The sequence below is a fragment of the Simochromis diagramma genome, unplaced genomic scaffold (assembly GCF_900408965.1).
Source record: "Simochromis diagramma unplaced genomic scaffold, fSimDia1.1 OVJJ01000602.1, whole genome shotgun sequence".
Classification (NCBI taxonomy): Eukaryota; Metazoa; Chordata; class Actinopteri; order Cichliformes; family Cichlidae; genus Simochromis; species Simochromis diagramma.
Genome location: NW_024387040.1, coordinates 317,461 through 389,549, shown reverse-complemented (window position 1 = coordinate 389,549; position 72,089 = coordinate 317,461). Strand labels below are relative to the sequence as shown.

The 72,089-nt window shown below is 41.4% G+C and overlaps 1 protein-coding gene and 1 long non-coding RNA gene across 4 annotated transcripts; one reads left to right on the top strand and one right to left on the bottom strand.

The window, feature by feature from the left end:
- Positions 1-20,977: 20,977 nt before the first annotated feature.
- On the bottom strand, positions 20,978-45,921 carry LOC120741355. Of its 2 annotated transcripts, none has more exons than XR_005697614.1 (3): positions 45,818-45,921; positions 45,291-45,381; positions 20,978-35,761 (listed from the first exon to the last, which is right to left on the bottom strand). It is a non-coding gene; the product is annotated as an uncharacterized LOC120741355 (long non-coding RNA). The 2 variants fall into 2 exon arrangements; XR_005697613.1 differs by having other exon boundaries at positions 45,736-45,909.
- On the top strand, positions 45,735-54,175 carry slc35b3 (solute carrier family 35 member B3). 2 transcript variants are annotated; one of them, XM_040044192.1, is made up of 10 exons: positions 45,735-45,844; positions 47,311-47,547; positions 47,721-47,842; positions 47,961-48,115; positions 50,629-50,736; positions 51,096-51,193; positions 51,338-51,430; positions 51,699-51,810; positions 52,050-52,119; positions 52,958-54,175. In XM_040044192.1, the coding sequence occupies exons 1-10, from the start codon at positions 45,785-45,787 to the stop codon at positions 53,106-53,108; spliced, it is 1,206 nt and encodes a 401-aa protein (XP_039900126.1). In that variant the 5' UTR covers positions 45,735-45,784; the 3' UTR covers positions 53,109-54,175. The 2 variants fall into 2 exon arrangements, with proteins under 2 accessions (XP_039900126.1, XP_039900127.1); XM_040044193.1 differs by lacking the exon at positions 45,735-45,844 and adding an exon at positions 46,076-46,293 and having other exon boundaries at positions 52,958-53,977.
- Positions 54,176-72,089: the final 17,914 nt, after the last annotated feature.

Below are 72,089 nucleotides of genomic sequence, written 5' to 3'. Positions count from 1 at the left end.
GCAGCAGATGAGAGTGCACGGACACACAATCATACACTTGGACTTTAGTGCACGGGTGAACACACCTAATTATAGCAGTGAGCTTCGAATGGTAAAACCTCAAATGTGCATCTCCATTTCATAACAGCCCTTAATAAGACGGTCACTCCTTCAGTCAGCCATCATTGTCTATGCGTAGTCGGCAGCCAGGGCCCCATCAATGTTGCATAGGTTCCTTTCTCATTACCCTCTCTGTTAGACTAGACACTGGGTGATGGATCATGGCCTCGACTGGACCTCATTTGGGTGATCTATCGCTAGCGTTCCCCTGTGAAGTGTGTAGGTGATTATGTGCAGACACAAAGACAAACACAAACACTCACACGGAACGAAAGACGACAAATCGGTCCCAAGCAATTTGACGTCCCCACTTACGGTGTCCTTGATATGAGCAAATAACGAAGCCGAGCAAAAAGTTCAGCGGTATCCTGCGCCAGTCTAATCTAAAATACGGTGTACGTGTAAACAGACGGCGGCGGTTTGATACATTATCGCATGACAACAGGAGGGAAATATTCCTGCAATTTTTTGAACATTACGCAATTTAGAATTCAAGACAAAAACTGAATTTTTTGGTTCATAACCTCAAAAGGAATGTTTGAATTTTGTTGATGACATTATTTTTGCTGTTAATTGCGTTATTTACTTATTCACCCTGGCAGACAGCAAAAACAAATGAAGGCATCCAGGAGAGGTGTTAGTGCTTATTTGAAATTTCGTCAGGAGCACTCCTTCACCTGTCACAGGTTATTGATATATTCATTAGAGGGCCCTATTCTCTTTCTCTGGTATCAGTTTCTCTTGACAGTAGCACTGTTGACAACATCAGTCAGTGAATCACTTTACAATTATGATTGTTGATGGCCCATGACACAAACTTGGAGGGGATGTCATTATATGAACATTAAAGTGATACACAGAGAAGCCGGGATGGAAGACCTGGTTGCTACCTCTCCTCCCCCCTCCCCTCCCACGACTGCTGTGACGCCTTCATTTAAAACAAGGCCCTGTCTTGTATGACTTTATCCTTCAGAACAATGTTATTAGATCATTTTTTAGGGGACGGACTCGATAATATTAGCAGCTTGTGCGGCAATGATATTACACTGATTTGCATCGTAATGAATGTCTGCATTAACTTAAGCGTCTTATACTTGAGAATAGCCAAAAACATGACATTAATTTGTATTTACATATTCAGAACAGTTTATTACATAGTTATACCACATTTATATTATTTACCCATTTAGTATAGAAAAATCATCATTGGCTAGGTTTAAATGCAAGAAATAAGCTCATCAAAATAAATAATAAAATCTGTATCAGTAATTTTATAGGTAAACAGGAGGTGAACAGGTCTCCTCTCGGTAACTTTGGGAATACACCGGGCGCGTGGTGTGTGATGTCACATCTCTGACGGATTCTCTAATGCCATCTGTGAGCCTGACTTCTTGCCCTCCACATCCTCTCTGTGCTGCTTCATGCAGCTTTTGTATAAAATAGACCGCTATTTTTAGTGGCACAGAGCGGAGACCCATTTCTGGGCCGCTGCAGCTCGTCTGGTGAAATTGCGAGCATTGTTTTGAGTGGGAGTGATCAGAACCAGAACATGATTCAGCCGGGCCTGGTGTATTCCCGGGGTAACCCTTCAGCAAATAAAGATATACAGTACCTCGAGCAGCCGCTTGTGGCTGGCTCTAAAAGTAAGTCAATCGCCATTTCTAAACCAGAAATAAACAGCCTGGTAACAACAAATGGCTTTAGTCTCTATGACTTTTACTCACCTATTAAAAATAACTTGAAGTATAAAGTTCCAGATTAGGTCCATGGCCAGTTTGACTGACAGCAGGTGAAGCACTTCTTGGCATCACCTCATCTATTCTGAGTCACTGAACTGGACCTCTTGACTATGTTTTGTGCTGGATAAACACAATAAGCAGACAAATAATATGATTTACTGTGCAGTTAACTGTACTGACAGCCCATCCCAGTAGACTGTTCTTTAATATTGGTGAGTGAATTCAAGTATTTGACATGTAAGCCACTGAGCACTTATTAACGAATGCCTTGCTAGTGTTAGCTGATAACCCTTTGGGTCTAACAAACCAAAGTAGTGCCTGACCCTCCTGACCGTGTTAGCATGCTGTCTGTGCAGTTATTTAGATAGAGCAGATGCTATGTTATCAGTATAATGCAGTCGCTTCTGTCATGGACCCAAATTACACTTTACTATCATTCTATTGTCCTTTTTGGGCATAAAAAAATGAAAGTAACACTAATACTTCCATTAGTCAAATTTTTGCAAACCACTCCACCAGTTTGCGCCTGAAATCAGCTGAATACAAAGACACGTTTGATTTTTTTTTCTTTTCTATCCATTGATTATGCAGACATTTCAAATAACTTTGCAACACAATTAACACCATAAGTAAAACTGTAGTGTGATTACTAATGCTGGAAAAGAAATGTGCTACATTACAGCATTACCGAAAAATGAACTGTGATTACAGTGAAGCTTATGCTTTACACCCAACACTGCCTGTGATCTATGTCTGAACTACTAAAGTGGGAAATAAATGTGCTTATCTGAGTTTCCAGTGAACAGTGGATTTCCATAACAGTCCTATCTTAATAAAAATGCAGGATTAGAATAATAAATAGATTCTTACTACAACTATTTTTGCTCGAGACAGTGCTGGCAGACTGACAAGCCACTCCAAAACTTCTAACTTTAACCCGTGACCAGAATTCATATATCACTCCACAGTGCCTTATTTGAACACGTTCTCGCATTCGCCTGCATGACCTGCTGTTTTGTAATGAGAGTATTTCCTTTAGTCATAGCTACTCTTACTTCAGTTAGTGATTTGCTACATCTGCCGTATTTATGCAGTATTCCTGTATGTTTTGTAAACAGCATGTGCAGGGACAAACTTGTGAGTAAGACAGAGTGGAGTTTTTGTTTCCACTCCAGTTGTGCTCCTTATTAGCATTGTTTGTAAATGCAGTGTCTTCTGCTGTATGTTAAAGCTGCTATCACTGAGGAAATTGGTTTCTCTTCCTTTTCTGTGATCTAAATAACCACAAAAGGGTGAGGGAGTCTCGAAAGAAGCCCTTTGATTCTGCAGGAACTCACATTTGTGCCAACATTTGGCCAGTCATCACCACCAATAGTTTATGGTTTCCAGTTTCCCATAATAAGGGCATGAGCTAACCAGGGTTATTCTAACCAAGTGTTGATATTTTCAATGTGTTGACTCAAAACCCGGATGAAAAATCTTATTCAGAGGGGAAATCTCCATGTATGTAAACATAATCAGTGTTGTTGAAATATTCACAGGATGAAAAGTTGACTTCTTGTGGTCGCCATGTGATCTCTCTATGGGGTCTGTATATTTTGCCCAGCTTGCTGCTAGTAAATGTGTGGCCTGTTGAGAGATAGGCTCTCATCTCCTTTTCACATTACTCTCCTTTTTCCCAATACTCCAACTGCAGCGGCACACAAACACACACACAAAACACATGTGGCTGGCCTTGTTGCCATAGCAGGCTAACGGGTTGCAGCAGCGGCAGATTTGATTGCCTGCCTGGCGCTGAAGTGAAGAAGAGGAGACAGGACTAAATGAAACTCCATCCATCTTAATGAAACACAATTATTTTCCACTTATTAATCATTGAAAAATCAATATGTCTCTTCTCGGCCCAGTGTCGGCTGGATTTGTCATTTGAGGCTGAGCTGTTATGTATCATCCCCTGACGCCAGGACAGTCACGGGTTCAGTCACCTGTGGCCTTTAAGAAGAAGGGAGGGGGGGCATAGCTGGAGATGCGGCCAGACACAGAGACGGGTTTCAGATGAGTTGGGCAGAGGAAAAGAATTTGAGAAAAGTAACCAGAAGAAAAATAGCGGAAAACGGTAATAAATGAACAAATTGAAGAGAAGCGAGAGGGATGAAGGCTGCTCATTCTGTCTCCTCGCTGCTCGCTGAGACAAATGGGAACTCATTAGTGGCTGTTGGTGATTGCGTGTTTCTTCACAGATCAATTTACTAAACACATTGTTTAATGGGTCATTATTAAAGTCTAAGGCCTTGTATTGACTGGGAGGAAGAATGCAAGGGTGAAAATTGAGGTTAGGTTATCAAATATGATATATATATATTTACTTAAATGCAATTGATTGGAAAGATTTAAGTGTTTATTTGCCATTGAGCTGTATACATTTTATTAACCAAGCAAAGCAGTGTACTCAAAGGATGAAGAAACGACGCACTTTCTCAAACGAAACATTATGTATTACATACATCTGTGTTGCATTACCGTCATATTTCACCGTATTCTCAATAACATCATGTTTACATCCGCTACGTCACAGATTGCTGATCATGTCGGTGTAATTTGCACTGAAATGCTTTTCATTTGTTATTCACAAACTTTCTGCTCTCAATACAGAAAATCCATGAAATGGCATAGTTATGAATATTTAATTGATACCATTACCTCTTCCCTAAGTGCACAGGTTTGGTACACAACATAATAACCTTTAAAAGACTATTATGATGTCTTTTATTATTTATTTATTGAATTTTCTAATGTGTCTTACACTGTTAGAAAAAACATCTTAAAAAAACAGTAATAGCAGCTGGGGCGCCAAAATACTACCGTAAAATAACAGAAAAATAACTATAAAAACACGGTTATTTCCAGTAATGAAAATACAATTTGTTGCCCTAATTTGACATGGGATTTTGCCTTTTTCAAGTGCTTTTAAACATTAAATTAAGAACATTTTAACGTGATTAAACAATGAAATTACCTATAAACAAGGTCAATGAATGCGGCAATATGAATAATAATACTGAAATGTACAGAAATATACAGTTAACAGTTGGTTTAAATAACAATGGATTGCATTCATATAGCGCTTTACAATTCCACTTTATAATTCCCCTCTGGCCATCACCAGTAGGTGGTAGGTGAAGTGTCTTGCCCAAGGACACAACGACCGAGAGTGTCCGAGCCGGGGCTCGAACCGGCAACCTTCTGTTTACAAGGCGAACTGCCAACTCTTGAGCCACGATCGCCCTAAATAACAATAATAATAATAATTATTTGATGTAAAAAAAGTTTATAAGAATCATTTTATATATTTTTCCATAGCATTACATTTGAATTTAACAGTTCAATCTTTCAAATAATGGACAGATATTTGTGAAATGATGATACATTTGTGAATGTATTTTAACAATCTAAATATGCATATGTACAGACAGATACGTTTAAAAAACAAGAAAATTATGTTTTATTACATTACAGTGATTTTACGTTAATTTACATTTGAAATGTGAAATCACAGTCTATTGATGTAAATTTAATGAACAGTACAAAACTGTAAAATACACAGTAAAATACTTTTATATTAGGATTTTTTTTACAGTGTACAAAGTGGGGAAAAAAAAGATTTTTCTGTGTTTAAAATAAAGTTTTTGCTATTTTCTGTACTTGAATTTAGCTTCAAATTTGATTGCAGTTTGTTAAGCATTCAGCAGTAGGGTCAGTGTAATGCTTTGCAGTTCTTGTTTCAGACCACACTGAATGAAATGTATCAAATTAAAAATAGATTTTAAACTTTCAACATCCATTTCCTGTAAATACAATAAATTCCTGTAAATGTTCATGAGTTATTTTTTTTGTATTTATTGCATTGTTGCTTCAAAGTTCAAATTGTTAAAAGTGTTTTACACTTGGTGGTGGAGTCCTGAGCCAGCTACGCGACCGCAATATGGAAGTAAGTAAAGTTTATTTATATAGTGCTTTTCCCAGACATAAATGTAACAAAGCGCCACCAGTGTAACAACATCTATCATTTAGCCCATCTGACTTTTTAACAGCTGCACTATACAATATGTTAGACACTAATAAAATGTTATAGATTTTACAAATTATGTTTTTACCTGTATTTATAAAGTCCTTCATGTGTTAACTCTAGAAGCGCCATTTAAAGGTATCTGAAGCCTCAAGTTACACCTGTGTAACTATGCACTGCTCTACATATGGCTCCAGGTTAACACTTAGCATTTTATTCATCCAAACATACCAAAGATAGAAACTGAGCTTGTAAAAATAAATGGATATTAAAACTTTTAACCTCATTTTTCATCTGAGTCATTTTGATGATGTCAGTTAAACAAAGAACTGCACTTTATATACAGATCTAAATGTTACATTAAGGATACTGAAATTCCACTCTGCTGTTAACAAAGCCATGTCAGGCATCTGCTCAAGAGTTTGCTCTGTTGCACATGACTCGGTTTCCAAATTCAGGAGCATTTCATTTTCTGTATTTTCATGATGTAATCATGTCATTTATGATTTTACTATTTATTTTTTAGGTTCCTTCTCCTCATGTGCTTATACATATCCGGCTGGCTCAAAAATAACAAACACTGCAGCTGCTAAAACCACTCGTGCATGGAAATGCACAGGCAAACATCTTCATTAGTCACAAGTAACTTTCTCCAACTCTCAAAACATAAAAAAAACCTTATGTGCATCTCTCTTGTTTTTCTCCACAGCAGAGGAATGAAATCCATCAATCTGCCATTCATCAATTTTATCGCCCGTTCTCTCCTCCTCGGCCACCCCATAACCCAAAAGGAAAGCTTTTGGTGCTGTTTTGAAAAATTGTCCTGAGAAAAAATGATTCCAAACGGCTCAACCCTTTGTTTTCCCTCTCAATAAAGCAAGCGACAAGGCCGGCGCTTGATATACGAGCGTCGTGGGTGCCTGGGCATGCAGCAGAGTGCATAAGCAAAGCCATGTTTCACGGCAAACAGTGTGTTCTTTACAGTCACCATGGCCGGATGAGAATATAATGTTCTACAGCACATAACTGCTTCAGGTCAATACTTGATTTGCTCCAGCATGTTGTAGAGCCTCTGCTCTGGTAGGGGTCTGGGGATGCATTAGGGGCCCCAGAAACAGGACACAGAGGTGGTGGGTTGAGGAGGGACATGGAGTTGGGGCTGCTTCTCAGTGTCAGAACTGGGGTGCGGCTAGGCCACATTCCCCTGAGTCCCTGAAATCATTTCTAGGTATGTGAGGCGTCATGTGTGTGTGTGTGTGTGTGTGAGATTGAGATGTACAGTTACTCAGAGTCATGTGCACATGCTGTATACGGGCACTTCATTTAAAGCTAGAGTATATTGAAATAAAAAAGCGGCAAAAAGTTCCCACGTGGCATTCCTCGAGAGGGAAAAAATAGCGTATAAACTAATGATCATACAAGCCAACAATTCAAGGACACAATTATTTCAATATATATTTTTTCTTAGCATAACAAACAGACAAGCACATTTCAAAGTTTCACTATATGTTGCAAGATCTGGATGTTTTCTGTGTGTCACCCAGGGACAACAATCCGTGAGTGTCGAAAAGCACCCGAATAATGGATGGCGGTGAGGCCAGTTGCTGAGGTTCCTTAAATATTAATGTTGTTGAACTGCCGTCCATCCCAATCCTGACACAGCGCTGAAAGAAAATCATTTGCCCTTTCAATGAGATAAAACACATTGTGGATATACCCGAGTCCATATAGGTCTATATATAGATAGATGAATGACATCATCTTTTCTTGATGACACTAGCGCTGACTGACATCTTACTTCAGAAGATTTACTGCGGGATCCGAAACAAAAAGCCAGGAGGCTCTACGGGAAAGGACACGTGCAATGTTTTCAGCTTGTTTTAAGACTTTTGTTGCTTGTCATTTCTTCTATCTTCAATTTCTATGACATACTTTTACAAGGCACAACCGTCAAGAAGTAGGTAAGTTTGTGAACGTAACACAGATTAAGAATGCACCCGTGCACCTTTGAGACGAAGAATATTCAATTTTGATTTTGTCTTGTTTAGACTGAGGATCATTTTTAATTTGGCAGTTTGAGCATATAAAAGTTTGCATGGAAGGCGACCACAGTGAGACTTACATGTTAGCTTGCTAGCTGGTGGCACAAATTAGCAGCACGAACACTTGACTGTCTCTGAAATGTTGCTAATACAATGCTGTCATGTGTGTTTGGATTAAAAACACATTTTTAGCTAACTTTATTTCAAGCAGCTACACTTTCAATACCCTTTTAGGGGTTGAAAAATTAGTTTCCTTCCATAGTATCCAATAGGGCTGCCGCAAATGATTATTTTGATAGTCGACTAGTCACCGATTATTTTTGCGATCAGTCGACTAATCAGATCATGCATCCACTGGACATAAAACGTACAGCTTATTGCACCAGCATGCGTCTGCTCTTATATAACTATCATTAGCTTAAAGCTTAAGGTGTTTAAGGTATGTGCTAACTAAAAATAAAGACAAGATGAAACGTAATCGGCCTACAAATGCGTTTTCCGAAGGATGCGGCCCCTGAATTTGGACACAGCTACGATACCGGACACAGCTTCTTCTTCTTCGGGGTTTAACGGCAGCTGTACATGCAGTGCTGCCATCTTCTGTTTCACTCTGTTATTACACTCTTAAATCCTACTACTTATTCCTGAATGTGAGGCACATCACTTCCCATGTGAGCGTGCCCTGACTTTTACTCTGTCTAGTAAAGTACAGCCATAAAACATGAAAGTTTAAAATAGCATTAACTCCTCATTTTGAATTCACATTTAGTCTGAAAAACAAATGTCAGAAATCCACGCGCTAAAAAAGAAAACCCTGTGTAGTCCACTAATATGGAAAAATACAGGAACTACACTCAAACGGCATCTACTACCTCTTCCCATTTTTATGCTAAATTAATGACCTCACTCTAAAACAAGTTTGCCTTCTGTAGGAAACTATTAATTTGTGGTGTTGGCTTGTAAATTCTTTTTTTCCTTTAGCTTTTTTTTTAAACACAGCTTGTCACAGTGGCGGTCTTAAACCTTGCTAAACCAAGTGCTGGAGCCTGTTTTTATCATGGCTCTAATCCAGAGCCCCTGGGTCCCCTTGCCACATTGACCAGATGAAAGGCCTTGCCCAGATGTTTACAGCCTGTGAAAGTGGCAGGGAGCTGGTGTCGGATGCTGGCACAGCGTGCCAACAGACAGAAAACAAGGCAGTAAAGCCCCATGCTGTTTATGTAGAGTTTAAGAAAAAGGAGGAAAGAAACCGTGTCAAAGGGAAATGATGGTGTCGTAAAACCTGAAGATCGTGCAGGTATGTGTGATCTGTGTAGATGCGCATTTGTTACTGGGGTAATTGTTGTAAACAATGACACCGAGCAAATAAACATTTTTTTAAAAAGAGAAGAAGTCCAAATGGCTACAATGCACAACAGTAAAATCCAATCTGGTCTACCAAAAGTGCACACAGGTTCAGTTGCTCCAGGTCACAGCTCCCAAAGGTGTAACCTTGACCTCGGTTTGCCAGATGGCACTCACAGTGGCATCGCCATACTTAGCACGCTGACCTCTGTGACTCTATTGAGAGTGTGTGTACTTGTGTGCATGTGACTGTATCTGCTTGAATGAGTGTGTGATGTGTGTACGGCTATATAAATGTGACACTGAGAAGTCTGTCTATCCATGCCAGTCTGTCCAAAGCCCAGGCCATCTGGTGCCCTCTGTCAGAGTGCTTTTATTTAGCTTTCCTAGATAAAGGCCCAGAATTACTGTGTGTAGGAGGCCAGACTTTCACTGCCAAGGTCAGGTCACAGCAGCACCGATTCCAGCATGGGGTTAATCATATTTCAACATGCCACGCATCATTCTAACATCTATTTATCTTTACCAATTGTATTTTGAGATGTACTAGCACACAGGCCTCGACAGGCTCTTCCAGCAACCTCATTTATATCTCTATTTCATGTATGTTGCTGTCAGGGAAAAACATTCCCATATTACATGTAATTAAAAATAAACAAGTAGTTTGAGTTTTTTATTTTAAAGCTACAATAACAACAATATTCGTCTAAACTTTGAAATTATTGACAGCTGAATATAGTCTAAAAACACGGCATAAATACGAACAAAACAAGGAGAAACAAAGGAACAAGCAAAAACTTGATGACTCTTACTTTTCTTCCGATTTAATTTGCAGACGCTGATTAATATTTTCAAACAACAGAAGAATGAAACTCATCGTTTTCTGTATTGCTATACATCATTCATGGTGAAAACAATAAATTTTTCGTATATAAAGAACAAAAACCTTCTGGCCTGCAAACGCTTCAACTGCGCTTTTCCTAAGCAAGTATTCAAAACAGACAAAAACTCTGAGACCTTATTATCCTCAAAGCTATTGACCTGATCCTGCGTTTGAATATTTGAGTAGAGTTTCGCCTCGGGGTGCTTGCGTTAAGCGTGGAATTATGTAGATGTCACCTCATTATTGCAATGCTGTCTTGTGTACACCGGGATGCTAATAAACAAATAAATAAATGGTCTTCGGGAAGGTTTCTCTGGCTTCAAACAAAGCAACATTCACACCTCTCGCCTGCCCTCTAACAGCCCCAATTAGAAGGCCTCTCTAAATGAATGTGCCGTGTGTTTCTGGAGCCGCGCTGTCTCGTGACTTAATCTGGATTGAGCAGACCACTGTTTTATTAGGTTACGTGCGGCCGCAATGTGTCTTGTCACTTTGCGGAGACAGCGGCCGATAAAATCCGTTGAACGGAATTAGATTGTCATTGATGTGTCAGTAAGATCGCGAGAACAACAGATCGATGGCCGAATCAGCGAGCGATATTTGAAGATGCAGACAATGGATAAATGAACAAAAGGAATTCAGCAGGGAAAGTTTGAGCGCACATCACCCCGTGTCTGTGCCTCTCCTATACACACATGTGGAAACACACACACACTCGCACACATACAGGTCTTTTCTCACACTTTAGCTTGGAGCAATCTCACAACACTGAACAACAGAGAGCCAGTGAGGAAGGGAGAGAGAAAGAAGCCAAACCAATTCCAATACAGCACTAATGGGCCACATCATGCCAATACAATAAATAATGGCCCTTTCAGCTCAGTCAATAGTGAGTAAATGAAAATTTAACCTTTCATTAAATGTGGTCGTATTATTTCCCCTACTTTCTTCCCAGTTCTAGTTCCCTCTGACACTTTATTTCCATTGTGTACAAGAACCATGTGCAAATGTTACGATGTGAACCGTGCACTCGTGTTAAGAGGCGAGTAATACAGTTTAGTGCTGTAGCGGGCTACATTACATACAGTGAGATCTACGAATCAAATAGATGGGTATTGTTGTCTTCCTAATAAATTACAGGTCATACAATAAATCTATCACGCAGACGATGCAGACGGTAGGCGAGCCCGCAAAGATATTACAAAATCTAATTCCCCTTGCAGTACAGTTTGCATATGTAGCCAACTTGTTCCCAAATCTCCACTGATTTCTGCAGACTGTGCAGCAGCATTATTGGGAGAGGAGGTGATAACTCTCCAGGCGTCTTGTCTGGTTGTTTCTGGTAGATGAAAAGGCTCTGGGCCTGCTTTCCACTGTGGCCAACCTGCCCTCTTAATTAATTAGCGCTAGCAGGATGTGCAGGTCCACAGGGGAGAGGAGTAAACTCCAGAGGACTGGACAAGGTGATAATGTCCTAAAGGAGACACCAAATCCTTTGTGTGTGTGCATTACTAGTAGATACAACCCAGCTCTAAATGAAGAGAAACAATCATGTTTAATGTTTTCTGGCATCTGCTGGATAGGCCTCAATGAATTTGGACAATTTCATTCAAGGTATGTTTTGTGTTTATCACACACAAGTCTTGACAATTTATTATATACTACACAGAAATATGTTGCATTTAAAGGAACAGGTGGGTAATTTTGGAGAGATTCACTTTGAGGGCATGAAAGCAAATAGTTAGCTTGTGATAGCTTTAAGAATTTATGTTGGCACATAACTGACATGCACCCATGCTGAGGGGGAGATTTTTTTTAATTGTTATTATTTTTTTAACTGAAGTTTCCCTGCTCTTCCTTTATGGTACGACGAATACGTTTCAAGCTTTCACGCTGGATTCACCACAGCCACAGAGTTTCCAAACATTCCTGTAATTTACTCTACCTGGCCAAGAGATAATCGTAAGTTTTCTTAGCTGGCACAGTTTGGTGAATGTGTCATTTGAGGTGTCAAAGTAGAGAGAATTATAATAGGGCATGTTTATACAAAACATTCTTTTATTCATTTCTTTAACACTAATAAAGGGTTTTCGATATGGTGTCCCAGAATTAGTTGGTGGATTGTTGGCGGATTATACCAGAGTTATTTGCCGTCCACAGACAGGTCAAAGTTAAAGAATGCACAAAGTGCCACAAATTAGACAACATTACATGATCGTATGAGGTACGAGATACAAATAGCTACTGTCTACCTCCAAAGCTCAAAAGATTACGTTTCTCCAGGAGACTAGGCTTTATCTTTAAATTTCAAAGCTTGTTTATCGGGGATCAGGTCCGAATTTTTTAAAACCTAAATTTTTCTCCTAAAATGAAGCCTTGGATGCATTTTTACTCCAAGTTCAGAAACAGTCATCTCACCCTTGATAATAGCTTAAACTACACTGGTTAATGAAAAGAAATTTGTTCAAGCTAAGAGCGAGACAGCAGCTTGCAATCACACAAATAAGTTTGGCTGATTACATCAGATCTGTGTTTAAGTTTTTTCTTAAAAGAGATCAATTTGTATGGATAAGAATCCAAGTTGTGATGTGTTGCCAGTACTGTAGGATTAGACAAGGAGATAGGAAGAAAGGAAAGGAAAAATTAAGAAGAAGAAGTCGTCAGTGGAAACACTTTGCAAGATTTTGCTGTGCTTGCTTGTATTGCTAAGCTGTTTCTGTGTTTGTGTGGGGGGAATACGAGTGACGTAAAGATTGTTTTTAAGCTTTAGGTCTTTGTTTGACTGGAACAACACTACACTCTAGCTATAAGATACCAAAGTCTGGGAACAGAATATTTCAACCTGAATTTTAGTGTAAAGCTGTGTAACATCAACATTCGCACGATACAAACTCGTAGATTCACTCAAGTTGTTACTTCAACTTTTTATACACATCCTCCTGACCTCTGTACTCTTAGCATATGTGTAATCTTGCGATTTATCCTTGCTTTGTTATTGTGTATGCATGTGCTTCGGCGTGTGTGCGTGTCTGTGCACGTGCGTGTGTGCGTGTGTGCGCAAACTTCACTCTCTTTCTCTCTGTGTCTCCAATAATGAGCATGTGCACCTTTTCCGCCCCGGGCCTTCATACACAATTTAGCCAGAAAGCCATAGCTGATCATGATTTAGCTTTTGACACAGCTCGCCCCGAGGCAGGTGGGGACTAATACAGATATCTGACTCCCAGACCGCAATGGAGGGAAGGAGAGAGAGAAAGTGAGAGGCCTTTTATTGACTAAATGATAAAGAGGTTGGTAATGATAAATAACAGTCATTTTATTGTGGAATTCCCAGAAAAGACACATTCTACACAATATATAAAAAGAGAAATAATAGACGAGGAAGTTGCTCGCTGGGGTCTCAGCGCGCTCGCTCCCTACCGAGCCACCCATTGTTAAACTCCAATATTCCTCTGCTAGGGTGGAGGTCACAAATTGTGTTAGAAGGACCTGCTGCTATGAATACTACATAAGGCTGATGCAGAGTGGCAGCGTCATCCTTGTCTCTGGCACTAGGAGGAGGGCCCAGGCTGAGGCAGAGCCAGTCTTGCCCATGGGCATCGCTCACTCAGTATCTTTCTTCTGTGTTTCTCCCTCATCTTTAGTGCACTTAATCTCACTCTCTCTTTCTTCCTCCCTTTCTCATTTGCTCCCTTTCTGTCTCTCAGTATGGTTCTTGCACTGTTTTCCCAGCACATCAGGGTGGCAGGGGAGTCTCTGCTGCTTTTGCTCTCTGCCGCCTCCGAGTCTCCAGGCCCCAGCCATCAGTAAGACAAGATAGCTGACCCCATAAGGACAGATGCCTGCGTTAATGTAATTTCAGAAAAGCAATTCCCCTGTTTTAGTGTAAAACGGAGAGAGAGGGGAAAAAATAAAGCTTGTGTAAACATATTAGGGTATTACCTTGTAGCTATGATGGATAACGGCCTGTGCTGACCGTCACCTAGAATTAATAATCTTAACCTTACATTATGTCTGCACTTTAATATCGCCCACATTAAATACATGATATCACAAAACAGATTTCCTCATCCACCGTCAGATCCGTCTACGCTATCCGGCAGGAAGATCCCAACTCTGCTGGTGCGAGAAACTGGTGGCAGCTAGTGTGTGTGTGTTTGCCTCAGGACACCTCTGCAGCTCTGCAGTTCTTGGATACTGAGTGGAGAGTGGCCCAGAAATGAGCAGTCAAATCCAATTAAATTACTCAAATTAAATTGTACAATGGTTATGGAATACCTGATCGAATTACTCACATTCAGGGGATTTCGACAGCAACCAATTAGTTCAAAGTATAAAGTTCACACGCTCAAATTAACACCAAGAGAGGACAGGGCCTTTATTTGAGGGAAATGATACATCATAATTACATCACGTTGGAAAAATCACAAATTATACAGCACGCATTTAATAAGAAAATGGAAATGGTTAATAGGTCTTGATAAGACAAATCTAGCCCTGTCAACGGTGCAACGTGGTGAGGTTGGATAAATTAAAGAGGAGAAGTTATTATTGTTTCAAAGGAGCTTAAGGGCCGATTGTTGTTCATTCGAAACACGGCGCTCGGAGAGCCGTCCCCTCGTCAAACGCAACCATTAAAACTAGCATGAAAGAAAAAAAAAAAGCTGTTCGAGCAAACTGTAGTTAACTCGTCTGGTCACTGAGATATGTTCAAGAGGCTGGTCCGACAGTTAACAAGATTTAATTTTGTAGTAGCTCTTTCTTGTTAGATTAGCCGAAGCAGACACTTTGTCATTTCCTCCCATTGATGGAATTTTTTAGAAACTCCTGGCTTAATTGTGCGAGGGACTTCCTGACCTTTTTTACATTTTAAATTTAGCTCCTCAAGGTGCCTTTCAAAGGTGAAACACATGAGTAATGAGATACAAAATCAGCCTGTTAATTGACTTTCAGCAAATTTAGATCCGCAAAGACCTACGTATACATTTCCCTCCTTTAAAAGTGAACCATTTTAGCTAATAAAGTTATTAATCTTGCCCATACAGTAATTATCTCTGCAATTATGCTGTAATTGCACATACATCAAGGCCACCTTATACAGCGGGCAGCCCTGAGCTTACTCCAGATATCATATCATTCCTCATATCACGTCAAGACATGAGTCTTTCTCGCAGAATCTGAATGAACATTAATTGACATTTCTATTCACTTAACGCTGGTTAATAGTTTGGTTTAAATGGCGCAGGTGAGATACAAACTTATGGATGCTCCTGCCATTTAACATCATGTCTTTTGCGAGTTAAATGAAATAAGAAGATATTTCTGGATTACAACCAAAGTCTTACTTGTTGCTAGTCGCTACTTGCATCCTCTGCGTGCATGGACAGCATAGAGCCGCAGAAGTACCATAAACGGCGTAACATGATAATGCTGCTTTAATTACCCCTTGGTCAGCCCACTTACAAACCTATTGCCGCAGCAGTCAATATCCCCAAAGATCCATTCATGCCTCGGCTGATGGTTAACTTGGGAGCCTTTGCTGAATGCTTTAGCCTAATTGATATCCTTATTTAGCAATGAGCCAGTGGGAGTCGGAGGAGAGTTAAATGGAGCAGTTTACCCGGCAGTGAGCACGCTAAAACCAGATCCCTGAAACCACCACCATTGCTTGCCACAGCCTGGCAGATGATTTATACCAGCTAATTTAGTGTTCCAAATTGATTACCGCCAGTATTGTTTTGTGTTCACAAATGAATGCTTTTACCATTTGTTCTCTGCTTTTGTTTCTTTTGCTTTTTGTCCCCCACCCTGCTCCAATAATCACAACCCAGAGCATGTTTAGCCGTGGTTACTGTTTTCCAGCAAATTACACCTATTTATGACAGCTGAGTGCTCCCATGCCACTAACTAACACCGGGGCCAGGTCACAGGAGAGACTCGGCAGCTTCCTTAAGGCATCCAGACCTACTAATCACACACATCCACAGAGCTGCACATGCAACAGTGCACCGAGCACGATCAGCAGAATATTTCCTATACATTCACGCCCACGGTGTCTCATGTATTTATTTGCGATGCAATATCTGAGAAGCTGCTGCAAGCAAGCTTCGCACAGCTGCAGGATTTCACTCAACTCCCATGAAAACAACAGGTATAACCCAACGCAGACGTGTCCAAAAGAGAACAATGCATACCCAACAGGTCAAACAAAGCCATCGGGAGCAACAGGAAAATCAGATTCTTCTTTTAAACTGGGTTTGTAGGTCTCTCCCTCCTGCCTGTCTCCCCAGATATGTCTCCCTTAACAGCTCAAAGTAATTAGCAACGACCACATGCCAAAGGTAGGGTAGCTACTGTACACAGAGTAGGCAGACCTTATCTTTAATTTGAGACATTGAGATGCTCTGTGGGGGCTTTTGGAGAGCTGGGAGCTATAAGGTAGACAGGCAGGCTCCCCCTCCCAAGGTCGCTTTAGTGAGACAAGCTAGTCTGGGGACAAAAGGATACCTCCTGTATGCGAGCGCAGGTTTTGACAGTTTAATTATAATTTCATTTTTGGTTTATTTTTACACCAATCAAAACTTGAGCCTCGTCTGCGGCCAAAATAGACGTTTCAAAAATTGCAAAATATCTGCTGCCAAAGTGCATCTGTAAACACAACTCTCCGCCTCGCTGTTTCAAACTTTGCTTTTGAGTGATACCGCCGAAAGTCCTCCAGGGCTTCCCATTAGTCACGTTGCTGAGCTCAGAGCTCAGCCACAAAATGGCCTCCAATCTTGGGAGAATGTCGTCAGCCCATTCTTTATACTGTCAGGATGAAGAAGAGCATAAAAACGCAGAGTCGATAAAGTCATATGAAATGCTTGATATCGAAACGTGGCGCAGCGCAGTGACTGATTCGGCATTCAGGTCCAGTTGTGATGCGTTGCTCTTGCTGTGGGATAAGACAAAGGGAACAGGAAACAAGTAAAGGAGGGAAAAGGAAGAAGCCACTTTGCAAGACTTTGCTCTGGTTGCTTATATTTCTGAGCTTGTTTTCGAGTCATGTGGGGACTCAATGGTGGCGTAAAGATTGTCTTTAAGCCTTACATTTTTGGTATGATCCTTGTTATTTGACTGGAACATTACTATTTTCCTTGATTACAGTAATCGCTGTACTCAATTGGTATGTGTATAATAACAACCAGTTAGAAGGATGTTTGAGAAGGAAGTATGTTCATACACTCTAGTTATATACATACCAGTGCCTGGGAATAGAGGTTGGGGCACCAATTTATTTCTTTTTTTCTTTTTCTTTCTGAGCAGTGAAGTCAATACTGACTCAGGCAGAGATGGTGAGATGAGAAAAAGGGGTATGACAGATATTAAAAATGAAAGACAGTGCCACTTTTTTTTTCTTTGTCCAGATTGTGCTTTTAGCCCACAGCTGTCGAAAGGCTGAAATACTAACTGAACTAAAACAGCAGCATCAGATCGAGCTGAAACTTACGCATGATTTATGCTTCAGACAGAAGCACCGTGAGTTAGAAAATCGCAAAAATTGAACGCCTACATTTAGGTAAAAGCTGACAGCGGCACTTTAAGTTTGCCTTAAACATATTGGTTTGGAAAGCGGAGAAATACGCTGGTATTACTAAAAGAAACTGACACTTCTGCTGGGTCCAGCAACGTGACGGGAATCTAAGCGCTTTAATGAGTCGGAGTCAAATTCAATTTCTACCTCAAAAAAAGTTGCAAACCGAAGCTTTAATCTATTCCAACACTCCAATTTGATGCAACGGCCTGATAGGAATCCCCCCTCCCACACACGCATACACACACCTCCGCTCAGTATTTGGATGGCATTAAACTTTCCGAGTATTGTATACAAACACTCACTGTGTCAGGCCCCAGCTCCAATTTGACATTAACACGCAGAAACATTCCTGACTTGAGTGAACAACCGACTTGACGTGAATGTTTTCTGCACATGCAGGAGGAAAGGCAACGAGAAGAGAGAGGTGGGGCGGGGGTGAGGAGTGGGGTTGCGGTGAGATTTTGGACAGACCGTGTTAAGATCATCGCTTTGGGCTAGGCAGGTTGCTATGCGCTGAAATGCTAATAAGCTTCCTGGCTCTCGGTGCAGGTCGACCAGCCTGTGCCGACTCGTCTTGACACTTCACACACTCGCTGTCTTCCACCCTTTTTAATCATTTTTGATAGGCCTCCCTGGGATGCCATCCATTTAATTTGAAAGGGTTGAGCCACCCAAACATTTTCACTATCTTTAAATAGAGGTCTGCCTCGACTTGCCTGCTACATTGTGGCCTGACAAGGTGAAAAGCAGCGAGGTAAAAAGCTGTTTGCGTTTTAGGAGGATAATATTAGGCCGACAGTGGTAGGGATTCGTAGGAAAGAAAGGTGAGTGATGTCGACGGAGGGCAAATAAAAGGGGATGTGGGGGGAGGGGGGTACTGTAACAATAGAGGAGCAGTAAACACAGGTGTGGATGCACAGACAAGAATACAGACTATGACAGGTTTAGATGCCTCTTTATAATCATTAGATAACAACACATTTTCCAAAGAAAGGGTGGTGCACCTTAAAAGGTCATAAATTAAATGTGCGGATGAAATGAAGTGCGTGGGAAAAACGCAATATTAAAAAGTATGGAGTAACTTGTTGAAAACCAAAAGGAAGCAAACACGGGATTCAATATATTAAAGGCGGCACAACTTTAGCGGTCAACCTTCCAAATCAGTTAGAAAATCATTTTCTGTTATAGATTAGCTGATGATGTGTATTCCCTAACAGACTTTAACAGCCACTGTCCTACTCTATATATCTTACGCTCTCTCTGAAAAATATCAGAGCCTGCAGCCAGCGCAGCATGGTCAGAAATGAACGGCGGCCACGTTGTATGATTCATCGAGAAGAAATAACATATTTTATTGGAGTCTGAGAGATTTATTCACTGAGGTTGCACTGGATGTGTAAGGGACACGTTCACCGGGGGATTTCGCCATCCAATTTACCAGTGTGCTCTTCTATAAACATCAGTCAGTACAAATGGGACAAATTCTACAGAAAATAATCATAAACAAACCATTACATCGCATTTTGGAAATTGTCAAGAGATGCTCCTGACGATGAGTATCCAGTCAGAGTCAAAGGCAGGGGGGAAAAAAGCCCAAAAGGCAAGTGGGGATGTCTGTGTGCTATATGATATTACCGTGACTCTCAAGATAAAGATATCGCAGATTATTGGTTTAGACTGGCGAAGAAAGAGAGAGGGTGAGACCGGCGTAAACAGATAGCAGAGGCAAGAGAAAGGGACGTAGACAGAGAGAGGGCGAGTGCTCAAATATATATTCTGCCTCTTAGCAAAGGCGCAGATAGCTTTGAGCCTCTCGATGTCGTTCATGTGAAACAGCTGGAGCTCTTGATGGAAACCACACTCAACTCCAAAAACAAGCCCGCTTGTTAGTTTCTGACTGTGACAGAACCAGTTTTACATGCTCTGCGTTGTAGTTGTAGCCTGCGCAGTAAACCATCATTTGCTCAAGTCTAATTTAGCTGCGTGTATTCGCAGGCTTTTAAGATGCAGTAAACTCAACTGTTGTGCATGTTTTCATTAAAAAAAAATGGGTGGTTGTGATCATGGCCACAAATCAGCATGTAACCAAAAAGCTATAGAAGGGGAACTGTCATAATTATTAATTAGTCAATATTACTGAATGGAAAAAGCCTGCCTTTGGTTTTCCTCCCTACAGTTTAATCGAACACAGCCAAAGACGAAGCCAAGTTAAACAACACCAGGCAGTTAATCTCCACCACCGTACCCTTCGAATGCAGATAGAGTCCACGGGTTTTAAGTGAGCGAGCGGGCCCACGTTTTTTAGATTTGCTTGTTTGCTGTTGTTTGCTGTCTTTAAGTGGTCTTTTATTAAAGCCAGCCATCTTCCATAGAGCCTTAATGCATTTCACTGTTGCGATGCTAATGGCGCCCTAAGAACACATTATTATTCAGCATTAGTTTCATTTCCCTTTGAGCCTCAAATGGCGACAAACTGTCTTGTAACTATTAGTTTTAACTTGCATAAGGCACGCCACATGCAAACATTTCTGACAACAAAGCTCAAAGAAAAAGACAAAAAAAAAATGTTGGAAGTTTTTCCAAATTACTTATCAGGACAAAACAACTCAGGAAACGTCAGCGTCTTTTTTAAAACATGACACGTGTAACTACGGTAACTATTTTCAGACAGTCTTGCGAGGAAAGCTACCATAAACAAACGTATCCTGCAAAAATGTCTTCTTCTTTTTCTTCTTTTTCTTGTACTTGCCGACATGAATCAGGGTTTGCTTGCATACTCGAATCTTTTTGTGCTCATGCAAGAAAATGTGTGTAAACATTAGGAATACCATGCAGATAGGTTATGTGCAGAAGTGTCTTTAAATGCACTTGTTGGAAAAGATGTACCTCTGACTATTGCTTCCATTTTGAGCAAGCTTGCCTTGTGTGTGTGCGTGTGTGTGTGTGTGTGTGTGTGTGTGTGTGTGTGTGTGTGTGTGTGTGAGTGTGAGTGTGATTAGGACTCCCCACTGACCTGCTGTTTGGCTACAGAGAGACAGAGTGGAACTAGCCATATTACTGTTCTTACCCTGCCATCTACTGGCTCACATCATTCTAGGCCCTACAGTACATTCATCCCTCCGTCATGCACTTGCTCCCTCTCCCACTCTACACACACACACACACACACACACACACACACACACACACACACAGAGAGAGAGAGAGAGACACACACACACACACACACCTCTCCCTTTTTCAAGCTATCTCTCTCCCTGTGTTTCCTTTTCTCTGCTTCATCTTTGTCTCTTTCTTCCTCCCTTGTTTCATTTCTTTGCACGCGTAGCCATCGTCTGCCCGTTACATCACCCCTCCTCAGAAAGAGGGAAAAAAAGAGAGGGTGGAGAGAGAGAGAGTGGGGGGACTAAAGGGAAGCGGCGGACAATTGTTATCGAAAAATAAGCATGGAGTTTGAAAGGGATTTTAATTGAGGCATTCGTTATATTTGAAAAGGTGAACTCCTAAGGGGATGGAGGGAGAGGAGCTGCGACCCTATTCATATCCTCAGACATTCATAAAGAATGGCATCTTTTGACTTTCCCTTTTAAAACAGTGCAACCTTAAATGGCCTAAATATAGAGGAGGGGAGGTAGACACGGTAATTCCCCGCACCTTGGGGGGCGCCACTAGAGTATGGGATGGTGGGATCGAGCCGAGGACTCCAATTAACTGTGAGGGAGGGTCTAGCCACCCAAAAAGGAGAGAGACAGCGTCCTTTCCACAATCCTCCAAAGGTGGTGATGTCAATCCATCTTATTTCGTTCTAAAACCTTCCTCTGTCTGCCTCATTTTTTAGCTTTCCTCATTTTACGCTCCTTTTTTTTTTAACCGCCTCTCCCTCTTTCTCTCCCTCACTCTGTCGCTATGCAGTAATAATGTCATTAATAATGCGAGGGCCCAGTGATTGTCCCGTTAAGACCAGTTATCCGGTTTGTATGTCTACAGAGGAAGTCAACAGAGCGCTCATTTGTTGTTGTTTGCTAAGGTCAGCTCTTTACGAGCCCCACTTCCAGTGAAGCAGACGGCCCCTGGTCTTTTCTTTATTATATTTTGACTGTGACCACTGAGTTAAACTTGGACTGTTGGTTTATTGTAAAGTTGTTGTACATGGACAATATCTCTAGGCAACATACAAGAGGTTTGTAGGTTTTTATGTTTGTACTGTCCATCCACTTTAAGCCGGAAGGTCGACGTCCTTTCTGGGGAGGATGTTGCCCACACGTGCCGTTCTAGATCGACAACATTGATTACACTTTAGCGCCAACCATCTTCCTCCTGTCAATTTGATGTCTTATGCAGTTTTGCTGTGACTAAGTGATGAAGTCTTTCCATATTATTAGCAAAAAGTTTTATCCTTACGCTTTGGGAAATACCCGCAGGCACTGTTCTGTGTATGTATCATTGATGATTTATGAAATGTAACTGCAACCAAGGCGGCATCCTTGATGATGAAGTTATAAAACTTTGTTGGAAGTACCATACCCACTGAAGGTATTTATCATGAGCCTTCATTTTTCATTGTCAGAATATCTACAGTATCGCACAACATCGGTGAAAACTCATTAAATAAGACATGGGAATGCTGTAAAAGTTAGTGACAGCCACTTGTTGATAACACAAGGCTTTTGTTCCTTTGTCCATTTGTGCTAAATTAAGATAGTGTCGCTACTGCTATCATTATGGTTAATGTGTTCGGGCAATGTTATCAAAAAACAACTGCCCAATAAAGAACCTTGAACCTTGAACCTTGCCCAATTGTTTAGCTTCAAATCTGCTATATCGCATCTCATACTGGATGGGATAAGGCACGCTTAGCTTCAGCACAGAGGTTTGGTTGGTTAAGTGGTGCGGTGGCTGAAACATGGACGGCTGCATCATGAGCCCTGCAGAGAAAAACTGTTTTGTGTACATGCCCATATGCAAAAGAATGCATTCTGCAGTGATGAGCACAGGAACAAATGCACACATAAATATTTCCTCTGATCTTTACAAAATCCTTGATTACAACGCTGGAAATAATCACAGCTCAGTCATAATCACTCATAAAAAAGAACCTCAGTTATTAATTTCAGCTCCTGCCAAACAAAATTCTTCCTTTGTTGCATTTCATTTGGACTTTAACGGTGAGTCATAAAAGTCAGATTCAGAGGCAGGCTGGCCAAATCTGACATCCACTGGTAATGAGTGGAGCATTTCTCTTGAACCTAGAGGGATTGTTTAAAACTGTCTTAAGTACGGTGCAGATTATTAATATTACCGGTTGAACTTAAACACATGTGGTTAGTTTATTGTGTTTATTTAGTTTGGCTTGTGCAGCCGAAACAGAGAACAGTAATCCGTGGAGCATTCAAACCCTGTAAGTAGACCCATGATCATGCACAAGCGCAGACAGACAACTGCACACATGTAACAAGGTTGGGGATTTATGCGCACGTTACACAAGCTCTCGTCGCTGTGTGCATGCAGAATCACAAATGCACCCACCAAAACACACGACACCTATTCCACAATTCATTTGTCATATCATTATGCAAATGCTGCACACTGAGCAAATCTCAAACCTCTCAAAGCCGCAGTGGGAAAACTGGAGAATAGTGATGAGACGTATCCCTGTGCTTCTGACCTTCTTTTTTTTTTTTTGTTTTTAACTGTTAACATTTTATTTGCTTAATGTCAATATGTCAAAAGTATGCATGTAACACCTTTAATACTTGTTTTTTAATAAGAAAAACAAGGCGCTACACTGAGTTGCACAGCAGCCCTCATTTGCAATAAAGGCACATTTCTAATATCAGAGCCTACGTTCTGAGCAAGTGACCAAGTTGAGGTGTGATCTGTTATTTAGACAGGTTGGATGCACTTCCTCACAGCCTGAAATTTCCCCCGGGGGCTCTCTTCCATTTCTCACTGTCATGGATTTGAATCTTTTTACCACTGAACTCTTACAATTACTGAACATTCATCACCTGCCTACCTTCTTAGCTACCTAGATACTGTATGGAGACCAGAGATATGGGGCAGACTGGTGCAGTCGGGAATACCAAATAAGACTGCTGTAACACAGTAAGGAATTCTAAAATCCTAAGATCACAGGAACATGTTTATTATATTAGTACCAGCAGTGTTACTTGGTTACATGCTTTTATTTAACTAACAAAAAGCTAAACTGAGTGAGGACACTTCATGTTAATGAGCTAGCAACAGGTCGCCACACACCAAACAATACCCCCCTTTTATTGTCTATTTTACTATAAACAGGACTAGTTTACAAAATCAGTCTTGTGCTATTTAAAACACACTTAACTTTCAACCAGTTCTCTGGTTTAAACTAAAATACTTAAAGGTATAGTCAGCAATTGTTTTATTTCTGTAATGGAAAAGGGCAATATAATTATATAAAAATTACAAATCGATGCATTATTATAAACGTAGAATTAATCAATTAAAAATACATAAGAGCGGCCGCTAGTTTGTGGAAGCCACCATGTTGCCCCGCTATCTTGAATATAGTAGCAAGATGAACACTGATGTTCTGCGTTTTATATGTATGGCTAGAGACCGCCAAAGCCAGAGGGAAAGAAAACTTGAAGGCACTCGTGTATCGTGGAGGCAAATATTAATTCGTGCCTGCACCTTCAGACTCAAAATATGAAGGACCATGCCTAGGTTTTATTATCTTTGGAGGGGTCCCCTTCACTAAAAAAGTAAAACCACAAAGGAAAGAGACAACACTCAAAACCATGCTTATTTATTCCCAATATTGTCACAAGTAGCAGCAGATTAGACATGCTAGCTAATGTTATGCTAGCTAATGTTATGCTAGCTAATGTTAGGCTCAAGTGTCCAAAAACTCACACTTTCTCTCTGATAAAAAGTTTGATCACATTCTCACATCATATAACAGTTTATTCACTAAGTTTCTAAATATAGCAACATTAGATCAACTTCAAACAAAGTTTTATTTTATTTTGTTTTACTTTGGAAGAATAACCTGACACTAAAAGTACGAAATTAATAAAAGAATACCTACAAGTATGTAGACACAACTATGAAAATATAGGTATATCATAAATTATAGTAAAATATGTCCATAATGACCCAAATTAGTGCAATTTTGACTACTGGGTTTTTTATTTAAAAGACAGTAATTTTCATTCTGTGATTATTTTCTCTCACGGGGAAATAAAGGATTCCTCTAAGCTGTAAATCCTCTAAACTCAAATGGTCTTTAGTATCATGGATGCCTCAAAAAACCACAGTGACTTATAACCAAATGCCACTGTATATCTCTGCAGTTTTCCCCTCATGAATAAAAGTCCTGATCTGTGAGGTGAGAGGATTTACCCCTGTGGCACACCCAGTCACCCCCTCTAGTCACTTGTGTTACTCAAGCTCACTTGTAGAAGTCCCTTAACACTAACCGAGAAAGCATAAATATATTATAATCTCATCACCTGTCCATTTATACAGGTGTCACCCTGCCTCGCAACTTGATTTTCCAGGAGGGCAGCAGTTTTTCCTGTGGCAGCGACTGAAGTCACAGCATTATTATCAGGCAAAATGTATTCATGATAGCAGAGGTCCGAGTGCCCCGTGGGCTTTGTAATATAATACCAGACCTCTTTATCAAATTTAACAGTTTATTGGAAACAGCTTGTACACATGATTTAGGCACCAGGCGCTATGGCAATGCTCCGGGTACCCTCCTAACAGACATCCCTTGCACACCTCCACACAGTGCCGAACGTACACATACACACATTATGAAAGCTCACAAACACATGCCGTGCACCCGCTCAGAGTGACGGTCAAACACACACGCATTTAATCACACATCTCTCTCCTCCCCTGCCTTCTGTGCAGAGCTTCACTTCTCCTGCACTCCCCTTCGTATCTAATGCAAACCTCTCATTGGATGAGGCAGCGTTTTTCTGTGGAGGTCTTTTGTGCACTTTTGTTGTTTGTTTTCTCTGAAGAGCAGCGCGATAACAAAAGTGGGACGTGACAAATGGACTTTGTGCCCCACAGCTAGATTCGAGTGATAGGATGGGAGCTCCCATTCAGTAACCTATCTCATTTATACACACACATCGAGACAAATGGACACACATGTGATGAACGCGCTTATATTTGTAACTCTTATTTCTTAATCCAAATGCTTTCAATTTTTTGCTATCATATTTTTTTTAAAAACATAAAGCTTCCCCGATCAATCTGACAGCCACACAGTCTAACTACAATAAATACATTAATATACAAAGACTGCTTGTTTTATTATTTCTATGTGATACAGTAATGAGATATCAGTAATGAGACATACTGGACCAAATTTTATTATTTATCCAGTGTAATATTTTCTCATTTAAGCAGATATGAGCTGATGCACATCAACATCAAAATACCCGCAGCTAACCACCTCGACTAACACACCGCTCTCCAATGAGCATGGTAAACAGAAACCGCCAGTTGACCGGCTAATGATTTAAAGGGATGGTCAGAGGTCATATCCAGCTATTAATGAACCCCTTTAACAAAAAGCACATGCAGGATCTATCCTGTAATCTGTCTGGTTGACACTCCATTGAGAAAAAGCCAAAGCTGAAAAATCAGATGTATGTAGACGCATGTTTGTGGTTTGTGGAGTTTATAGTTTTTAGTGTATTTCAAATTTTAATATAAGAAATTTGTTTCATTAAATAAAAAAAGTACTTTAAAATACTGGAACTCCAGATTTGCCAGGCTCTTGCCTCTGGATAGGAAAGTTAACACTCCACCCTGCTCATACTTATTGGCAAATTTGAGAATACTAGCTTAAAATGTTCTCGGCATGCAACAGCTTAAAGGTTTTTAATGCGTTTAGCAGCTACAGAGCTTCAAGTATAAACACTCATTAATCCTTTCAGCCATTTCTACCCTTAACAGGAACTTGCTGGATGATGGAGGTTATCTGTACAGTGAGGAAAAAGAAGCTCTGAACCATCACTGACCCAGACTTGACAGACTCTTTCTCTTGTTTTCTTCTATTCTGAGCTGTTGTGTTAGATTTTATTCTCTTCCTGTTGCCTCTGACTAAGCTCCCATCAGTCCCGTGGAAGTTAATTATGGGTGCCAAGCTGTTGAGAGGTTGAGGAGAAGCTTTTTTGCCTAAATACTGGATATACACCAAGTCTGGCAACGCCACCGAGCATTGTCTGCCGTGATAAAATATGGACGGAAGTGCTGCTAGGCAAATCGTTTATCAGCCAGGTTTAGCATGCACATGTTAAAATGAAAGACTGTGCTATCTGCATAGGTTGTGTGAGCTTAGTTTAGTGTAGCCAATGCCGTTTGTTGTGTATAAATGGCATGCTGGCTGTCGCCCCCGTGGGACGTGATCAATCACACATTGCCTGCTTTGCTCTCTAACGGCTATGGGCAATTCTATTCAAAATATTCAAACCAACACCTTAACTGTGTGCTTTGTACTTTTTGTGCCTTTGTTTTGGAGCCAGTGTAATTATTAGAATCTGATTTTTTTCCACTTGTTTTTCCACCTTTTTTTCCCCACAGCTTAACTTATCTCTCTAAAGTCTTGCGGTACAATCCACAAGAACTGACCCATTTAGTAGTTAAGCACAAATGGTCTATTATGATAATTAATTCTAATATATGTCTTCAGTATGGACAAGCCATTACATGGAGCATGAGCTGGCATGTTTGCTCTGTTACAAAGCGGCCATTAAAATAAGTGCAAGCTCAGTTTACTCTGCTATTCCCCAATTTGCCTTAATGAGCCAGTTTAAGCTGTCAGAAACCGAGAGGAAGGATTTCTGCTAACTGTAAGTCTGCGGTGAGTAGGCAGGGATGATGGGATAAATGGAAGGAGCGAGATTTAGGGAGGTGTGCAAAGGTATACTGAAGAAAAGATGGGAAAAAGACAAAGAAATCATACTGTTGCTGTAACAGCTGGTGATAAAACACACCGGGCTTCCACAGAAGTAGTGTGTGTTTGTGTAAAAGTATTCTCTTCCAATATGTTGGAATGTTTTGCTTTCCTTTGGTCACTCATTTTCAGACAATGGATTATATGTCCCTGTGAAAGAGAATGGAGGGGTGGATGGATTATGACTCATCATCCTGGTGAGAAGAGGGGAAGCGTGGTTAACATGTAGAAAGGTGCAATTTAAGCCAAACCATTAAGAAAGCTGTTTTGGTGCCGAGACCTAAGGAAATGGAAATAAAAATGTCTTAAACCAACGGTTCCACACTGATCTGGCGTGCCTGGTTTCTTACACAGAGCCACATCAGAAGACCGCCTAGAAAGCTTTCTGGAAAAAATATTTGGATTGGCACAGGATTGGATAGCTTGTCTGTTTTAAGCAATCTAATAAATTAAACTATAGGATGGGGAAAACTGTGTTTGCGGCACATTATTAAACAACTCCTGTGATCTTTGTAAGGAAATTCATTTCACAAAGGTCTTTTGTCATGCCTGAAACATGTTTGCAGCTGTCACAGTTCAAGATATCTATTTTTTCTTAACAGCAGAGGAGGTTTCTGGATGCATACAACATTTATAGAGAGCCGGGAAAGACAAAGGCAGCAAGGTATATTAAATCTACATATCACTTTAAATTGACTTTAACATATCTTAATGACTTAATCATTGACCGAAACAATGTCATTGTCATAAAAAGCTAAATTCCCGGCGTTTTTGTCAATTTGAGCAGGAGGCCTTTTTAGTACATGGCTATTAACAAGTAATCACAAGAGATGTATTAATGAAGAATGCCCTTCATTTTTGCAGAGGGCAAGGTAGACACCGGTGTCCAGCCCTTGTCTTCAGAGGAAAATATGGAGGGAACTTAGGTGTTTGATGATGCGTTTAATTCACACAGGAATACATTAATATGATAGTCAGTGGAGCGTCAAAGCCCTCAAGTAAGGTTCCCTCATTAGTATGTTTCTCTATTTCTTTTTTTAATTATTCAACAAAAAAATGAGGAGCCGCGTGACAGATGTATTGGCTGTGTCAAGAAGGAATGATTTGAATTTGAATTGTGCATAAAATCGTGCAATTAGGAGGGCTCATTTGTGTATGTGAACAAAATATTTGCCTCCAAATGAGCGCTGGCTCTGAAGCATGAGTCAAATTATGGGGTATATTTTCATGCTATACTTATTCCTTTCTCAAGGATCTGGTCACATCGCACGCGTTTGAATGTCACGAATACTAAACCTTATCAGAAAGCGCCTTAGTGTGAGCCAAAGCAGTGGCCTAATAACCCAACACGGTGAGGTGGACCAGACAACGTCTGCCACACCCCTGAGAGTCTCTGACTTCAAAAGCATACCATTCAGAGTGTGCAATGCACCGTGAAAGTTTGATGCTTGTACAAGTCATCCGCGGCTCATCTTGGCGGGCTATTATCTCACTTTGCCATTGTCGCAACTGGTTGCCGAGGCTTTCATCATGCTTATAAGTTAAACACCTGATCTGTACACACTGGGGTATTGTCTGGGCTCTGCTCGGGCAGATCACAGGAGCCACCTGTACCGAGACAGAGAATTATTGATGTTAATGCTGTCCTTAGTAATTAAAGATAGAAACTTTTAAGACATTAGCACTGCAGCAGCCGAGAACATTTTCTCAGCCTCGTCATTTACAAAGATTTCACAGATCAACACAGTTTTGGATTCGTAGAACCGGGGGTTACATTTTAAAAGCCTTATCTTTCAGTATTAGCGTATGGTTTTCAGAACAGTAGGAGGAGCATTCTTCCTGTATGTTCTGGAGAGTCGTTTTTACATGACGTCACAATGTGTGTCTCTTTGTTTTTTTAAACAAAGGGCCTTCACCGATTAGTATCTCTGACTGATTTTCCGTGACACCGTTTTGCTTTGCATTTGAGGTTAACACCAACCTCCTGCAAAAAGAGCAGGCAGGTAATTCACTGCTTGATTAGCCTCACTCTGCAATTAATCATTCTTAAACGCACACCCTCACTTTAGTGATAATTTAGGAATGATGATTAATGAAACCATCAAATACTGTATTTCCCCCATTTCTCTCCTTACGGAGCTGCTGCACTAATGTGGGTCGCGGCTGTCAAGAAGGCCCCCAAAAAAAGAAAAAACGAAACTGCAACAACTCTCGGGCTCTACTGGCAACGGTGCGCACACACACCCAAAAACAAGGTCGAAGGTCTTCTAAGTTCATTGTTCTTCTTTATTTATGTTGCACTCGTGTCTCCTTTCGTCTTTGAAAAGCCAGCTGCAGTGCGGCGGAAGCGACTTTCTGGGAACAGGCGTGCGTCAAAATACAGGTGCAAGGTCAAGAGGACGAGCGACGCACCTTGTGGGCATAGGAGACGACGTGTGAGATAGTTGCATGTCAGTGATTGTTGAGTCAATTAATTATTGAACTTGGCAAGAGATCAATCGTTCCAGTGAGGTGATCCCATTTCTAACTGGCAGCATATTGAGACAGTAACCTATGACAATATTAATCACTAGCACAACAGCAGGCTAATTCCCACATGTAATTAGTCTACATTTTAATTCATAGAAAACTAGCACTTTTCTAAACTCGCTTAATTATGTACTTACACTTAATTATAGTCCCCCCCAACCATACCCCTCCCCAATTTGTTTGGAGTGCCACAGATGGAAAAACATATTTATTTTGGGGAGAGGGCGAAAGATAAAATGAAAGCTCCACCTGGGAAAGGAGCGGCAGGTCTCTGCTGAGTTGTGCTGCGTCTGGTAGGAATTTACTGGATTAGCTCAGTCACAAAATGTGAGATGAACCACATTGTCAATCACCCTCGGGGCAGAGCGAGAGAGGAGGAGCTGTCAATCAAGGCAGGTCTTCAATCGTCCCATTCACATCGCCTCCTGGAATCAGTCTCTCCCGCTGACTGCTCTTTGACATTTAACGCACTGGGGCCACGAGGATGGAGATCCTCAAATCCTGCCTTTCTTTCTTTTTTGTTTTTTTCCTCTCCCCTGTCTGTCCTCAGTCTTTGTGCTTTGGCGGGGGAAGATGTGTGTTTAAAGTAAAGACACAGGGCAATAGCTGTGAGAAATAACTAACAGACAAAAAGTTTTAGTAACTCTTCAAGTGCGTGCGGTGACAACAGGGCAAAGCGGCGGAAGACCAAAATAGGCCGGACTTGAATAGTTATATATTGCTCTCATTCCAACTTACTATTGCAGGGCTGAAAACATATGAGCTCCCTTTGCAAGATCTCTTTTGGGCTTCTGCTTTTCATGAGATGCATTATGAAATTCGCACAGAATTCATCAATAAAATACATTTGCTTAAGCCTGAGCAATAAATGCATTTACCAACTGAGTCCATAAAACAGAAGAAGGGAAGGGGGTGAAAAAAAAACAACATCTAAAAGTCCTCCTCTTCTGGGAGATGCTGCAGGATGAAAAATCCTATCGCAGTTTGTTGTCGTCTTTATGTGTTTTCTCCCCTCTTGTTTGTATTCCGGGGCAGTCGCTTCGCTCTGAGTGAGGTATACAGAGTCATTGCTCTTTTGGCTCCAGCCCTGACACCTCGTGCCCTCAAGTGTGGACTCCTTAGCTGCGATCTGATCAGCATCTTTATAGTTTATCAGCCTTGGGGTTCAATTTTGGCTTGGATGCTTTTACAAATGAACGCAATCACTGGTGAGCCTTCGCATCCTGATTGCATTGAGGGAAGCGGGTGGAGGAAAGTTTAGTGGATTACCGTGCCACTTGAGGATGGAGCACAAACACACCGAGGCAGCCGCAGAGGGGGCCCGCCTGTGCCTCCCTCCCCCTGCCTGGGCTATTGGCACTCGTTGCTTGTACTCTGTCTTATTTCACTAAAATAATATAATTGTCTCCCGTATTATTGCTTGTAAAGCCATCTTCTGTCCGCAGGCGATGTGTGTGATCAATGTACTATCTAACAGAATCAATTCTTCCAGGAATACCTCGTGTTTGTGAAATGATCCCAGGCAGCTGCAGCAAAAGACAGGGCTGAAAGTGGGATCCTATGGTACTAGGATTAGTTTAGCGACTTGGGCCCTCCAGTTTGCACTGAATACTATGGCTCTTCGCCCATTTCTCATGTTGTTCACTCTGTGCGTGTGTGTATGTGTGTGCAAAAATAAGCTTCTCAGGGAATTCACATTCATATTGCCAGTTATGTGCATCATCCCTTGAACATCTTCTAAGCAGTTTATTCCACTTGTAACCGCTACAGTACCGGGCCCCTTGAGATGTTTTCAACTGTGCTGGAAATGGTAATAAATGTCATGTCATCTGTGGTGTAATATAAAACAGATATCTCGAATTTTACCAGAAAAGAAATTTGTTCTTATCACTCCCGGCATGTTTGTTTTTTATTTGAATTTATCTGCAGTGTCATCACTGACACTGTTGAAATGGCAATTACCTCGGTCTAATCTGTAAGATATATTGTATACCTTACAAATAAACTTGGTAGCAATCTGCAACTGATGCTATATTTAAGCAATTAAATGTGCCTGCCTTAAAAATTTTCCACCATTTCAACTTATAAGAAGATGAATAGAGGACGTGCATTACGGTGGCGCTGCCGATCAGATCACAACAGGATTTATCAATTAATTTCCCACTGCCAATGCTGTCTCCAGAGTGCACGGCTCCTCTAACTACAACTAAACTGTGCCATCAAAAGCGAATTATAGGAGTAGATTGGGGAGAGTAACATGCCACAAAAACTATTACAGATGGGAAACTATGAGCCTAGACCCCTCTGGAGGAGCAATCGGGGGTAAGGGAGGAGAGAATTAAGGAGTGGAATCAAGCCAAAGGGAACCAATTTGGCAGTGGAGCTTGTTAGCGATTGTCACTGGAAATCTCTGTGGTGGCACCGAGTCTAGCTTCCCACCAAAATCTCATGTTTTTGCCGACCTGCTGAGGTGGAAGCGAGCGAGCATTCACGCAATAAAAACAAGAAAAAAGGCTCAAGTCCTGCAATGACTGACATTTCAGGCATGTTGTTGTAATATGGTGTAAACAGCTGGCCTGGCCAAAAGCGGTATATGGGTTAATAGGTATGGTGAATTTCCCAGGAAGTACCATAGCTTATTGAGTTACTTCTGCATGCTAAAAAAATTTAAAAAACAAAAAGAATAAGGACACTTTATGCAAATTCAGGTGGGCCTCAGCCAATTGTCATTCAGTTGTTCAGTCTTGTGGTTTGATTCCATTTAGGGGAAAACAGCGAAGCCAAATTGTGTCTTTCGATAACATCGCTGCAGTGATTGAGTTATGCGTTATTGCATTTGTGCCTTGAGTTCAAGTCTGTTGCTCTGCAGTTGCAGCCTTTACCTGAGAACAGCTCCAGAAATCAGGTCCAAAATCCTTTCATTTCCTTTGGAAACCACATGTCATGTCCTATATTAGGTGGATAAAGGACGTATGTGCACCTAAGATCTGGCCGGAGATTTCCCCTCCACCCCATTCCTTTTCTTTCTCTTCCCCCTCCTCTCTTCTGTTTATTTTCCTGCTGTCTCGGCTTCATGTGTTTTGTTTTGTCTTTTCCCTGCTATCTCTTCTCTCTCTTGCACTCCCTCGCTCTGTCCTCCACGGTTCTGCATCAGCGTCCTCAGCCCATTCTTTGGGTAGCACAGGAAGTGAAACTGTAACACAGAGTTCACTGGTAATTGGCCACGGTCACGCTAACCAAACAGGAAGGAATCTGCAACTGATTAGAATTCTTCCTCCTGCAATAATACCCCCACCACCACCCACCACACCCCTCCCCCCCACAGCCCCCAACAAAATTAATTACATTTGGGGGTCTATTCCCACTATTGGTTTTCCTGTTTTGAAGCTGCATTATAAAGGGACAAATCCCAAGACAAAACAGCCTAGCTAGTTTTTCAATTACAGAGAGAGACGGGCTAAGTTATAAAGGGCTGAGGAAGCACAGGCAGGCATCCATCTATCTATCTCCACATCCGGACAGGGAGTTTCTGGGCCGTCTGATCAGTCAGCAGCACGGACTGCTGAATAATCTCTCCGATACTCTCTCACACACGATGACCTCCCAATTCCTCCCACTCAGAGCAAGTGCTCCAAACAAATGTTCTCCTTTTATTGGTTCTGACTCAGAGATTTTGTTTTATGTGCAGTTAAAAAGGTGATAATTTGTAATCTGGAATAATACACACACACAGCTAACAGTGTCGTTTGTAGAAACTCCTCAACAAGTTTAATGGAATTCTTTGCTTTAAAGTCTGAAAATTAAAAAAACACCAGAATTAAAAGTGCAGCATTTACGATTTATGACATTATTGTCTGTCATCAGATCATGTTTGATTTTTCACTTTTTCACTGCTGTTGCAATATTATTGAAACCAACCAACCTGTAATCCCAGTAATAAAAACACTCGCAAAGTTCAACATATTTTATTTTATCTACAGTATGAAAAAAAAATAAATGTGAAAATGTACTTGTGTAACTCCATTATCAATTAAATGTTTAACCGTGACTTGAAATACCACAGGAGTCCACGGCCCACGACTGTTAGCGTCCGTTCCCGTGTGAACGTGAACGCTGCCCACTTGAAATCGCCTCGGCGTTGCATTCTGAACAAGTGGATTGCTCGATATGACATATTCATTTCACAAAAGAGGTTAAGCACAGAAAAACTGCGGGGTGCCATGGTGCACATGAAATGGCAAAAAAAAAAAAAATACTATGGTGCTGAGCGCCTTTCAAAATAAAATGAAAATAAATTTAAGGAGATACATTTTCATCTCATCTTCACAGAGGGAAACAGAGAGCCAGGGCTGCCTCAAAAATAAATGAATGCCTAACAATGTTTTTGATGTCCTATATTTAAATTTGTACGGTTACTTACATTACTCCTACTTGCCTGGTCTTGGAACTAATCCGATTGATATGGAAATGGGGTGCTCTGTTTCATGACAGAGTTGGGGAGAGAGGGAGAGAGAGAGAATTCCCAGGTTCGCTCCTACTCAAAATGTGCTGAAAACAGATTTTCACAATCCTGTGGCTTCATGGTATAGGTTATAGGGGATTACACAAACCACTTAAAGCTCTACAATGAGCTGCTCTTTTCAACCAAGAGGAAAAAACAAAAAAAGCACTTCATGCTGGACAAATTGTCCACACTGAAGAGGAACGAATTAAATAAATATTGTCGTTGTTTGGGGATCCATCCTTTGTCTTATTTTTAATTTTACAGATTTTCTCAAGGGAAAGGCTTCTAAGTTATTTTGCGATAGTAATAAAATAATCAGAAGAACTTTATTGTTTAAAGAAAACATAAAATTTGCTATAATTATGTTTTAATTTATAAAACTAAAATTATGCATCCAAAGCCTAAATTCAATTCAGGAAAAGGTGTAATAATTTGTATTTATTTTCAGCCCAGAATGCAATATGTATAATTATTGTTACACCACTGAGAACCAGTCAGGTCAGTTCAGTTCAACAGTTCACCTTCAAATTACACTGATTGGAGGGTTTTGCATTTTAAATTTAGGATTTTTTTTTTAAGAATAAAATTAATTATCTACATATTCCCTTTAGGTTCAGAGTTTTAGCACAACTTCAAAAGAAATGAAAGCTTTTTTTTCCAACACTGTTATAGAAATATTTCATATCTAATGTAAAGTAATAGTTTATTGAAAACAACAAAAAAGAAAAAAATACTTTTCTACTGCAGCGCTATCTGAAGCCCAGCACCATAAATCACACATGTGGTATGTGGCTACTGTAACAGTACATTCTAACTGGTATCTCCGAGCTTCCTGCTCTCTACCCAGGCACACTCTTATCTGTTGAAAACTCCTCTTTTTATCTTAAACAGCATTTAAAATCATCACTTACCAATTCCCTTCTTTAGCAAAGCACCCATTCGAGCGTGTGTTGTCTGTCATTGGGGTTGAAAATTGGGGAATGGGCTGGAAATTGGAACCATCGAGGATGCCGTCCTGGAAAAAGAGGAAATCAAAGTTAAATGAGATCATGCATGCCAAGAGAATGTTTAACCAAAGGGCAAAAAGGAAGCTGGAGATAACAGAGAAGAGAAAACCGCTTAATGTTGTGTTGCTGCAGTCTGCCCGGAGTCGTGCATGCTTTTGTGTGTGTGTGTGTGTGTGTGTGTGTGTGTGTAGAGGAGTGTCAGTTGTCAATATACATTTATGCAGTTATTTTATGGATCTACACATTTTAAGTAAACATATACACGCACGTATATATATATTCCATGACTATGAACCCTTGTGTGCATGTTCGCCTTCCTGCACGTGAACACGTGCGTGTATTTTCACAACAACTGACATTTTCACTGAGCGTGCCCGTCCGCAGGTGTGCACACAGGTGATGATGAGCTGTGCAAAAGTTTATTATAATGGAGCGTCTGGAAAAAAATGTTTGAAGTGGTGCACCGCAAACAATTAATCTTGTGCCTGTGACTGCACTCTGTCCCGGCGATGCAGATTTCTCATGACAAGTTCGCTTCAAAAGACTGGAATCCTGCCCCACCCAGTGCACCTATGGTGAGATGATAGACAGGCGATTTTGTTTTAACACGAGAGGACAAGAGAGCATCTGGAGCATAAACATATATGGTGACCACGAGGGTGGGGCGCGTGGGCGTGGGTCCTCTTAAGTCCTGCATTAGACACCGATCGAACACTTACAAACTATTACACAGATGGAAAAATACGAGTATATTTTCACTTCAACCTTAAGATAAAGACGTTGCTAAACTGAGAGGAACCGAGCAAACAGCAGGGGTGTGTGCAAAAAAAATTAGAGGAAATACTAGCGTGAACGTATGCACTCTATACTGCTATCTATCATCAAAAGATAACAAAGGAAGCTATGAAACCATTTCAGTAAAATCACTGATTATCTGATGTTGGATTAAAATGACGTTTATCGCGAGAGCCGTGGATCCTCTTTTATCTGACAGTGGCCTCTCTCGGCTGACATCTAATCTTTGCACCTCCTTCACTGATGGAATCGGGGGATCTCTGCGAATCGTCCGCAACAGACAGGCCGGAATGGCGCATGTCTGGATCGTGTTTATTCAATTTAACTGAGCATTTATCCTCCCAGGTACCGTCGCCAGTCTGTTCCCTGTGTGCGTAAGCTAAAGAAAGCAGAGCGATCATAAGAAAGAGAGATGACAGGAGCAAAGTTTCCAGTTCGTGAGCCGAGTTGAGAAGAGAGGAAAACATCCAGCCAGCCTGCACATGTCAAGGTCAGAGCAAACGTTCTTCCAAGGAATGAAGGAAGGTGGAGGAAGGGGAAAAAAAAAGAGTTCTCGTTCACATGTACCTTCATGCGGCTGTGATGTGATTAAGAACAAAAGCCCTGATAGGTCTTTTTGTAAAGTTGTGTTTAATGAAAACTGCCGGACTGACAAAAACCCGACAAAGAATTGAGCAACTTTGCTGTCTTGGAAGAGGTTCTTATAAACTAACCAAGTATTTTTTTTAAAAAATCACAATAATAAAAAACTTGAAGTTGTCAATTTTACGCATGGTGATGTCATGTGAACAGAATACCTGTGGGTGTGTGCCATCTTTTCACTGAATCATTTGGCTCTCTGCTTTATTTCTTAATTCTCGCTGCCATGAAACACTTCAGAAAGATTATCAACCCAGGAGCGATATTTTCTGCAAGCAAAAACTAGTTCAAAGACATTTTTTCCCCTCCTCGCCCCCCTCCTCCTCCTCCTCCCCCAACCCAATCCTCAACTTACTGTCCTGGCATCCAGTCAGTTTCCAATTTGCATTGACTTTTACAAGATTTTTCTTCTTTTTTTTTCTACTGACTTTGTTGCAGCAGTGAAGCCCCCCCGGGGGCCCAGTGGGTCATATAATTATTAGGTACAGAAAATGATAAGCATGTTTTAAAAGGGAAAATTAGCTTTAATTGTGGTGTAGTGTTGCAATGAGAGCATGGAATCACAAAAGTCAAACTTATGAGACTTTTGCATTATTTGAACAATTTAAGCTAACCAATATGCGAGGAGTATGATTTCCAGTGACTCATGAAGTTTCACTAATACTGCATAATTCAGGTAATTTGATCCATTTTACAACATGACAGCCATCATATCTTGTTTTGCGGGGTGGCTTATGTAGTTTTTTTCTCTTAGATAAATTTATAAAGTCTTCTGCATCTTTTTTGCATGAGCACAGACATCAGAGCAAGTAAAAAGAATGCAGACATTGTTTCTGCCAACGTAATCACAATTTTGTAAGCATAAATATTATAATCAAGCATCACAGCTATTTTACAGTGATGTAAATATTCACAACTGTGTAATCTTCCACCTTTTAATGGCGTAATCTTTAGGGGGACTTGGCAGAGCTGCCGCACAATTCTCGTAATGCTAACACACACACAAATCCCTGAGTTTCATCTCACACCGGTCTGTGACTGGTATGTCAGGACCAATCAGAAAACCAGGCCAGAGACTGGAGATAGAAACGAATGTGTAAGGTGTCCTTGGAGTAACCAAAACAACCGCGAGTCCAATTTCCTCCTTTGTCACTTTTTGTAGGCTTTACACTCAACCGGAGCGCGAGCTGAGAAAAGAACGTGTTGTCGGCCTGACTGTAACGTTGGCAGTTCTCCTGCTCGTGTGCAAAGCTGACATCCAGCTTCCTGAGTGAAGTCATTTCCTCAGTAGACGTCTTGCGCAAACAGTCTAATATCCAAAGGCCGGTGGGAAGGGGGTGTTCGGGGGGGCTGCAACTCGTCCTGGCGAGAAAAGAGTGACGGCAAACGCTCACATTTAAATTGAGTTTCGTCCTTTCGTCGCTGAGCACAGATAAGAGATTCAGTAGCCATGGTTAACCGGGAAAATATTATGATAAATGGGCTTTATTACTGTTTTCCCCCATTATTCATGACAATAACAATACAGTGTTCTCTGATGGCATCGGTGCATGTGTCGGGCTGCATCACTGACAAAAAAAGCAAGGGCGCTCATTATGGAAACGGTGCTATGATGAATGTGGTAAAGCAACTCAAACTTAATCTAAACTGCATTACATGTTGTTTTGAATATACCTCGCTGATATGCCCATCTTTAATGTACTATCAAGTGCAGGGAGCCGAATTGCTTTAGTCTCCCAAATTCAGAGCGGCAGGGAGGAGAAGGGGAGAGAGCGCGCGAGAGAGAGAGAGAGAGGGGCTTTAAAATACTGTCTGTGAGAAATGCAAAATTTATGAATACCCCCCTCACAACTCAGCTTGATTTATGTGAAATAATAATACACTATTTAATGCTTAAACATAGCTAGGAGCGATCCCTGGCTATCAAGATGTACAATGGAGTAATGGGGCTGGAAGACAAATCACCTTGTGGACTTGTGATGCTTATTTAAAGGTGCTCAGGCAGATATATTAAACTATATGTAATTGTACACTAACTCTGTGCTGTAGGCAGAGGCGGCAAACACAGGAGGAGGCCAGTCATGATGCAGATGGAGTGGTGTAATCAATTTGACTCAAGCATCAGCATCCACAACAGAAGGGAGGGAGAGAAGAGGAAGAGGGTGGTGGTGGTGGTGGTGGTGTTCGATCAGGGGTTTCACCTTTATTCATGCATCTTTCATGCAACTTTTAAAGAAAGTGTCAAAACTTGTGAAAATGATAAAAAACACAATTAGGACTAAATAATAATAATAATAATTGTTAAAAAACAGATTTTCAGCGTTAGCCCACGTGCACCTGGAGGAGTGATAATAAACTAGAATTACAATCCGCACTGGAGCTTTCAGAGGCTGTAGTTGTGTCTAATTTAAGTTTTAGCGCGGGGTGTGTCAGCTTTAAAGAGGAAGACCGGGTTCAAACAGAGCTAGTGGTCACACCGGCTGTGATTTATGATTCACTGATTGCCTCATTTAATTAAAGTAAATGGCAAAAGCCCAAAGCCGGGCCAAATTGTCCTGATCTGATGAATTGGCCCCGTTTTACCACCAAAAGCATGTAGGGTAAATAAACAGGGTAATTACATTGGTAAATGAAGCCTCTGTGAGAGAACCGTGTGGGCTGCGGGTGGCTCACCCAGGATATACGGGGAAGAACAACAGGCGTTTCCAGTAACTTTCTTTTATCGTCTTACCTCTGTCTCTAAAAGCCAGTCATGCCAGCAAAAGAAAAAAAAATAAAACCACACTCTCAAGCACACAGACACCTACAAGAACGCGCGCGCGCACTCTCGCTCGCACTTTCAGCGACACGCAAACCACAACTCTCTCCTCCCACCTCCATCCCGGTGCGTTCATGTACAATTATAGCTACGATGATCCACAGGTGTTGAATTCTTCTGGCAAGCCATAAAACATGATATGCATGATTTGTGCAGTCAGCCAGGTCTGTAATTTCATTCTCCTTTTCTTTCATTTTCCCTTCCTGGGCCACACGATCCATTTTCCTGCTTTATGAGAGTGCAGACACCCAGAGAGACTTTCAGGATGATTACATGCCCCATGCCATGGGGGGTCTGAGGAGCCAACACGCCAGCCTAAGAGCCGTGTCAAACCCGGGTGAAAACATCTATTTGAATAAAGCTATGAATATTTGAACTGCTTGAGGTGCGTTTCATTTATTCTCCTCGACATTAGCACGAGTAAAACTATCAACTTCCAGACAAGCTATATTGGGCGCTTCTAATATATATATATAGTTTGGATCTACTTAAAAATTCAAAATAGACACGTATTATCCACTTTGTCCAGGTACGGAGCGTGCTGTCACAGCAGGAGTGCTGATTTAAGATCGGGACACATGCCCTTGTGGTCCTGTGAGTATCTGGCAAAAAAAAAAAAAAGAAAGAAGAAGAAGAAAAAATCAAGGGTACCTCAGATGGCTCATGTATTTAAGATATCTGTATACACAGTCAGGCCTAGCGTCACAGTACGTGGGTTGGTCTGTTGGCAGAGAACTGCGATGTCCTCCAGGGGAAACTAAACAAACTCTCTCTGCTACTTTCACAGCGTTGCCTTAAACGTGATCAGGGTGAGAGGTAGTTCCTCTGCAGAGGACTTATCCAAACACACATGCACACATAGCGCACGGATTATGTTTTAAACACACGCACACCTGCAGTATAAACGCCAAAGGAGGGAAGCTATAAATTGAGTTTGTACATATTAAAACTGAGTCATTATTATAATCCAATCCAAGTTTCACATAAGAGCGCTTCTAATATTACTATGAGGTTTACCGTGGCTTGCCGTTATCATAAACATAATTATAATATCTAAGTAAATAATGGCCTCTCGTGGATTTAGAATTAGGCTGTTAGCAAATGGGAGCATAAACGACACGGAGAGGATTTTGCATATTGCAAAGTTCTGTTGCGTCTGCAAACCTGTCAGATGAGAGAGCTCCTCCAGCTTCAACCCATAAGTAAATAATATTCAGTCATAAAGCGCAGCATTAATCCCGGAGTGTGATTGACATTTCATATCTGTGACAATACTCCAAATAATTAAAAACGGAAATCTTGAAAGGTAATAGCTTCTCAAATCCATTAAGTAGTTAAAGGTTATGAGAAAAAACGGGATTATTGCTCACAGCCAAACTCCTAATTAAATGACACTACGTAATTTGTTTTGCAATCCCTTTCTCTTCATAAGCACAGTGCAGGTTAAATGAATGGGCAATGAAACATGTGTGTCATTTACCGTCACTCTGAGGAGACAAAAAACAATCTATCTGCACCCCCCGCACCCCACACCCCCACCTCCATTTTCTGTCTGTATGTATTAGAGCAAAAGCGAGTACGGTAGATTGGATAAGCAGACACACAATTCCTGGTAAATTGTTTGCTTAATTACTTTTTCTTTCCTTTTCTTCTAAGCACACTTGCAAAGAGGGATGCTTCCCCCTCCTGGCTGCTCATAAGAAAGTCAGAGATTCCTCGGTCTCTTGTGCCTGCCTTCAGTGGCCCCCGTTAACTCTCTTTTTACCGCTTATGACCTGTGCGTGTGGACAGATAAGCCTAAAAACTGCATGTGTGTTTGAATGTTACTGTAAAACCTGGAAAAAAACACACTGATGTTCAATGTAAGGTTGAACAATTGAAGCAATGCTTCAATTGGATGTTTGACTTCTTGAAAGAAACTTGACCGGGAAAACCGGTGGAAGTCGACCGGTGGAAAAAGGAGGGATGTTTATTGGTTTTTTTGTGGGAACAACTTGAAGAACGAACCTGGTACAGTAGAGGCTATAACTCCGGATCGATGCCTGGGGACTTTTAATGTATGTCATTCTACTTTAAGTTGAGCCCTGTGTTTATTTTCTCTTCACTCTCAGCTCTCTAAAGGTAAAAATGTCAAAAAGAAAAAAAAGTATAGTCTTTACAAACGAGATCAGGCATTATTTCTAAATTGTATTGATACAGATGCATGAGTATAAGGTACTGATATGACCCACTTTAATGGGCCAAAGCCTGAACTTGTTTTTGTGAAAGTTTACCTTCACCCAAACTTTCTGCAAAGTTCCCATCAACTCAAAGCAACTTGTAACTAAAATTATTCTTGTTACACAAAACAGTTGTGTTCTTTATGATTGGACAGGTATGAAGCGCTGGAACTAAAGAAGATTTTGGACTTGCTGTTTTTTTCTTCTACAAAACATATAAATCCTAACACTTTAGGAGTTGTTGCTTTAACGTGTTCACTGGATGTAAGCTGACACTCTGTCCTCTGATGGTGCAGGCTCATTAAACGGAGATTCTAAGAGATCCGACACACCGTGCCCCTCGTGCCCTCCGATGACAGAGAACAGATGAGGTGAATTTGAAAGGTCCACAACCACCGTGAACCAGTCTGGCCGGTTTGCCTCTGCACTCTGGCAGAGAGGATAGAAGATGGAGTGGTGGTGGTGGTGGGGAGGGTGGGTTGAGAAAAAAATGTAAGAGCAGCAAGCCTAGCAGATCAAAGAAAATAACATGGGAGAGGATATGAGTGCTTTGAGAAGTAATATAGCCGAGATAGCATCTGTTTTCCGTAGCATGCAGGAGGCTTGAGACAAGCCAAGGAAAAAGACAACGGAGAGCGAGTGCACTTTAGCCGAGGATAAGACCAAACACAAATGGGTTATTAAGAAGCCCTCAATGTAATATCTGGCTGACATTAAAGTGTCTCTTTTGAAATGATCCACGGCTGGGCAGAGGGGCTTTTTTTATGACACTGATGGTGAATAATAAATAAAATGAAGCACCATTTAAGGGCAGGGTGTTTATATGAGATTATTTTCTTGAAAAAAATAATTTTTTTAAAAATGTCTTTGTTCGGACACTACTGGACAGCTCAGTGTAGCTCAATAAGATATTTTAGTAGCAAAAAGTTCTAAAAGAAACACTTTAAGAGTCTCTTAATTATTAAAATGGACATTTTTAGCCTCCCCTAGCTCCAACTCTGTAATTAACTTTTCATCGTGTGCTTTATCAGGTGTTCGCTGTATCCGTGCAAAACAGTAAACACTCGTAACCCGGTCAGAAAAAGAAAACTTGTGTTTGCCATCGTTTAGGAGAAACTCTGTGACCCAGTTGTCTAGTCTAATTTCTATGGTCGATTTACAATATTAAAAACATTCATAGGTCGCACTCCCACATGAGCCTCCTGAAGATCGAATAATGTCCTTCCTGATCTGTACTGCAAGAGGCCATATTGGATCCAGATTTCACTAGTTCAAAAGTCATTTCATCCCCCCCCCTCCCTCTCTCCCTGCTTTATTCCTCTGTCCCTCTCAAGCCTTCCCATTGCCTGCTTTATTTATTGCGGGTCCAGTGGTGTGGTACAAAGCCATTACCCGCGCATATGTACCTTTTTGAATAATCAATAAATAATTATTTTATTATTTAATAGGATCGTATGGGAAAAGGAAATGGGTTTTATTACATAAATCCATCATGCGAGATGAATGGTTGCACTTGTAAAGTTGGACGGGGGGAAGGAAAAGTGGTCGGACAGGCCTTCGCCTGTGCTCGACAACTGTGCATTGCTGAGTGCTTTTCTCCATGCCAGGTTGTAAATATGACATTTTTGTCTCTGTGGGACTGTCGATTGGAGTGCGCGGGGAATGGGATTGTAAATTCAGGGAGATTAATTAACCTTTTACATTTGCGATTCAGCCCTGCATCTTTTTCTGTATATTGTGACCCCTGTGAGCAGAGAGGTGAGAGACCTGGCCGCAGACAGCCCAGGGAGTGTCGACGGCTCATTCCAAATGAGTTATTAACAGAATTTTTTGAAAAGATGGAAAAATTGTAGCCCGGCCATTTAGTGTCATAAAGGCTGGGTTGGCGAGGCGGCAGGGGCCTCCCAGGGACAGGAGGCAATACCATTACAATCAAATCTGAGATGGAAGAGGGATTGAGCTGTCCATTCTGAATTTTTATATTGTCGGAGGGCTGGGGAGGAAATAATGCCATCCTGGAGTGTATTAACCTCTGGCTGGGGAAGGAGGACAGGGGGAGCGAGAGAGCGGGAGAGACAGAGAGAAAGGCAGAGGGAAGGATTTGAGATTGGACAGCAGGGAGAAAGGAAGGCTAGATGAGGGAGGAGGGAAATGAAGGGGCAAAAAAAGAGCTTCGTGCCTTATGCCGGGGAAACCAAAGAGGGAGAGGCAGGGATATGAGATGGCCAAGAGACAGAGCCAGAACAGAGGAGGTTGAGGAGGGAATAATGCAATAAGGGGAGGGAAGAGCAAAAGAACTGTGATGCAGAGCAAAGCTTATATGAACATGAAAGCACGGTGAAGGGAGAGAAGAGCTGATGGGAAAATATACTAGGATAAAGGTGGAAGACTGTTGGAATGGTGGAAAGAGGAAATGTAGAAAATCAGGGGAAAAAAGTTGTTGAGGACAATAGAGAATGATTTGACTTGTGAAGCTGTCCTGCACGGTAACAATACTTATATGACACCTAAACGTCAGAATGATTACTGCTACAGCTTCAGTATCTCCACCGTTGATACTTAAACTCCATCAAAAATTAACTTAAATCGTCCAGAATGAGAGCAGAAAAATGTTTCTACAGTTAAATATCAAGTAAAGTATCAATAGCAAAAGTGTCGATGGTGGATGACATGCAATCTAAAAGTCCTGTGAGTATTCTTATATAAAGCATCAACGTGGAAGCTTAACAATGATCAGAGATCAAAATGGGGATTTAGGGTTGCCAGGTGTTGAGGGACAATTACTTCGGGTTGGGGAAAACTACTATGCTCTTTTTTAATGCTTTTTTTCAGTGGGTACAGTATGGAAAACGGCAAACACCACGGTTCAAGTCACTTCTACTAAATGCTTTCCTTCAGACAGCTCAAGACGTTATGAAAGAGCTCTGCCTCCACAGGCTGACCTCTGGGGACAAATGCTGAACATGTTTCCTGATGTGATGCACCTTTAATGCCTTAACTGGAGACCAAATTCCCCCCACCAGCAATACTCCACTACATGCACTTTGGATCTGATTGATACCTTACCACAGAAGCTGATGTTTGCTCTCACGAGCTTGCACAGCTGCGTGAAGCTGTCCAAACTAAACCTCCACGGAGTGATGCAGGTGCAGGAACGCTGGAAGAAATGCACAAGGAGATGACCTTGAAGGTGATAGCGGAAAAATTAAATTATACTTAAAAAATGTAAATAAAATATAAACCTAGAAATTCTCCCATCTAACTGCAGTATTGGATGTTAAAAAAAAAAGTTAAAAATAATTTTTTAAAGGAAAAAAAGTAAAAGCTAGCAAAGTTAGAGGTGCAACATAGCACGACATCAAAATAACAAAACACCTCTACATTATATTTGACTATCCTTTATCCTGGTTGACTTCAACTTTATATCTGTACATAATTTGACCCTTTTCAAAATAATAGTTTTATCATAAAAATAAATTCTTAAAATTGAAAGTAAAATGAAAACTGACACCTCAGACCGTCACTCAGCAGGATTAACCAGAAGAGCTTGTGTGTCACTGATGATGTGGACAGCGACAGGAACAGTACCCTACCTATTCATGATGAACTCCTCTACCCAGGTAAGCTAGCGTATTACAGCCCGTCAGGTTTTTGTCGAATTAAATGCAGCTAATAATTCACTTCTGTTGTGTTTGTGCCGAATCGACAGGACGGCACCGACCAATACATTTTTGTTATTTTTACGGGAGCTAAAAAACGTGAAACAAGCCACCTGCAGAAGCAGTGCCTGTCTCCGCTGACCAATAGCAGCGCAGTTCAGAGTTCGGAGCCGAGCGGAAGTTGTTGGCTGCTTCTAGCCTGCCATCCCTGCAAATGCATGTAGCCTTTAGCAGGCTAGCACGCTTGTAAGCGCATTTTTGGCCTTTTTGTCACTGAGGACCAAAAACGTGAAAATGTTCGGAGTGTGTGAAAGATGAAGCCGAGCGAGTCGAGGGGAATGATTTTCACCGGTGTTGCCTCTGAAACTGGGGATAAGAGCACGTAAAGACACCCGGAAGTGTTGTTGAAGGTAACGAGCTTGCTATTGTAGCTTACTCTGGGTGAATGATAAAGCTATGTCAGGTGCGAAATGTGTGGCTAACAGCAAACGTGTGGTAAGATGACGTTAATAGCTGTGTCTTTGGATTGTTAATCGTTGCTCTCTGATCAAATGACAGCCTCCATTCCGTATTCATGGCGTTAGAAACGGGTTGCTTCGTAGCCTAGCTACCGTTACCGGCTATTTAAACAGGGGTAAGAACAGTCTCTTTTTATAATGTTTTTTCATTTAGCACAGCTTTAATGTGGTGGATGCTTTAGTGAATGCTATTCAGTGGTTTTACTCGTGGCAGAATATCACTGACCGCAACGTATCCTGAGTGGATTTGAGTCAGAGTAGTGATCACTAGCAGTTCTCATAGTTTAGAATGGGGGAAAAAAATGAAAAGAAGTCTTTAAAAGCATATGGGGAATCAGTGACATTAATATGTGCATGCTCAATAACGAAGTATCGAAAATACTGCATCACTAAAACCTCGCCTGGTATTTTTGCTTAAGTGTTTACTCTAAGATCTCTTGTTTGCTTTGCACTGCCTGCAAGGATCGTTTGCATACTCATATAATAGAGAATATGGCTTCATTTAGTCGCCTCATTTCAGCACAGTTCCCATGGTGTAACGTGTTCAACAGGTCTTTCTGTTGATGGCACAGCCACTCTGGGTTTTTTTTTTTTTTTTTACTGTCATCATAAAAATGACCCAGTGAATGGTCACCATTTCTTACATGAGGTGATGAAAACTCAGCTCCAGGCTTAGTTTATCCGCCCCATCCTTCATTTTCTACTTTGGAATATTAGGTTAGCCTGCCTAATGCTAGTTTCTCAACTGCATGCAGTGTGAAGGGTGTATCAATCTGCATTTCGTATACACAGTAATGATGAAATGCCTCTGTGAGCTCTTTCGCTATCTTCTTATCAAAGCTGCAGTCTGTGCTTTATGCCGAAGCATCATAAAGGAGGAGCATCAAATCTTTCTTTATGTCCCTGCAGCTTCCAGCAGGCGCCGACACAATGAGTGCCAAATATGGCCTGGTGGGCTACAACAGTTCACGGAAGCACATTTCAATCTCCATCCCCTCGTCTACAGAGGTGATGTCACCTCATATAAAGTCTGTGGAGGAGCTGAGGGTTCTGGGGATCAACCTGAGCAGCTTAAGTGCACCCACACAGTTCTTTATTTGTGTGGCTGGAGTCTTCTTCTTTTACCTCATGTATGGATACTTACAGGTAACGGGGATTACGATCCTTCTTATACACACACACGTATAGTAATACAGTAAAAATGCAGTAATTACATGTGTTATTCAACGTGATAACATGTGAATATATTGATTAAATAAAACTGAGACAAGGCTATTAAGGGTGTTTTGTTATGTCTTTATATTCGTCCCTCAATATAGGAGTTAATATTTTCTGTGGAAGGATTCAAGCCCTTTGGTTGGTACCTCACTCTGGTCCAGTTTGGCTTCTACTCCATGTTTGGATTAGTAGAGCTTCAGCTCACACAGGACAAACGCAGAAGGTATGATAACAGATTATGCTTTGCCCCCCAGAAGACAGCCTTTACTGTAAAACACATTTTGTGTCTGACTTTTTCTTCCTTGTTTTTTTTTTTTTTTTTTAAATTTCATCTCCTCCAGGATACCAGGGAAGACCTATATGATTATAGCATTTTTAACGGTGGGCACTATGGGCCTGTCAAATACCTCTTTGGGCTACTTGAACTACCCTACACAGGTCATCTTCAAGTGCTGTAAACTCATCCCAGTCATGATTGGAGGAGTGTTTATACAAGGTCAGCTTCCTATGTTGATACTTATTTACAGTGTGCGCATTGTGTGTATTTTGGTTCCTGCTCTGCAAAGTCTTCATCCTTGGTACTAGATGATCCGCGGGCATCAGTATTGCAGCTCTCTGTAGACCATTTCTATGCCTTTCTCATTGTAAAATAATTTGAGGGGATTTCCTGTGTTATGTAAACTGTTCAACAAATTAAAAGAACTATTTTTTGCATTTGGCTAGAATCAGTATCACTACTGATGACATGAGATGATACCTTGACCCTACAGAGGTTGTACAGTTAGTCCAACTCCTCCAGGATGACACATTAATATGTTTGATTGCCACAAGGTTTGCTATGCTTCCCAGCACAGTCTTAAAAGCATGGGTGAGACAGTTACTTTAGGAGAGCTGAACATGACCGTAGAATATGCACAACCCGTCAGCTGAACTGGTATCTGCTCCTTTGTGCAGGATGTGCAGAGCTACAAAAAGTGACCTCCAGAAGGCCACTGGTGTGACCAAATAATCAGAAGCAAATTTCATGAGGGTGGCATGAGGGACTGACATCCTCTAGACACCTAGCTCTCTAGATGGGAGCAGAGAGCATGTACTTTGAGTACATGTGAAAGGGTCTGGATTAACTGGGGAGAACGTTATGGTGCCTGAAACATCATGCAGCATGACTGGTTGGGTGGTGGGTCAGTGATGGTCTGGGGAGGTGAATGCATTGAGGGACGCACAGTCATCTACAGGCTAGTGAGCAGCATCCTGGCTGCCATTAGGTATCAGGATAATATCCTTGGACTATTAGTAGATTTTGTGTTGGTGCAATGGGTCCTTTGGTCCTCTTGGTCCACAACAATGCCCAGCCTCATGCAGTGAGAATTTATAGGCAGGTCCTGGAGGAGTAAGTAAGTGATAACACTGACGAATCTCACCTGACCTAAATCCAAGAGAACACCTCTGGGACATTATGTTTCTGTCCATCTTATGCCGCCAAGTTGTCCAGAAGCTCTGTGATGCAATGGTTCAGAACTGGGAGGGGATCCCCCCCCAAGACACCATCCTTCATCTCCTTTAGCAGCATTCCCCTGATATTGTCAGGGATGCATACAAGCACATTGGGGCTCCTTTTATTCCTAACACATTATCCAGTCCTATCAGTATTTTTTTTTTTTTCCCCACTGGGATTTGGTTTGTTTTCAAAGTTTTCCTTTAACTTTTTTGAATGGTATATTTATTTAGTCTGGTATTTGTTTTTTGGGTTGGCATATAAAAGCTTAATTGGTCTTGTTCAAATGTAAATCAACAGTTAGGGTCAGCTTAAAGGTTCCTGCTTTCAGGAGATCGCCTCAGAGCATGAACCTGTTACTGTAATCTCTTAAGTTTTCATCATTTCAACAAAACTGTAATCGTACATGTAGCTCAAATCTGTTGGCACATGAGGTAACAGTCTTTTCAAAATAACTGAAAATGAAGATTTTTTTTATTATTCAGAATATAATAAAAGTGAATGTTACATCATCATTTACAGGGGGGGAAAAGTAGATTCATTTTTTCCACCTCATTTCATTCATCACATATTTCCTTTGAAGCAGTGACCACCTTTCAACTTTCAGTGCATCCTTTTCATCCGCGTCTGTTGTTTTCTGTCGTGAGGGCCCGGTCGGCAGTACGTGCAGTTTCTTCCCCGCTCTTACTTCTGTCTGTCCTTTCATCCTCACACTGGCCTTCACAAGGTTCAACGTCCTGAACGTGAGAAGGGTTTCGTGCATTTTTTTTTTTTATTTCTTTATGTTTTTTCACCCGCCTCCTTGCGTCTCTCTGGATGAATAGATGTGAGGACCACGGTCCCTCAAGGGGGTCGAGTGGAAAACAGAATTTGTTCACTCCAAATGCAAAGAGGAAAGAAAGTGGGAGAGAGGGATGGATGAACGGATGGATGGATGGAGGCAGGGGTGTGGGGATGCATCTGATGTGAGGCCCTTCAAAGACGAGTCAGGGAATCAAAGCCGACCACAACCTGATGCCACGTCCCCCGTCAACCTCAAGGCATCCATCCGTCAGCCTGTTTTTGAAAGACTCCTTCATCCTGTTGTTTTATTTCCTCCCACATTTTTTTTTCTTCATTTTCACAGTTTTTTTTCCTTTTTCATTCTTGCATGCACAGCCCAAGAAACTTTAAGTTGTGAACAATATCTGTTGCAAAAACTTTCTTTAGTGATGTGTTTTTACTTCAGTCCAATGTCAACTTCTGTTTATTAAAGGTGGGTCGTCATCTTTCAAAGATTTCTTTGTAAGCTGTGCTTGAGGGGAAACTCTCTCAGTTTGGTTTATTGTGCCTGGGATGTTTTAAAGTGTTACACATATCATACATTAAAGTGTAGATTTCATGCTGGTGTAGTTTTAAAAACTTTGCCTGATTTTTGTAGGTGACAAGTAAAAGAAATAGGTTTAGATTTAAGGCTTGAAAAATAAAAATATAAGATATTTTAAATAACGTTTTTCTCCATCTTTATGTCCCAGGTAAACGCTATAATGTGGCTGATGTGTCTGCTGCTCTCTGCATGAGTCTGGGACTCATCTGGTTTACCCTAGCAGACAGCAAAGTGGCCCCCAACTTCAATGTCACAGGTATTTCCTTTAAGATCCACCTGCAAACTCAGATGGTTTTCGAACAGAGGCTCCTATACAAATACAGAGATGTTGCATGAGTACATTAAAGACACTGTATATATGATGTACATCTCCATAATGTAGCTGCTGACGTCTGTCACAGGTTCTTTCACTTTTACTCTTGGATCACTGAATTGTGGCTGGAAACTTTTATTTTAGTGCATAAAATGTCTATTTGTGCTCTATGAACTTCTAGAATAATATTATAATATATTTAGTTAAAACACCTTGAGGCGTCTGTTTGAAATTGAGTAGTTTGTTAATGTTTCCCCTTCTTCACCCTGAATGGTTACATGTGCATGTTTCTGTGCACGCAGGTGTCCTTCTCATCTCCCTGGCGCTGTGTGCAGATGCTGCCATTGGAAACGTGCAAGAGAAAGCCATGAAACTCCATAACGGCTCCAACTCTGAAATGGTACACTAGTGAAATAATATAAATCCAAAGGCATTTTGATAGATCACACATTGTTGGAGAAAAATCCCGAATGCTTTGGTTGATGGTGTGATTGAAAGTACTTCTGTTCTATGTTGTGGTAATGCCGCATTTTGTCGCTCACAGGTGCTGTACTCATACTCCATTGGTTTTGTCTACATACTGGTGGGCCTGCTGTGTGTTGGTGGGCTGGGACCGGCCGTAGCATTCTGCTCAGAGGTGAATATACCTGAAGATGATGTGATTACACATTCCTAGCTTTTAGTGGGGTTGTTTGCTTTATGTTTTCAACCGTTAGCATTGGAAGGAATGTGAAATCCGATCCTTTTAGGACTAATGTGTCAGGATCCTGTTTTTTGTATTTCAGCTTTAACCTTGTAGATTGATGATGTTTTGATGTTTTCCAGTAGCACAGGGTTGCAGTTTTTAGTGTTTTTTTTCATCTGGACCCTGTTCGTTTATCTGTTCTCCCCTCTTTCCTTCTCAGCATCCCGTGAAGACATATGGTTACGCGTTCTTCTTCTCTCTTACGGGTTATTTTGGGATCTCCTTTGTGCTGGCCTTAATCAAGCTCTTTGGGGCTTTGGTTGCTGTAACAGGTCAGAGTCGCAGTTTATAAAGTTTTCCTCAATGTTTTATCTCGTGTGAAAACAGCATTGTTGGCATAAACGGCAAATAGTCATATTTCACTCAGCCACACAATTATATAGATAAAAAAAATTATCACTATCTTAACCCAGGATGTTTGTCTTTTCTTAGACATATTTTAAAAGTAATTAAGTAAAGAAATGTAACGAGTGTCACTGATGGTAACGCGTCTGTGCGGGTTTCTGTGCAGTGACCACTGGGAGGAAGGCCATGACTATCGTACTTTCCTTCATGTTCTTTGCAAAACCCTTCACTTTCCAGTAAGTACCACCAACTTTTGACTTAAAACACTTTCCTCCTAGTTTAAAGTAAGTCTACAGTGTGACCGCTGACCCCCTCTTTTGACTAATAAAAAACTTGATCTGGCTTCTCTGCCCCTGGTTTTTATGTCCTCAGTCCATTTGCAGACCTCGAGTTTTCCTCCGCTCCTTCAGTTTGTCCTTCCCTCTTTTGTTCACCCTCTCACTCGCCCTCTGCGCTGTCAGAGAGTGAATCCGCTGCTCTGTTGTTCAGTGACTCTTAAAAACTGTGTGCGTGTGTATCACGAAACAGAAAAACTTTTGTGTCATCGCAGCCAAATTTATTCTCCCTCCAGCTGGTGTGTGCCCTCACCCTTAACTGGACTCAGTCCCTTTTTATGGCAACAGCTAACACTTTTTAAAACCAAAAAACTGCAGTACTACAGTGTGTTATCAGTAAATGGCAGATTTAACCAAATTTATAAATACTAATTGCATCAATTTCTGAGGAGTTGTATGATATACAACACCTGTATTACACCTGGTTTGCATGTGTTTGATAGGGCAGCAGCATTGGTCCATCGTTTCAGAAAAACTCAACTTCACTCAAACTGTCCAAAAAAAAAAGTTATGTGTTGTTATTTTAACAATGCCCTGTGGATTTTTGTGCATGCAAACCTTTGCCCAGTGTTGCTCATTAGGACAGACTGTATCCTTGCATTTCTGTGGAAAGCAGATATTTATCCATTTATTAACCTTTTACATCATTCAGCTGAAGCCACAAACTTCTCGGGGTGTCGTAAGTCTTCCCACATTAGTTGTATAAAACATCTAACCTCTCCGTCTTTGCCCTCGTCAGGTACATCTGGGGCGGCCTTCTGGTGCTCTTTGGAATTTTTTTGAATGTTTACAGTAAAAACAAGGACAAAATGAAGCTTCCCTCCATCAAGGACCTCAGGAGCTGGCTGCTGGCGGGAAAGAAAGTCCGATTTCTTTCACAAAACGTGTAGGAGACACTCAGAGGTTCGGTGGAAGTCCTGTGCCGACAGACCACTTCTCTCTGCTACTTCCGGGATGAAGTACCCACAGGATGTGCTGAAGCATATGCCGGGCCTTATCACCACTAATGTTGAGCCAAAGATGGGCACACAGGGTTCGACCTCCAATCAGCCTTACAGACAGCTGATAATAATCAAACTGTGGGAGAGGGAGTCGCTGTTTTCCATCTGCGTACCAGGACACCGCTGGTTAACCGAAGTGGCACTGTCTGCAGGAAAATGAAGGAACTGCGTTTTAAAAGGGGATCAATGCCTAGTGGGATCTTGTGAAGCAATACTTCAAAGCCCCACTGAAACTTTTTTTCCAATGTGTTGTACAACACTGAGGACATGCAGTATGAGACTTTCTAAAGGGAAGCCAGCTCATTAGCTCACCAAATTGCACAGTTTTGCACTGGAATTGAGTGAAAGACTTTAACCCTCGAGTGGTTGGAGCAAAAATGAAATGTTTGAAAGAACAAGTACAGAGATACGTGGTAATCTGTATCATGTGTGAAATTACTGTCACCCATCTTAAGATAATACATATTGATTTTTTTTTAAAAAGTATATTTGCCCCTGCATGTGCCAGAAAGATGGAAGAACATGTTTTTCAGGACCTTTATAAAAGTGGCTTTCATAAGTTTTGTTTGTTTGTTTTGGGTTTCTTGGGGTAATCCATATGTGACTCGAACCTTCATAATTTGTGTTATGTGCGATGGTCACATTTTTGGGAGTCAGTCACTCCTGGACATCAACAGCTGCCATAATTTGCTAACCATATACGTTTGGGTCAAAGGGTAAAGCTCTTTTTACAATAAAATATGTATTTAGTAATTACAGCGGTGGTGTTTTCTTTTTCTTTTCTTTTTTTGTCGGCCAGCCCTTATTCTCTCCTTTTGCACCACTTGAGAGAAGAATTGAAATGTTGCCAAAATGTGTGTGTGTTTATCCATCCAGTGGCCTTGGGCGTGTTTGATTAGGAGTCCTGAAAAAAGAGAGCACTGCTAGACGGAAAATAAACAGCAGTCTTCACAGCGCTGAGGCTGTCCTATTCATTTGGATCCATCGTGTGTGTGTGTGTGTGTGTGTGTGTGTCACATAAATACCAGTTCAGTTTTTCTAAATGATGGCATGATAAAGCTCACACCTGGTTCTTCCTCAGGCAAACCGCTGCTTCCCCTGCAGGGCTATTAAAGCATTTTTGGTCTGGATTTATAACCGGCTTTATTTTCTCCTCTTGTGGTTAAAAAGATTACTTGACTGACATTAGTGCGACTGCCAGTACATTCAGGACAGTGGTGTACTGCTGTTTTTCACACATTCATACAAACACACACCCGTCTCTGAATCTCTGGTTTTAGCTTCATATCTGTGCATCTGGTTTTAATCCAGATTCAGTATCCAGTCATCACCCCGGAGATCTGTGCTCGTCCGGTCTTATTCACTCAGTATCGTGCTTTTAGCCCCTCTTAACCGCACGGCTCTTTTGATGTAAAGCACTGGATGATATGAACAATGCAGGTGTCTGTCAGTATTGTGGAAATATTGTGAGGCAAGTGTATCCTTTCATAGAGGTTTTATCATACCCTCTTCTGCACCTGCTCGCTTTCATTGTGCTCCACACAGGTTCCAAGGAGCTTGACGTTTTTCAGGCCTCATTCAGAACAAATAGACCTCTACAGTTTTCACAGTTAATGTGTAGGCTTTTAGTCTAACAATCACATCTGTGCAAACTTTACAAAGTGGTTAGACAATGCAGTTGGACTGAGGATCATCCATCCGATCAGATGTTTCCCTTTCATTTAAAAGAATTGCGCCGCAGTAGTGCTCATTTTATCGCCAATGTTGGTAGTGAAACCGTGGCCGCGGCAGTGTTTTAAGTAGCCTACGAACACGGTGAAAATGTTTGAGTCTGTCCCTCATTATCATTTGTGTTGTATGCGCGTGTCTCCGGCGTGCTGTGAAATGACGGAGACTTGCCAGCTCAGCAGGAGACGGGCTGAGTGTGGCTCTCTCTGTGATCCTAATAGAGGTCCCGATATTACAGTCTCACTTCCAGGCGGGAAACCTAACGCTGGGCCAATTAGTAATTTGGTATTTCATAAAACTTGGCAGCTTGTGTGTGATGACAAACTGACAGAGATCTTCCCTCCTCCGGGGAACCTTTGGTAGTGCAGCAGTACACACACACACACACACACACACACACACAAAGGACTACTAAGTTTTCTTCTACAGCAAAATGGCAAGTGTTGCGCAGATTGAGAGCATGTAACTCAATTGGAAAGAGAAAATTACTTTGGATGCTTTCTTGTTTGGCTGTAGATTTGAGTTTCACACAGACAAGAAAATTGGAGGAAAAACAGATGTTTTTCCTTTTCTTTCTTTTTTTTAAAGCCCGCCTTGCTTTAATACTGTCTTTGTATGATTGATGGGCAGCGAAACAGTCCATTAGAGGTTGAGGGGTCATGTTACGGGTTAAAAACATTAGTTTGCCATTACATACATTCGATGTGCGGCGTACAGAACTGCTTTATCGCTATGGGAAAGGCTATTCTCCTCCAGCTCCCTGAAAGGTCATTATGGGATGGGAAAGCCCAGTTGACCCAAGGCAAAGTACATCATTTGTCTTTTAGCACCGAGAGAACACACCTAACGAAGCCGGCTGACCCCTGTTAGAACGGTTAGGTTTTTTGCCATTTTTCAAAGCCACAGAGGAATTTGCCATCCACCGAAGTCAGCTATTTTATTTTAACTCGTGTACTTTTGCGTTATTTTGTTGTGCTGTCTAGTAATAAGTGAGTTTAGGTGGTTAGTTTTTCTTTAAACATTGACAGGCTGTTTGAAATTCTAAATTTAAAGCAAACATCCAAGAACAGGAAACCGTTTCATTGTAAGATAAATGCAGCTGCAGTCATCTGGGATACTGCTTTTCTGTCTTTTTTTCCTCTATCCTTTACTCATTTCTTGTTCTTCATTTTACACCCCACACTTCCCAACACACACACATCCAACCAACCTCTGCTCTCGCACGGCTGAGGCCCTTCCTAATAAATAATGGGAGGTGTCCGCAGCTCATCATTCCCGCAAATAGGCTGCTATATAATATGCGGTCCACCTCAGATAGGTTGCTATATAATATGTGGTCAGACCGCGGATGGCCACATAGGGGAGCGCTGGCAGAGCCATTCATTATGGGTGCTATGTGTCAGTGAGGGCAGTAAGGTGGCGAAATGAGGGATATGCAGCTGCCCTCACACTGCTATTCACACACAGACACACACCAGATGACACAGTCCCTGTCATCGTGGGTTTAATGGGACACACACTCCCATTGTGCCTGTTATGCCTCTTTTAAAACATGAGAACAACCTGAGGTGGAATAGGCCCTTTTCACAGGAGTCATTCTGAGAAGTCTAAGCAGGGTAAACATGGGCGTAACTGGTAAAATGAATTAGTGTGTCGCAGATAGCTGTGCTCTAAGACAATCTTAATGGAACAACACCACCACAGTTAACGTTGTTAATTTCTGATGGGACAGGGGCCTGAATAACAGCAGTGTAACGAGATGATATGAAGATGAGATAATATTGAAACTAAAATTCATTGATTTCTAAAAGAAAAATGTATTTTTAAAGGAAACAGTTTAGCATTTGGGGAAGCAGCTTATTCTGCTAATAGTGCTCGTGATTGGTAAATGGACTGGCACTTATGTAGTGTCTTTCTACTCAGTTGAATAATCAAAGCATTTTCTTACTGCAAGGCACATTCACACACATGCATTCAGACAGCATTCATATATCTATGCCTACACACTCTAACGTTCACACATACTCAGGCTCCGATGGACACCACAGGGGCAACTTGGGGTTCAAGTACCTTGTCTAAGAAAACTCCGACACCAACCGTCTGATTGGTAGGATGAATATGAAGCTACAACTAGCAACTAGCTAGCAAGACTCTGCCCGAACTTAACAAAAAAGTGAACTACTAGCACCTTAATGTATAAAAACTTAGACAGTAGATGTGGAATGCAAAGCATGCCTGAAGCTTCATATTATTTCAGTGCATTTCCACAACCTCAAGTAGGATTATGTTACTATTTTTGGAAGAACATGCAGTACTTTCCTGTTTTGTCATCAGTGTGAGGTTGCCACAAAGCAGTGGAGTTTTTTTGTTTTTTTTCCCTTAATGCGTTTTCAAGGTGCTGTAAGGCAGATATTATCACCTTTGGACGGAGCTGACTAGCTGTTACTGCTCTTTGTGCTAAGCTGACCAGCTGCTGGCTGTAGCTGAAACATAGCCCCAAGGCTGATTCTCAGTAAAAGACCAAATTACATCTCCAAAATTCAAACTTCTGCACCGAATTAGAAATTTAAATGAGCTGAGGTTCATTAAATAGCTTTCCCCCTTTTCTTAGGCCTTCTTTCTGTCGTTCTCTCTCATCTCCTCCTGATGCTCTCATTTCTTCTCTCATTATGTATCTTCTCTTTCCTTTCATTACCTTCCTTCACTCCACCTCCACCTCCCCACCTTTTCCTCCCTCTTTTCCTCCACTCTCCACAACAGCCTTGCTTCACACCTCTTCATCCTCCTACCTCAGACTCATTACACCCCACCCACCCGTACCAGCCAGCGCAAGAAGCTCTCCTCATATAATATGATGGCCATCTGCTAGGCTGAGCCATGCTTCTCAAAAAGCCCCAGGGCTGGATGTTTATCTGTCGTCCCCCTCGCAAACTCCTTTAAGGATGCGAAACATATCAGCAATCATCGCAGCTACAATTAGCACAGGTGCTCCTGAGCTGTAAAGTGATCAGGAGAAATGGGAGGAAACATAATTGAAGTGGATTAGAGCAGAGAAGTGGGAGGGAAAAAATGAAATAAAAATTCTGGAGGCTTGGACAGCAGCCCCCTTTTTTCTATACTGCTGTTTGAAATTCACTGTGCTGTGATTAAAACTGGTGCAGAGCGGCGGTGGAAGTCCTGGCAAGGAGTTTTGGTATTTAACAGCTGTCTAGTGTTTTTCTAGCCCACTGTTTTCTCAAATGTGGTCCTGTCATGTTGAAATATGGAGCTGGAGAGCGTGCCGGTGCCTTCTATAACCGAGATCGTGACTTTTTATGCGTGAACTGCATGTATTTTTTTTTATCGTTTTACCTAAGGAGCTTGACAGGACTGTGCGTGTGTGTGTTACTCTTAAGAGTCTGACAAACCAAGCCTTCTTCTTGTCTTCATCTGCTGAAACATGGCAGCAAACATTTGCGCACACACTTACAAAACCGTACTGTACTGCGCGCACACGCACACACTCGCGCACACACACCATTTTGGTTGCTCAAGCACGGTCGAAATATTCCACAGCAGTCACTCATGAAGAGAAATTCTTAATAATAAATATCCAGCCAATAATGAATGTGCTGCTGGCTGCAGTTGTCTTGGGGGCATAATATCTAATTTCCTCCCAATGTTTCATATCCCTACTCCTGCATGTCGACACAGTCCATCATTACACCCCAATGCAGGTTCCTATCACTTTTATTTATTTTTCAAATCAATATATAAATCAAAGCCTGGACAGATGAGATCCAATAAATTACAGAGTGCCGGACAAATGCAGAATGTTAACTGTGTGCCAGGAGAGGAGATTCCCATGGGTGCTGCCTGCTGCTGTTCTGTGTTGTGTGCTACAGCAAAATCTACTAAATGTCATATTAAATCACAGCTAACTTGAATATTACTCAGCGCTGTTTTTAATACAGGTGGAAAAACTCCTCCAAGGCCTTACGTGAATAAGTTTTGTGAAATTTCTTCCATCTGTTCTTATGATCTTTATATTTTATCTCATATCTTATTGAGTTAGTTATTTTATTTTTCCTAAAATAAAAAAAAATTAAGGATTAGGCAAGCAAGTCACTGATGCTCTCTGAGGTTTAGGAGCAGTAGCGGAAACTGAGCCGTAGTGTAACATTTGCAGCTGAATTGCCCAGTGAGGATCGATACCATTTTGCATCCCGTACCGTCAGGCATTCGCTTAAATTTAATTGGGGGGATGCAAAACAGAGCGGCATAGTGATGATGCTCAGTACATCAGCCACAGCGTGTGAGTCACCTCCTCCTGGTCCAAGCTCAGCCACATGGAAAAACAGGAGGGTTAGTGTGAGAAGAGGACGAAATGGGGGCAAGTGCCCAGTGAAACAGAGCATAGAGAACAGTGGAGAAGACTCGCCTGCCCCATAAACCTCCGGCTGCCATGCTGAATTGTCACTGAGGACTCGCTTAGGTGCAGGGGGCTCACCAGTCAGCCGGGGTATAGACCCATAACATGAAGGGCGGGCTCACAAGACACACAGACTCAGAGCTATACCTGAGTGTAGCAATCTTCGCTATCAGCAGGGAATATGTTGCCATCAGGCCCCATAACATCAGAGCACACCTCGGCACTGACACCGCATGACATGCATATGTGCGGAGGCAGCGTGAGGCGATGCCGGGCCAGGCAGCAGCGGGGGTTTGAAGGAGATTCCCACTGACAGTGGTCCAGTAGAGGGGGATGGGGATCCCCACTACAAAGGAAAAAGCAAAGCCACATAGGAATTAAGAATGAGAAAGAAAGGCTGATTTAATACTTCCCTATAAATACATACCTCTAATATATAGCTGTTTCATTGTAGAAAAAAGATATATATATATATATATATATATATATATATATATATATATATATATATATATATATATATACACAAAGTACTTAATGTCGAGAATATTAATTATGAGCTTTAACAATAGAAACAGACCTCATGAGTCTATTACAAGGGATGGAAAACTGCAACAAATGCTTATTTTCCATTATTTATTATCTATTAATGTTTTAATTGTTTTCACAGTTGGTTAGCTTAATCATTTGATCCATCTAGTCAAGGTTGTCTCAGAAACTCCCGTGCCATTCTGTTAATTTCCTGTCTTGCTAGGCCCTACTGTTAGCTCTAAAGCTAAAGACAATCTCTGACTATTACATGAATTTAAACAAATCCTCAGATGGTCCAGAGGCTTGAACTAGAAAAAAAAGTAAAATTGTCACTGTTACTTTGTGCCTCAGTCGCTCAATCTGATATCCCCATGTTGGTGGTGTTTCTGGATCAACATTGCAACTGACCAATCACATAGTTATGACGTCCTAGCATTGGAATGTGGCTGCAAAAAAAAAAAATGCCTTTGCTTATATAAAACTCTTTTCTGGAAGTGTTTTCTTTATTAATTTATGCAAGATAATACATTTATCAGCAAGTTACTCATTTTGGCTTGCTAGTAGCATTAGCTAACTTAATGGCTAATGCTAACAGAATTCTCTGACAATGTGACCGGTCAGTTGCGATGCTGATCCTGGACTAACATTGTTATGATGTCAGAACAACACCAACACAGGGATCTTCAATCTGCAAGGCTAATCAGTGCTATGAGGGTCTTGTAGGAATACTCAAATACACGAATACCCTTCGCCTGATGTGCAATTCATTTACAGTGTCCACAGGTGACAAGACAGGATGGTGTTTTATGGGAAACAAAAGAAAAAGACAAGTTAAAAAAATTAAAAACTGTTTAAAACAAACATAAGTCTACTTAACTGAGACAAAACCCAAGGCTAGGCCCATTGTTACTGGACAACTGGCGACTGGGCAACTAGCCAGCACTTCAACCTTGCAGTACCGCCCCCGTCTCTTCATTATAAAGCTTTAGCTACTCTTTTCAAAACAAAGCATGAAAAATACAAAAGCTATCCTAAGATGCTCGATAAAGATTATTCGACGTAAACAGCAATCAGTTCCCACTCCCCACTTTTCAACCACACGTTGAACTCCCGATCCCTCCCACTAAAAAAAGGTTTGGAATCGCTCACTTTCTTTTCACCAAGATGGTGCCAACATAAAGCAGAGCGCCGAGCCCTCTGACACTACAGTAATGCTGATAATAGACATTAATTTGCAAAAATATAGGGTTTTGAAAGAGCGGGTCCTGTGTAGTTACTTTATAGTATGAAAATCATGAAAATAATCTCAAATAAATTCACATGAATTTAACTTGGTGTAGCTAAGATTTGAGGGAAATCAGTGAAGGAATAGTCAGGGTACTCTGCAATCCACCAATTTTCATGTCAATTTTAATAAAATAATCATAAAGCCAGTAAACCCTTATCAGACACACTTTTAATGAAAGTTTAAAAAGTAGAATAACAAGTAACAAGTAGAATTAGAACAAGAGTAATTTCCGCTAAAACACCTTCAACCATTTTACCTCTTGAAACAGTTACGTACAGTAGCTGCTAACGCTACACTAAGAAACGAGATCTCATTTAAAAACAATAGCAAAGCACAAGGCAGTTGTTCTAATATGGAGAGTATAAAGAATAAATAATCCAGTTGTCTGCAGTGCCCAACGCAAAGCAATTTAACGCATCAGTGGCAGCTGCCTATTAATTTCCTGTAGAAGGAGAGAGGGGGGAGTGTAACCACTGATTGGGGGGACAACGCAGCCCCATCATGTATCACTTCAGAGCCAAATAACACGCGCACGTGCAAACAATTGCCTGCTCGTACACACTCATACAAGCAAACACATGGGTGTCATGATTGTAATCGCGCCGTCGTTTTCCCTCACAATGTCAGCGGCTGCGTGGAAACGAGATGGCACTATATGGCCCACAGTGAATTAAAAGGGAAAGCCTACAGATAGAGATGCCCATATGTGACTCCTGTCTTTAGGGTGTCGCATCAATAATGGCTCCCCCAGGGTTAGACGTCCCCGCTTCTTGTATGCATTTGTCGAAAATCCCTGTCTGCTTTAATTAGGCACCCGGATTCTGATCCCCTCCTCTGTTTCTCAAATAACTGCACCAATATCGCTGTCTGGCTCTGGTCCAAACAGCAACACCTCTGACACGAGAAGGGGGGGAGGACCACGATGCTATAAATCCAGAGGTATTTGGACAGGGGCCAGCACTTGTCCCAAACTACCACTGTGGTGGCAATACGCACGCAGGGGGCACGCTGGAAAAAAACAAATCCAAAGAACTTCCTACAGTTTTCTTCTGTCTCTTCCTTCTCGGGCCTTTTATTGTGAAAACGATCTCTGCTAAAAGTTTTAAATATTTCCCAGGAAACAAATTAAGTTTGCAGGTAACACACATATTTCTCATCCAGCAGCACTGACTGGACCGTCTTTCTGTCACTGCGCTTGCTATTCATTTGACCTGTCTCCTAGAATCAATGTGTTTTGTTTGATGCATGGTTTTTCATTATCACTATGGCCCATCATTACTTTCCTCTTATTATAGTCTGGGGACACTGGAGACAGTTCAGAAGAGCTGTGGATGAGGGACAACACACACACACACACAGAGTCATTTCTTTCTTTTGGGGAGAAAAAAATGTGCCCCACAGACATAGTGTCTATGTTTTCCTGCAATTAATTAATGGGTCCCCAGCTAGTTAGCAGTAGGCAGCACTTGTTTTACTGTGGCGACTGAGAGAGGGCGAAAGGGGTTGGAGCCAGGCTCGCCTCGGTAGCTGCAGGCTCATAGTTGTGAGCCACTGGATTTGGACTATTTTTAACGAAATCCTTTTATGGATAGATAAATCTGATTTTATGCAAGAAGAGTCTCCTGGGTTTCAATTAACTGGGGGTCACGCTGCAGATCTATCACAAAAAGAAGGAGGGAAGGGAAGAGGGAAAGAAAGGGGAGAGGAAAAGATGGAAGAGAAAGAGAAAGGCGAGAGGAAAGCCTCTAATTAATACCGTCTAATTAAACATTTGTGAAATGCATTATCTGCACTGTTTTGTTTGAGGTTTTTTTTAATGATGAGCCACGTTTGCCTAATTGTCCGCCCCCACCTTCCTCTCAAAAGTTGTTTTGCTGTTACATCACGGTCGTTAATAATGCAAAAGACGCTTTGGAGTCCCATTTAGCTGCAGTTTGTCTTTCCACAACTCGAGATTAAGAGGAAATTTGTAATCGGGAAAGCCGTAGCTCTCTGGGTGCATTTTGGAAAACATTTCGCTAAGCGCAAAGATTTGGTGGGAAAGAGCGGGGAGGGGCGAGGCCTCTGCAAACTAATTTGATTCCTAAAACATGCAAGATGACAGCTTCCTGCTGCACAGCGAAGGTAGATTTGACTTTGAATCATGCCGCACTGTTTAATCACAAGCCACGAGGCATGGCGAGTCGCCGGGGCTGAGGATAGTCGCATAAAGAGTATCGAGCATGCAGGGCGAGAGATAGTGAGAGAAAGAGTGAGGGCAAGAAAATCCATAACAGATTAAACAGTGTTTGGTCAAAACGCACACAGCATGATATGTGCGTCTATCACCTTAGTGCTCTCTCTGTCTCACTGCAAAGCATATTTCTTCCCAGCCAGCCCGCACTCTCATTGCTAAACTACCCACAGGGCAATTCTTAATGTGAAGTTGATCTCAGGTTGTAGTCGCTTAAACATGCACACACACACACATCAGTTCCACCCAGCACACTCAACCCCCATTGCTGCCATGACATTTTTCTCCCCATTCAATTGCCAGCGTGTGCAGCCGTACCAAAGTGTATTACGTCCATCTTTTTTCTCTCTCGCTCTTTGCATAGTGGAGGAATGATTCAGTTCACCAGAGCACAGAAATACAATCATATACTTTTCACTGCTTTTTTTGACAAACAGCCGAGCTAACACGGGGTATAGATCAGGCACATTACTCACCTTTTTAAACCTTATTAAGCTTTGAATTGGAGATACACAGATTGCAATTTCTGACTGTGTCACCTGCCACAAACAATTTTTGCTGAATTTAGTTTCTAAAAACAATAACTTCCATGCAAAATATTATTTTCATAATAAAAGAAATGAACAAACTTAACAATTAAACTGCAGTATTTTACAGGACCTTCTCTGCCTTTGACTGAAACAACTATAAAGTGCTCTTTTACTGGAAAGAGATACAAGTAATTAACAGAGAACGAGTTGCTCTACATCAACCTTAACCTCACCAAACTAAAGCAGGTACAACAGATATAAGCAACAAAACATATGTGCATTACATCATTTTTCAATATGTTTAGAAATTCACAGGATGTTTTTTGTCCTCTTTTTTTACTCTTATCCATTAGTTTGCTCATAACTGTTTTGCTCTGTTGCTCATACCGAGGCTGCTGGCTTGTGGCCCGTGACTTTGAGCTGTGGATCTCTTTGGCTTTTGTCGCTTTCCCTTTTGTTAGCTTCCTTAAAATGTCCACGTTCAGCTGGGTGAGGGTGAGGTCAGGGTCTGATTAATCATCCAGTTCCTGTCCCTAGCCAGTAGATCTCTGCTTTAAACAGATGTTGTTATTTAGTAAATTTGCAAGATTACCAACTGGTGAAGTGACAACTCTGCGGTGGCAAATTCCAGTAATGTTATAGAAATAAATACAATGCATTTCAGGGGATGTAACTATGAATTTACATGAACTACATGAAGGTAACGATATTATATTAAATAGTATTTACATTGTCAGGATACATTTGACTGCGTGTTGTACTTGTATAACTATGCATGTGACAAATAAAGAATCTTGAATCATAAATCTTGAGTCATTCTAAAACCGTAACTTTTTTTGAATGTAAATGTAACATATCCACAACATTCCTGTGACTGGAGCTCTGTTTTTATGTTTTTATGTTACGTAATTTGAAATGGTTCAATAGTTTGTACTTCTGGAGCCTTTTAGAGCTTTTCTAACAAACAACCTTCCAAGTATGGTGGCTTCCTGTGTGATTAATTGTACTTACAGGGCATCCAAGAAGTCTCCTCTTCAATTTTGGTGAGTAAAGTTCAAGTATTTTGTGTATGCGGGTTGCACTCATAAAGTTTATAAAAGCAGCTTGCTAGCCAAGCTTGCTAGTGTTAGCTCATAATTTAGCGCTCTACCCATGTGAGCATATAAATATTGGCTCTGAAAAACCAGTATAGCATCTTCCAAATGTTAATGTTAAAATAATGAGCATGCAGTGCATTTGTTAGGCAGATAAAACGCTAATGTCGAAGTTTTAAAAACGGGTTACTGCAATAGCTGATGTCATGTTGTCTACGCCCATCATTTTATGTAGTCTGTGTACACTTGGAGTTGCAGTACAGACCAAAGGTTGCAACCTGTTTTAGTTATGCTATGTTTTGTGCACTGGCACAGCTTCAGGCAGAGACATAAAATCTTGAAGAAAGTCGGACCAAATTTCAGGAATTTACGAGCCACTTTAGATGGAAACATGTCTGCTACGTTTTACATAATTTCTTAATCTCCCTCCAATGAATCCCTTTTCTTTTTTTATGTCTCCAGTTCATTCTGTGCTGTCCTCACCTCCCACTCCTCCTCCTCCCTCTCCTATATTAAGCTTGTCACCTCTGATTCCAAGGTGTTCTAAGTGGCAGCAGTGCTAAGGTGACAGGAGGGTTTTAGCAAGATTTGCACCGAGCATGCCCAGAGAGCCAGCCTAACTAATTAGAGATCCAACCTTGATGAGTGCTCTCTCTCCCTTGCTCTCCTCTCTCTTTCTCTCTCCATAAGCATGTGTATCTCAGCCCAGAAATTACTTAATATGATATATTAACATATTTCTGGCAGGAGCGGCAGGAGGAGGGTGCTCGTTGGAGACAAATTATCCAAATTAATTTCTAATTTAAAATCCTATGCCTTTTATTATAATCTGTGGGCGCCCTTGGTACCAGAGACCAAGTGAGGAAAAGGGAATAAAGGCATAAGAGGAAGAGAAAATGGATAGTGAGGAGAGAATGAAGTCAAGGATGGAGGGATGGGAGAAGGAACAAAAGGATGTTTAATAACCTAGGCTGGTTTAAATGCCCACAAACCAATAAATGGAAGGGGGTATGAAGACACAGAAAGGATTTAGCTGTACACGGCCGGCTGAACTCGGCTCAGTTTTATTCAGCCATGAGAGAACGTCCCCGGAGACGAAGAAGCGAAAGAGGAAAATGAAAATGGGCCCAAAAGTTTGAGGCATACTTGGATCTCCTCTTTGCCCTAATTAGTGGCCTCACATCCTCGCTTAGCCTACGAGGGAGGGGAAGCCAATGGCCATGACCATGGGTCAGCCTTTTAGAAATTGTTATGAATCCGCACATAATAACTCTAGGTGCTTATGGGAAATACAGGCCCCAAAGCACGTCCACAAGGGATAGTACTATAAGTCTTCAGAAGCTCAAAATGACCAATTAGGCCGTCTCATTTTGGCCACTGAGAACGCTGCTGTTGGACATCCTCTGTTCATAATTCATGCCTATTACTGAGGATTATCTGCACCTCATCCTTTCAAGGCCTTCACAGCCACGCAACAATTAAATGATTCATTAAATTACAAGGCACGGGTGGAAATCACCGCGCTAGTTTGTAAAGAAAAGCAAAGCAAAACAACAAGCGGTCCTGAAAAGTGTAGCTGCGAAGGCACTTTTGTGTAATATATAGGTCAACATGCATGTCTTACACTTTGATTTTAATAAAACAAAGCTCATGTCTGGAAATCGAGTTAAAGTGAAAAAACTGACAGAAACGTCATTCCTCTACTAGAGGTATTATTAAGCATCGTGGTATATTGTTCTGAGTCGACCTCCTTCACTGTCATATAAGTGTCAGTTTGCATTTGTTTTATAGTGTGTTGATTCTCAAATGAAACAGGAAGCAGGGATGATGAGGTTCTGTCTGAAGTTGTGCCATTCTGCGCAAATACGTCTCATCCATCCAAAGATGAGACATGCTACTTTTTATATTCTATTGTTATTAACCAAAAAGTAATTTTAACTTCTTTTTTTAACACTAGCTGGTTGCCCCCACCCTCTTATCACTTTCTGAAGGCCAAACTATGAGCGCAACTTCAACTTTAAAGGAGAAATGATAAGAAAACTTTATGGTCTACAAAGTATAAACCAAGTCATTCCCATCAGTATGTAAACACTCATTATATTCCTTATTAAGCTATTATCCGCTGTCATACGTGCACTTGTAACTGCATGTTTAATCACCAATCTACCCAGGAGCCTACAGCTTGTTTCAGCTTATATCAAATAATGGCACAGCTCACCGTGTAATGAACAAACACTCGCTTCCCTACACAAAGACGGGCATACGCAGCCTCGCTGCTACACCCTCCAAACATGGTGTGGCGGACACAGACGTGTGTCTTCGGTTTCGGCTCTCGGGGACAAAGAGGTTTGTGGTGCTTGTGTTTCAGCGGGGGTTTGCTGCGATACTGGGTGCTGTGTTGGCTCGGGGAGAGGCATAGCGCTGTAATTAAGGACAGAGGGAGGAGGATGTTCGTTAGATGTAGTGTCCTCATTAGTATAAGTTCCACCCGGAGGTGGTGCTGAGCAACGGACACCTAATGAGAGGCATATTGTAATGAAAGCGGGGAACCAACAATTGCCCAAGTGAAGACATGGGCCTTTAAATTGGCGTTTGTGGAAGGACTTCAGATTCTATTCTAGGCTGTATATTTTTATATCTTTGTGAGGAAGCTCTCATGGAGCAGGTATGAAACGCCATCTTCATCTCTTGCAGCAATTGGACCACATTTAAAGGTGTCCCGGTGTATCTGCATCAGGCTGCGAGGTGTTTGTGGGTACGTCTGTGCACATAAGAAACAGTTGTTTTACTTTTTCCCTCTTCCACTTTAATCAGTTCATTTAGGCCTCAGATTATAAGCCCCTCTGTGGCAGGCTACAAATCACTGTAACGCACTGTACTGTAAGCAGCCAGCCATACAGAAACTGTAGGGGCTCACCTGCCCTGTGGCTAAAGATGACTGTAGCTACTGTATCCCATGCACACACACACACACACACACACACACACACACACACACACACACACACACACACACACACACACACACATACATTAGACAAACTGTCTCACAGCATGCTTCTCACACCAGTACTGTACAGGTAATCTCACTTAATCATCTCAGAGGTCACCGCAAAGCGAGGTGGGGCGATAATTGCTGTGCCGAACAGCCAAAAGTGAAGGATTGCAGGGAGAGAAAGAGGGAGAGGGAGGCAGAGATGAATAGAGGATGGAGGGAGGATGAGAGAACAGAGTGAAGATGGAGAGAAAGGGGCAAACTGTGCCCTCTCGCTAGAGGGCAGATTCATAGACAAAGCATATTTGGTGCTGCAAGGACAATTGTTGGCCCTGATGCCTGGACAGAAAATACTCGAGAAGAAGGTCCTCATTCGATGATGGATATTTAAAAATCAGTATTGTGTATTAGGAAGAAAGAAAGAAAGAAAGAAAGAAAGAAAGAAAGAAAGAAAGAAAGAAAGAAAGAAAAGGGGGAGAGTAATGTGAAGGAAACCGAGGGAGGCAGAGTGACAGTTCTCTCCCTCGGGGGTTTACAGGGTCTGGCCTCTGTCGGCCTGTGACAGCCGACCAAACAGGTACGCTGTGAGATGATTTAAGGCGATAATAACCTCCACTTTGGCGGATGGATGATGATGTCTCTCCTGTGGCTGCTGAAGCTTAATGAATGAAACATTAGTAAATACTACTAAAAACGTGATTAGAGGCCCCCCACCCTGCCGACAGCAGGCAAAGCGGAGAGAAAAAACGATGAGTTTGCAAATGCGTCTTCAGCACCATCACCACCTACAGACACACACGCAGAGACCACCTTCCTCTCCGTCACTTCATTCTGACTGGATTGTCCAATTCTTTTTATTCCTGCTCAGCACTTTTGAATAAAAGATGAAAGAACGGGGAGAAGACCTCAGGAGGCAAATATGTATCTCTGTGAATGTGTGTGTGTGTGTGTGTGTGTGTGTCTTTTTGAGAGTGTGATTTCTGTCTTCTGGCTCTGATGCCACCAGACCAAATGATATGTGTACAGCAAGGTGTGCCGCCTGTAGATATGCACGATCCATACAAAGTGGCTTTATATATAGGCAGTGAGAAAAGGAAAGCTCTACAGATGCAGGGTGAAAGGGGGAAAAAAGGAAATGACTTTCTGAAATAGATATTTGCTCTCACTGCAATTCTAAGCAGCAGGTGGAAATATAAAGTGGCAAAAGCTGCAGTTCCTCTAATGGCCCCTTGAGGCTGGCAGTCCCTGTAGATTTCAAAATGCCTTACCAAACTGCATCAGGAAAACATATTTACAGCCTGACACAAAAGCATTTCTGGGCTCTATGGGTAGTGTCTTTCTGTTTAACAACTATAAGGTGGCTGAATATTGTTTATAGCTTATCCTTTTGGGTACTTTTAAAGCTTAAAATTAGGGGTGTGGCTGCTCTGATTGGCAGGTCTGCCGGTGCAGGGTGCTATAGCCAATCACTGCCTGCTACGTGTTGTCTGCTATGTTTGTGCTGTTTGTTTTTTTGTAGCTCGTCTAATAGAACTGTGCAGAAAAGAAAAGAATGGCAGCAAACAAAACACAAACATTTATTGGGTTTGTGTTTTGACACAGGACTAAGATTTAGATACTCTTTACTTATCTTATATTTAGTACGCCCCCTAAAGCCCGTGAAGTCAGCCATTGGTTCACATAGGTCAGCTCAGAAAGACTTCTATAGAACCAGCAACTACAGCTATCGCCATCTGGTGGCCTTCAGACAGAACGCAGGTTCTGCATTAGCCTAATTTTTCTGACCCAAAAGCTATGTCCATGTTTTATACTGGCAATTGTTTGGACTGTGAATGCCACAGTGGCTGTCTCTATATCTACGGTCTATGAGCAGCAATCTGAGTTACAGAGAAATGAAATGTCACAGTTAAGGGTTAAATAATATTGTGCTAATTGTTGCATTATTTATTAAAGAATCCATTCATCAAAATGAAACTCTGACCCGCTTATTCCACCCTTCACAAAAACATTTTCCCAAACAAATTTGCAGATGGAAAACAGCACGATGAATGTTTTAGAGACCGCAGGTGAATAAACCTGGTGTTTTTATAGTAAAAGAAAGATGTAATATATTAATTTATGATTTCTTTTTTGCTTTATTTTCCTAGGTATGAAATCTGCACAGTAACTTTATTCCAGTACCATGTCATTCAGTAAGACAGCAAGACAAGTGTGCTCTTAGTCCTGCTCTGAGGATGTGTTAGTTGTCGCTCATTCACCATGCATGAACAAAAACTTGTGGATTATGTTTCATATCAGCTTTTTTTATGTACTGACAATGGTTTGTGTTTAGCGCTCTATGAAGTCTGTGTACCTTATCTTTAGAGTAACTAGCTTATAAAGGTTGACTTGTGAGTTATAAATACATATGCTGACATGATATTTCCAGGACTCAGACTTTCACAGTGTGCTCCCCTTTTCCGATTAATTCTAAAAACAGAAGTTCATCAGCTGTTAATCCTGTTAGATCAAATATTTAAACGTAGAGTGTGTAAAGTCTCACCACTAGATTTCAGGAGACTGCAGAATGCAGTAAATTTAGTTCTGTTCTTTTACCTTTTAATTCAAATGCATAATCCTAGCTACGGTGGCCGCTCTAGGACAACCTTTAGCCACTGTTCTTCTGTAGCGAATGTAGGTTATCAGTCCACTGTTTACTTTCAGCTCGTGTCTGCTTCTATTTACTCTGGAGGAGGCTGTAATACAAGTCGAAGACTCAATGAAGCTCATTTTTAACTGAAGACAGCGAAACTGAGGAGAGTTGTTGAGGATATCCTGAACTTCTCTGTCGGTAAGCACTGCTGTTTTTGCTGTTGTTAGCCTCTGTTAGTCAGCATTAGCCTTTAAACTTTCTTTGAAGTCACTGTAACATTGTCACACTCACACACTTAGTGAATAAACTCTTGCACCATGTGCGAATGTAATCAAGTAATCAGGGAAAGTGTGATTTTTAGGACAATCCAGCCTAGCATTACCTAGCATAATGTTAGCTTATAACCAGCTGCTCTTTAGCCGTCTTGTCAGTTCTTCAGAGATGGGAGAAGCCCATGTCTAATCTGCTAACAATTAACAAGTAACTGCAGCAATATTGTTTGGAATACCTCTAAAGTCAGAGGTATTCCACCCTACTGTCACAGTACTTCCCGCACTGAACACAAACTCTGTGGTGTCTAATTGTTCAATATGAGTGCAGCTGCCTCATTAAGTAGAAGAACACACACTGTTTTGGTTTTGGGTTTTTTTTCCAAGACAGAAATTGGGTTTGAGCTTTGCTGCATCACCATTAGCATCTTTACTGTGTCACTGCACAAATATACAGTAACCTAAATGCCTCCTCTACACAGACACACAAAGGGGCACGTCCACAGTAGACCAAACTATAAACTGCAGCCCGGCTCGGTGTGTGCAACAAGGTCGACAGAAACAGCAGTTTACTGTCACCAAGGGGAAACGCCAGAGTGATATTGTTGGCTAACAACACTAAATAGGACAACATTAAGTCAGAGGGGACACAACTAGAGGAAATGCTCGCTCACCTATTTCTAACCATGGACATGTCTTTGGCAGAGACAGAGGGACACACAAGGACACACAAACAGGCCAGACCTATCTTTGACTCTGGAAGGGACGATTAAAACAAACAAGGGCAGAGCAAAGAGACGGAGTACAACAGAGTTTGGTACACAAGAAGCGAAGGAGGTGAAAGCAAGGAAACAGTGTTTGTTCTTTTTACATGTCTTAGTTTGTATTTCATTGTGTGTCACTCATGTGGTACGTAAGACAAAAACAAGCTGAAACAGAGTTATCTGATAGAACAAGGGACTCAGTGCATGCTTAGGGTTGTGCAAAAGGCTTCAGCATGTAAGCGGTAGTGTTTATTAATAGTTTTAAGTCCAGCCATCATCAGCCATAGATGATACGGCAGTGAGAAGTAAAGCTGAATTAGCATCAAATCCACTAATAACATCAAAGATAAAAAGATGAATTCCCACTGATGGTTACCATAATGCTTATGTATAAC

Coding starts and splice junctions, on each gene's coding strand:
- slc35b3 (XM_040044192.1), top strand. CDS start 45,785: ATGATGTGGACAGCGACAGGAACAGTACCCTACCTATTCATGATGAAC. Junction 51,194..51,337: donor ACGGCTCCAACTCTGAAATG/GTACACTAGTGA, acceptor TGTCGCTCACAG/GTGCTGTACTCATACTCCAT. Junction 51,811..52,049: donor GGCTTTGGTTGCTGTAACAG/GTCAGAGTCGCA, acceptor GTTTCTGTGCAG/TGACCACTGGGAGGAAGGCC.